Raw genomic sequence first — 72,089 nt, 5'->3', positions numbered from 1 at the left:
CATACTAATATAATGTATATTAGTACTAAATTAAAAGTTGACAATCCCTAAAACTCATTGCACGTTCAAAGTTTAATATAGACTAAGCGGTTACCAGTCTTTCGTGGTTCGTAAAAACAGAAGAATTGTTGGTTTGGGTGGTTTGTGGAAGATGTCAGTTAGGTTAAATTATCTGTAGGATCTGGCTTTCGCCATATTTCATTAACCTACAAAAATCTATGGCGATTTAACCCCGGAAGACCCGAATGACCCTAAAATAACCTTGCCCTTTTTCGTCTTGCTTCGGTGTTTTTTCCTGCCTCATTTCATGAACATGTGACTGTATGTAGATTTTACCACGGATGACCCCTAAAGACCCCAAAATGATCTTGACATTTTCTGTCTTGCTTTAGTGGCCGTTCCCACCAAATTTCACGAACTTGTGACACTATGGCGATTTGACCCTGAATGACCCCAAAATGACCTTGACATTTTTTTCTTATTTTCTCCCAAATTTTTTGAGCACTGCTACGACAATCTAAGACAATTTGACCCCGAATGATTTGAATAACCACAGATTGACCTTAAAGATTTTTTTTGCCTCACTGATCGCTTCGGAGGTCGTCCCCCGTGGCAAATTTCATAAAATGGCGACAACGGCGATTTACCCCGGATGACCCCGACGACTCCAAAATGGCCTTACAATCTATGGCAATTTGAACCAAGATGATACTGATGTAATTTTGTTGTTGGATTTTCCAGTTAATTTACATGCATCCTCTGGGCTGGTTGTTCCAAAGGTCAAAGGTTTTATTTAGGGTTTTTTGAGGTAGTCGGCTTTTTACCTTTAGATATTTGACCTCTGAGCTTAAAGGTCAATGTTTTGTACCCCAACATACTATAACCTCTCAACCCAGCTCCCCACCTACTATAATGCATTTTGTCTTGTACTCCCACTTACTATACTACTTCTTGTTACTTACGTCCTTCCTTGGGTATCGAAGTTTGAAATCGTTCAATGCCAATACGTGTGCCCGTTTGTGGGGTCACATAAACTCGGTACGCTGCAAATGCTTCTAAAGACTCAATATTTACAGACATCGACGACACGATTGCAAAGAGCTCCTTGGTGGCTGGGTAGAGTATTTCACACTGTTCACTTCTCAGCAATTCATATTCTACGATAAATTCAACAGGACATTGTCCACTCGCTGGATAAGTCCAGGAGACTTGCAGTGTGCCGAAATTGGATGCGTCTGGAACCACTGAGAGATCTCGTACAGCAAACGGCACTTTAGGAAAGAGTAGAAAATAATTTCACTTTAAACACTGTGTACAGATATTATGGCGGCTCTGTATGTAATTGTTTTGAAGAAAGAAAGAAAGAAAGAAAGAAAGAAAGAAAGAAAGAAAGAAAGAAAGAAAGAAAGAAAGAAAGAAAGAAAGGAAGAAAGAAAGAAAGGAAGAAAGAAAGAGAGAGAAAAAGAAGAAAGGAGGGAAGGAGGGGGAGAAAAAGGAGGTAAGAAGGAAGGAAGGAAGGGACGAAGAAAGAAAGAAAGAAAGAAAGAAGGAAGGAAGGAAGGAAAGAAAGAAAGAAAGAAAGAAAGAAAGAAAGAAAGAAAGAAAGAAAGAAAGAAAGAAAGAAAGAAAGAAAGAAAGAAAGAAAGAAAGAAAGAAAGAAAGAAAGAAAGAAAGAAAGAAAGAAAGAAAGAAAGAAAGAAAGAAAAAAAAGCCTTAAGCACAGGCAGAAACCCAGAAAGAATCCACAGCACGCTTTACGGGAATGCACACAATATATACTGTGGCCCAAAAGCTCCTAATCCCACCATATAAAGCAAGAATCAGGGACTAGCCGCAATAAAATGAACTCCAATTATGCGTGCAATAATAAACCATCACAGCCGGGATCAGCTCCCCTAAGTCTTAAACGGGTATACGAGTAAATTAACAATTACCCTAACAAGATGAATTTCAAGCTTGCTCAATGTTGTCACGAGAACAAACAAAGAACCTGCCATTAAACTTTGTACGTCACACCAACCCACCCAAACACCCACTGGATTCGCTACTGAGATTCTCGATTCTATTTTATAGAAATATACATTCACGGACTATCACAAACTTATTACATTTTACATTTTACATTTTACTTATTACATTTTACGTTTTACGTTTTAGAAATTGAACTCACTGGCTTGTATTGTAGTTGCACTAGCAGACAAAGCGGGGTCAACTGCAGATTCTCCCACAGATGCCACATACACGGTGTAAGTCGAATATGGCTCCAGACCAGAGATCACAACAGATAGATCAGTTGTGGTGGTGAAAGTCATTGGCACTGGAGAACTTATGACTTCACATTGATCTCTATTGGTGAGTTCAACGTCCACAACGAAACTCACGGGTAGAGAGCAGGTTGATAAAGGATGAAATGGGCTTGTCCATGTCACCAAGAGCTTTGTTGCATCTGATTGATCAGGCATGACGTACATATTGGTGACTCCGCTTGGAGACGGTACTGTGTGGTTACATAAAAAGCCGAAAGTGAAAAACTAGTGCTCCAAAGAGTTTCGAGATGTAGACATCTAGATTAGATTAATACATAAGCTTAAAAAGTTACTTTTTCAGAGTCTGAATAGAGCAGCGACGTAGCTTGCGACGCCATCACGGCATCTTCATTCAGCGTAGTGATTACTCTCCTCCGGTCACCTGACCACCCGGTGGGTGGTCAAGTGACCGGCAGAGAGTAATCACTACGTTGAGAGTAGATCTTTGGGTCTTGATCTCCAGGCCGTGATGGCGTCGCAAGCTACGTCGCTGCTCTATTCAGACTCTGAAAAGGTAACTTTTTAATCTTATGTCAATATGACAGAGTCCAATATCAGTCTACATGCTGCTAGATCAATATACATTCATATTTATACAAAAATCTGATTAAAAATCATATGTTTGTACGATATTTTTTGCCTGAAAGTCCTTTTTTGACTAAGTTGTGTACATGACCATAACTCTTACATTGTCAGTGTAAAGAAGAGCACGTCCGAAAAGCCCGGGGGGTACTCAGTACAAAAGGCCATACGGGGACGTGCCGCAAACATGGGTCGCATTTTCGGCCGCTTGGTATATCAATGACCCTTATTTTTCCGTTTTTGTGGTATACGCATGGGTAGTAAGTTGAAATTGGTATTCAAATGGGGTCTAAATCAGATTTTGGTATATCAATGGCCGGGATCAATGGGTCGAAAATCTTTAAACTCACTTGCATGAATGTCACAAAAATAATTGTCTGATCGTGTCCAAATAAGGTACATCGCTATCCAAATAAGGCAAATCAGAATAATAAATTCAGAGCTGGGCAAATCAATTGATATTCCGATTAGCAAAACGTTGAGTTGTCATTGCAAACAGATGGCGACACTCTTCCGGTGTAGTATATGCGAGCCCAGCACTACTTCTGTTTACCCCAGCCAATTTTGATAAATCACTGAAATAATATCGTTATCGAAGTTGCAACAGCAATTTTTTCATCGCTGTTTTTTAAGTTAGTTTTGCCTCTCAGAACTCGGGATCGCAAAACTAAAGTAAATTAACTGCCGATTTTTAAATGCATCGAATCATATAAATAGGTTTTTCAACAATCGGGTAAGTTTTAGTGAAAAGTTCAGTTTTATTTTGGTGCCGAATTCAGCTGACATGACACGCGACAGCACTGCCAAGATCATACACGATCGATATGCATGGGTCAAATTGATGTTGTTTTGGTTCGATAATTCAATGATAATTGCAATTGCATTGAACAGAAATGCATGAATATTAAATTCGTTTAAAATTTCAATAAACCATGAGTAGAAAGAAAAAAGCTACCGTACAAAAAAAATATAAATAAAAAATTCATGTTCAAAATTTCTATTAATTTTTAATTTTTTTCCGTTCTTCCGTTCACCATGCAGGGTACAAATATTATGATTGCTCGATCCGGCTCAATTTTTTTCACAGATATCTTCCGTCAATCGACTGCCTTGCATGAACCAAAAGGCCATGATGAGCGGGTGGGGGGGCACTGGTTGCGCCACTGTTTTCGTGTTTTTTGTACATGTATGTTGTTAAATAAAATTTAAATATAAGTGCAAGAATCATCTTTCCCTACACAATACTTGTTACAAACTATTGGCCCCTACAAGACAAACGAACATAACTTTGGAAACTGAGAAAACAAAACAACAATAAATATATTTTGGATTTGTATTCATTACAAAATAAGGGGTGGTGCAACGATTATGTGTACCCCAGGGTGGTGAATTCTCAAAATGTTCTGCCAAACCCCCCCCCCCCTTTTGGCCTGCCAAAAAATCTTTTCCCCCCTATAATTCACCACCCCGGGGACCGGGCACCCCTAACAAACAAAATAATAATAATTAATAAATGATAGACCCTTGATAGTTCTAATAAAAAAATACAAAATACAGTAAACAAGAAAATAATAAAAAATATGATCTGAATTTTTTTTACGGTATTCTAAACAGACTCTAAACGATAGTGGTATATGGATGGGTCAGTATATGGGGTTGGTATATCAATGGGTGGTATTTTTGTCTTTTCAACTGGTATAGTCATGGGTGTCTATTCTGTGTTGGTATATGCATCGGTAGTAAAAATCAGGTTTGAAGTGGTATAGACATGGGTCCTACTTCAAAATCTTCGGAGGCACACCCCTACCCAAAACAAATTTGAGTCCCCCCCCCCCCCCGGGCCGAAAAGTGTGTTATATTGTGTTATATCATACGGCTAGGATCCAATACGATTGCAAGAACTTTCTTAAGGGGGTACTACACCCCTGTGGTAAATGTGTGACTATTTTTGCATTTTCTCAAAAATTAATAACACACTGGTAACAAAAGTTATATATATTATTGGGGCAAGGAATCCAATTACTACACTGAAATTTCAGTGAATCAAGACAAGTGGTTCAGTAAATATGATAGGAAATGAGGTACATCCTAGCGGTACCTCATTTTCTATCACAAGTATAGAACCGCTTGGCTTGGGTCACTGAAATTCCAGTGTAGTAACTGGATTCCTTGCCCCTATAATATACTTAACTTTTGTTACCAGGGTGTTATTAGTTTTTGAGAAAAATCCAAAAATAGTCACAAATTTATTGAGGGTGTAGTACCCCCTTAAGTGTTTAATAATTGCTTGTATATTATTATCATATATTTCATTATTTCATATAGAAAAGAAATAATCATTACACAAGGTCCATTTTCATTATAATCTGCTTGTGCTGATTAACATAATCGTTTATAACATTACTTAAACGATGAGATTCAATAAACACGTACTAGGAATATCAAAATAAAGCAAATATATTATTACCAATTATATTGCTCTTCATATCAGCTCGATAAGCGAAGTAATTCTCGTATCTTCCGAGAACCACGTCAGGTTCTCCACCGCTACCCTCAATATCAGCCATGGTTGTTACCACACCATCCGCATGTTGTCCTCCATAAACTATCACCATAAAGTTTGCATTCGATCCACTTGGTGCCAAAGTATGTCTACCCGGTCCAGAAACAGTCAGTCTATAGACAAATAGATCTCGTACCTGCGCCTTAAGAAATATGTCTACATTTTGTACTTTCCCATCTACTTCAAAGTTTGTGTCCGTGTTACTTATAATGTAGATTTTAATATTCATATTCCCGTCACCTATTATGGTGTATTCTGTTTCACTCACGTAATTTGTAATTGGAGGCACAATGTGCATTGCCAGGTGTACTAAGCCATCGGGACTTGTAGAGAAGCCTTTTATGTACTGGTAGATTGCCACAGGTTTTTCAGTTGTGATCTTTAGGTACACGTCTATATCTATGTCTTGCACACAGCTAAGACCATTGATTTCTTCTTCTTGACACACACTGGTTGAAGAAGGCACTGTGACCAGACACTTGTTTACGATAGTTGCCTCTGGTGCAATTATGCAATAATCATAGCCACCGCCTTCAAAAGGTGTCACAATAAAGTCCTTTCCAAAGCTCTCATTAGGCGACACTTGTTTCAGCAAAAATACTTGGTTAGTTTCAGACTTTGATGCTGCCATGACACTTACTGGTTTATTTGCTTCAACAATAGAACTAATTACTTCTGGTTTCACCAAAACCTGATACGATTGCCCTAATTGTAATTCAAATTGTCGTGTACCTTGTGGTGTGGTCTCGGCCACAAAACTGATATTTACTACTGTGTTACTCTCCAAAGCTGAAATGGTAAAAACGGTTGTGAAGTCTTCTTGTCTTGGATATGCTGGGATGAGATATTCTTTACCAAGTGTATTAGCCGGTAACGCTAGAAATGCCCCTCGTATGGTTGTATCCCAATAGTTGACGAGTAAAAAAGAGGAGTCCATTGTATTGTCTTTCTTGCTTTCTGCGATAAAACCGTACAGTGCTACTGTTCCTGAAGCACACACCAATACAGTCTTCTCCGAAATGCCATCACTACATGGTAGAAATACAGACGTCGGCAACTCAAATGTCGCTTCATTATTGACGTCGATTACAGATGACTTGCTGAAGTCAGCGGCGTTGAAGGCAATATCGACAGTTATGGAATGGGAATCTAAATTTGTAACGGTAAGATACGGAGGAAATAGACTTAGTGAACGGGGCTTGCAGGGAAATGATAAGGCGTATATGGATCCAGATGTGAATTCTGCATCTGCAAGGAATGAATAATATACGTAATAATATTTTGTGTAAGTTACAGCAATAGCTTGTGGGGTACAATTTCTTTGTGGGGTATAAATCATGGTTCCCACAAGGACAAAATAGCTTACATTGTATAGGACCGAAGGAAATTATATATAACCACGGGTGTTTGATGTTTATAGAATTGGCTTCATTATTAACTAAATGCAAACTATAGATGGAGCTATTTATCCTAAATCATATTTCGTAATTTGCAAGGGGTAGGTTATCAATACTGCCATTTAAACAGATGGAATAGGTGAAACAAGCAGCAAAGAAATGTTAGGCAATGGAAACAAATTAGTTCGATCTTTTGATCGAACATCGATGCTTGGTCGATCCTTATTATTTATGAAATTAGTTGTTATAACCTGTATTGATATTGACCACTATAAAGTTAGCATTATTTTAGCAATAATTAGTGGTTAACTCATTAATAACAAGCATCGAAGCAGCATCGACGGTCGATCCAAAGATCGAACAAATTTGTTTCTGGTGCCTTATAAACATATTTCATAAAAAAAAAAAAAAAAAATTGGGTGTATTAAAAGCTTGAAAGAGTAATTTTCAGTAACTAAATAGCGCCACCAATTTTGTCATAAATAGATACATTTTTATCCGAAAAGCTTGAAAAAAGGCTGTAAAAGTGAATAATTTTGTAAAAGAGGAGACATTTAAAGCATCTGTATACATTAGCATGATCAGCATGATATCGCTTTTAGCTGTTTAAGCCTAAAATTGGGTTGTACATGATGTTTTGTTTGAAAAACTAATAAATGACCACATCATACAACCATGTAACAACTTGAAGTGGTGATATGTATACTGATGCAAACGTAAACAGGCCAGCTGAAACATGAATATTAATAAACCAACAAATGTACGGCAAGAATTTTCGCAGCACGTACGTCGAAGTTCACTTTTCAATGTACGAACTGTATTTAGGATAACAAAAAACAAGAATGACTGGTAAGCAAGTCTACTTAATGACCTCAAAAGGTCAAGTAGTCTAAGAAAAAAAGTCTCCTTTCCAGCGAAAATACAGCTTATAGCCAATGTCAACATGTGGTCATCGGCAGTAATATTATCATAGTGGACTATTAGTCACCATCAGCATTGCAAATACATCATTTCAGCATTATTTTTCTTGAATAACTTTAATTAGACACTATTTTGATTGATTAAATTTGAGCAGTGCATGAAACTAGATTTCTTGGTGTTGTTATTGGTGCATACGTCATGGAAACATCATATGGATATTATATAAAAACCAACTGTACGAATACAGTAAGTTAAACTAAGCTCAATACTTGAGCTAATACTTTAATACTTACATGTGACAAGATATTGTGCACAGAGCAAAGATGCTAGGATTACTATCAGACTCAGGGCCATCATGGTCGTCTGTAATAAAACAAGCATCAAAACATGAAGCAGGTTTTGAATAAATAGCGTCCAAGTGTGTGAAATAATTGGAATCTTTAACTCTGTAGAGTATAGGGACTAAAATTCTGAAAACATATTAATGGCCATAAATCTGTCATATAAGTAAGGAGCTAGAGCAAATTATATCAAGGTTATAAAGAAGAAGAACTAGATATGCTGCGATCTTCCAAGACCACGAAGTCTAGCCGTGATCTCGAAAGACCTGTGATGACCTTGGAGGAGATTTTCTTTTTGTGAAGAATGCATGCACTAAGTTTCATTACCATTCATATATTAATAATATTTGACCTTTGTTTGACTTCTGGTGACCTTGATATGACACCCATCGTGTTTTGAATCACATCAACATCTCTTATACTAATTTTCATTTAAATTGGGCAAACTGTAAAAATTTACCCCTTTTGACCTTTGGCTGACTTCTGGTGATCTTGAAATGACCTCCATCATATTTTAATTATATCAGGATCACATATATTCATTGAAGTTGGACAAATTTCAGAACGTTTCCCCATTAAAAAAAAAAGAGACCCTGTCTCTATGTTTTAAGCCACATCTGATTACATTCAGGGTTATCAGAGGTCATTTCAAGGTAACGGATGAACTTGTGGTCTTTCTATTTTTTTTCCTTTCTGGTAACAAATTTCAAAATGCTTCTTTTCTTAAACAGCGCAATCTTAACTTCTGCGGTAAGAGTGTATGACTTTAACTACAAGCATGTGTCCGTGGCATGTGCCAATATTGCGTAACGCTAGAGGTGAATATATTTCTTTGATATGGGGTAGGATGTATGGTTCGGTAGACTATGCCATAGTCTATTTTTGATAAATAAAAGCATGTTATTAATGTTAATCATGATGAAAGCATTCAGTTGAACTCGAAATTATACTGATATTTATTACATCAAAATATATACTACATGTAGTATAAAATTGTTATGAAAAAGTTTATATAATTATATTAGTGACAGTAAAAGTAAAGTGTATGTAGGTTTATTGAATGCAACATAAATTATCATAATGTCATAATTGTATTGGCACTTCACTGAACAATTCTGATTTTAAAATCTGCAAGTTTATTAATCGCGAAATTCCAGGTTAAAATAGACTATGGACTTCCAATTTTTTGAGTGGACAAAGTCCCTGACACTCACACTGTCAATCACACTTGTTTCTCAATCAAATTTAACCGCAAGCAAATACAATACGCGCTCATGCACTTAGTGACGCGTTCATGCAATTACACAACACAATGGCGGCAGACTTGTGTACCATGTAGTTATTAATGGTAATGATAGGTACCCGGAGGATTTAAACCATAACGAGATCTGGGCGACCAATCACAAGCCAGATCCATTTAAAGATGCATTACATCATGGCCAATTTTAGTAGGCCAGATTTCCGACAATCTCATCCATAGAAGCTCATAGACAGCCGTGTTAAGCATCTCTGACCGCAATCCAATGTCAGTAGTCCACTTGGGGAGCTAACAAACAGAGGGTGTAGGGTGACTAAAAAGATCAGATGTGAAAATCTATCAATTGTGCACACATTAATTAAATCAGAGTTTTAAGCTCAAATACAATACCCAGAGTATATGCAGAATGGGCAAGTGGACTACGGGGTAGTCTAATGGTTCGGTGGCCAAGCGGTCTAAGGCGCTGTGATTTATCAGTTGCTGTTATGATTGTCGCTTGTTCGAAACTTGCTATGCCATATCTTTTTCTTATGCTGCTTTATTTATTTATTTATTTATTTATTTATTTATTTATTTATTTATTTATTTATTTATTTATTTATTTATTTTTTTATTTATTTATTTATTTATTTACAGTTAAAAAAAGTCTTGAACATGTTGAACAATGTATTAATTGATTTTGCTCATCATAAAAAATGAGCACTTTGGCAGTTCATTCATTGATAACATCCATATTTAAAAATTATATGCAAATCACGAGCATGTTGGAGGGGAAATATCTATAGACCCTATCTGATGTGGCATCAAACTGCCAGGAACCGGTGCTATGTACTATATATAAGAGTACATTCTTGCATGTAAAAATTAGGACTCATTCATCATGTTATTACTACTTTACAAAATGGGACCAAGTTTTAAAAACGGTGAAAAGCCACACAGGAAAGATTTTTTTAAACTTTGGCCACTTTTTACGTTTTGAAACGTTTTTTGGTACATAAACTACACAAATGATAGTCATATAACGACCAAAAGATAAATGACTGACTATCATTGAGGACTGATTCCGCAGTCGTATACTACACACTGTACAGAAAATAGCGGTTTTTATGGAAAAATATAGCCACATCAAAAGGCTCAGATAGATCTGTAAATATTTATCATCCGTTTATGAGTAAAGAAATGCTGCAAAGTATGTTAAAATCCAAATCAATTACGTTTTTTCTCGGAGATAAGAAGTGGTTGTGGTCGTATGTTACAGCGCCATTCGAATATTTACAAACAATTTGATCAAATCAATTGGTTCAGCCATTTGTATACAAACGGATCCACCGTTTGCTGCTTGATATTACCTGTCCGTGAATAAGAACCGTTTGTTTACAAACACCTGAAACACTCCCAAGCAATAGTTCACAAACACTTTTTCTCAAATCGATTGGTTCAGCCATTTGTATACAAATGGATTAACATAGATTATCAGTTACAAACCTGTCCGTGCAGAAGAACTATTTGTTTACAAACACCTGAAACACTCCAACCAATAGTTCACAAACACTTTTTCAAATCAATTGGTTCAGTCATTTGTATAGAAACGTATCCACACAGATTATCCGTTGCAAACCTGTCCATGAAGAAGAACCGTTTGTTTACAAACACCTGAAACACTCCAACCAACAGTTCACAAACACTTTTTTCAAATCAATTGGTTCAGCCATTTGTATATACAAACGATCGCAATCACACCAGAACGTGTGGGACGCTCCTACCTGTAAAGTGTGCTGAGGCTTGTGGATCAACGTCTAGACGTTGTGCCTGTGCGTAGCGCACTATAAATCACTGTGTGTGTGTGTGTGTGTGTGTGTGTGTCATTTGTTGTGTGTCATATGTCTCCCAAAATGCATATCGCGGTACGTTTATAATTATATTGGTCTCAGTAAAGTACAATGAACAATATAATTTAAACAAAATCAGTGACCGTTTCTAATAATATAGTTGTTTGCTTGTCTTCGACCGCCCGCTCGTCAGATATAGTCAGTACTAATATTTCGTTTGTTCATATTTTTTAATGAATTTATGATTTGGTGTATTTGAATTATTTTTTTTTAATTGAGATATAAGTCTAGTCTAGTTGGTAATTTTGCACCTAAAATGGGGTGGGGCTATACTTGAGTCAGTGTTGTAGTCCTCGAGTACTGTCCTCGGCCTCGAGGACTCCTCGAGGACAGGTTTTGAAGTCCTTGGTCCTCGGACATGTAGTCCTTGGCCTCGGACGTGTAATCCTTGGCCTTGGCCTTGGCCTCGGACACCAAGTCCTTGGCCTTGGCCTTGACCTCGGACATGAGGTCCTCGACTACAACACTGACTTGAGTCAGTACAGTATTATTTCGAACAGTTAAAATAGCCCAACTTGCTTGTATGATTTTAACTTATCGGGTGAACTTCCACCGGGAAGGGGATAAAACAAATCCTCCCGCCCGCACCTCCTCTTTCAGAGATGGTGAGGACAAACAATTATTTATTTATTGTTTCTTTCTTTCTTTTCTTTCTTCTTTTTTATATTTTTTTTATTTCCTACAATAATACAATACTTAGTAAATAATATTATATTTTGATAATAAAAAATACAGAAATAATGGAAACAAGGAAAACATAAATATAACAACAAAACCCCAGAAACAGTGGTATAATGTAAAATGGATCTGAAAATACACATACCAGACTAAAGATTAAACTGTCTCTCTCGCTCTCTCTCTCTCTCTCTTCTCCCTCTCGCTCTCTCGCTCTCCCTCTCTCCCGCTCTCTCTCCCTCACCCCTCTTTCTGACTCTCCCTGACTTTTCATCCCATCTATTAAATTTACACACCCTCACACCTACACACCCCCACCCCGTACACTTATCACTCACTCGTTATGATCAATCTATACTCTAGAAGAAAACGTTTTACAAGGATAGAAATATCCAGACTTTTTAAGAAAACATGTTAAATAGAACATTGAGCAAATACATTTTTAAACATATGAAGGTTCATTGACTCGTAATTACTTCGTTCTTAAGATGCAAGTCTGTTCCATGCCTTGGCACCTCTATAATGAAAGGTACGCTTACCCTGATTATTGCTCCAAAGTGGGACAATAAGGGTTTTAGAACTTTGACTATGCGTACATTTACCATGCTTAGACTCTGTAAATGAAAATTGGGAACTCAGATAATTTGGAGCAAGACCTTTCAGACATTTAAAAACTACAATGAGGGGATGGTTTTCCCATCTTTTATCAAGTTCAAACCAATTCAGAGAATGCATTAAATCAATTATAGGAGTTCTAATGTCGGCATTGAGCAGAATTCTAGCAAGTCTATTGTGAAGTATCTGGAGAGAGTTGGATAAATCAGCATTACAGTTTGACCATACAGTACTACAATAGTCAAAATTGGGCATTACAAGTGCATTGGCAAGAATATTTAAAGTTTTAGGAGAAAGATAATATTAGAGTCACGCGGTAGCCGTGACCAGCAAGTTTTTTTTTAAAAAAGACTGATAAAGAAGACTAATAACAGATGCTCCCGCGAGACTATATTTACAGCTAACATTAAAACACTTGACTTCTATTGTTCGATGTTATTTTTCGCTGGGTACAAAATGTATCTAAAACCATGCTAGATGTTATTTACAGTCCCAGGTGTAATATCTTGACAACTCATTAATTAAAAAAGGGCCAACAATCCTACAGTCAATCATTGTTCGTTATAAACAAATATTTTTGCTTCCATTTCACGCGGTATATCATAGCGAAAATTAGTGGCAAATCATACTGATCCAGAATTTTTAGACACTGCTACAGGTCTACCTGGTTATCACCTTCACACTACTTTTTCAGATTCACTTCCAATTATACCCTAGCAATTTCTGAAATACCATACATACAAATTCCGAACCCCATTCGCCATTCTTTTCGGACGACACATCAATTCATATAATAAATATTGTACATCGACACGCTATTTCACAGCCGACTCTCGTGGTGTAATGGTTAAGGCATTGAACTCCTAATCCGGGGACTCGAGTTCGAAATCCGATGACCAACTTATTTTTTCAATATTTTATTAAACAATAATTTTATTGTCATTAATCAAGGATAACACAATTTTAATCATCCAGTGCTATTATGACATTATTTTTTTTTTCATTCATTCATTCATATTTCATATTTTTATCAAAGCAAGATGTTTGATTCTCAGGGATATTATTTATTGCATTAAGGGCCTATTTAAAAACAACCTATGTATAGTGCAGCCGCTAGCTGAACAAATAATAAAAGAAATCTTTTTATTAATTTCTTTCTTTATTTAAATATGAATAACACAAGAAAGTAGATCAGGTTACCAATATTTTTCTCATTTTTAGTTCTGTCCTACCACGGGGCGATTCGCATGATAATAGGACAATAAAACATGTGATATGTATGAATTGTTGTTGAATCGATCTAGAGACCTGTCCCTTTGTCATCTTCAGCTATCGTAGAACTGTATTCCAACATGACTGTCATTTCAATTGTTATACCGTTCCGGTTGGTTTATTGCATACACTCTATACGCTGGCGAAGTTACGTAATAATCGGATTAACTACCATAGCAATAGGTGAAAACAATTTTTGAATATACCGCGCTGCACTGGTACGTTCACCGGTACCCCTGCATTGAACCATATCATGCTGATCACTTGCATCTGTAAGATTAGTATTTTGAAAAGACCAGTATTGTATTCAATCTATAATTGCAGACATACACAGGTGATGAGTGTAACCTGTTTGTAGTGCAGCGCGATATGTTCAAAATTGTTTTCACCTGTTACTATGGTAATTAATCCGATTAATTACGTAACTTCGCCAGCGTATAGGTGTGAAACATTATTATAATATAGAAGGCCAGCAGGGACAAAAACGTATCCAAAAAGATACAACCAAATATGGAAGGCCATTAAAGTCATAGTTACGTAAAAACAAATTAGCAAAGCGGCAAAAATACCCCACCACAGACACACGGAACCCCCGATAGAGAGCAGGGCTTGAAGAATGAGGGAAATTAAAACCACAAACCGCGAAAGACCGCCAACAACCGTCGCTTAATAGAGATGTCAAACTAGATTACCCTACATGGTTATAAAGAACCACAAACCGCGAATTTTGGATATCCACCTAAATTGCCCCACGGGGCTACAAAGATTAGGGAAATTCAACTAGCTCTATAAATCTAAATAACTATCAACCGCGAAATTTGGATATCCAGGGCTACAAAGAACCACACACCGCGAAGTATAGTTATCCAACAAGCTTAAACTATAAATTAACTCCCGATAGAGGGTAGGGCATGAAGAATGAGGGAAATTAAAACTACAAACCGCGAAAGACCGCCAACAACCGTCGCTTAATAGGGAAATCCAACTAGATTGCCCCGCAGGGCTACAAAGAACTATCAACCGCGAAATTTGGATATCCAAGGGCTAAAAAAGCACAATCATGGTTGGCATGAAGAATGAGGGAAATTAAAACTACAAACCGCGAAAGACCGCCAACAACCGCCACTTAATAGGAAATCAACTAGATTGCCCGCGAAATGGGCTACAAAGAACTATCAACCGCGAAATTTTGATATCCAACTAGATTGCCCCGCAGGGCTACAAAGAACCACACACCGCGAAGTATAGTTATCCAACAAGCTTAAACTATAAATTAACTCCCGATAGAGGGTAGGGCATGAAGAATGAGGAAATTAAAACTACAAACCGCGAAAGACCGCCAACAACCGCCGCTTAATAGGGAAATCCAACCAGATTGCCCCGCAGGGCTACAAAGAACTATCAACCGCGAAATTTGGATATTCAACTAGATATTCAACTCGACTAAATTTGGATATTCAACTACAAAAACCACAATCATGGTTGGCATGAAGAATGAGGGAAATTAAAACTACAAACCGCGAAAGACCGCCAACAACCGCCACTTAATAGGGAAATCCAACTAGATTGCCCCGCGGGGCTACAAAGAACTATCGAACGCGAAATTTGGATATCCAACTAGATTGCCCGCAGGGCTACAAAGAACCACACACCGCGAAGTATAGTTATCCAACAAGCTTAGACTATAAATTAACTCCCGATAGAGGGTAGGGCATGAAGAATGAGGGAATTTAAAACTACAAACCGCGAAAGACCGCCAACAACCGCCGCTTAATAGGGAAATCCAACTAGATTGCCCCGCAGGGCTACAAAGAACTATCAACCGCGAAATTTGGATATCCAACTAGATATCCACGCAGGGCTACAAAAACCACAATCATGGTTGGCATGAAGAATGAGGGAAATTAAAACTACAAACCGCGAAAGACCGCCAACAACCGCCACTTAATAGGGAAATCCAACTAGATTGCCCCGCCGGGCTACAAAGAACTATCAACCGCGAAATTTGGAAATCCAACTAGAATGCCCCGCAGGGCTACATAGAACCACACACCGCGAAGTATAGTTATCCAACAAGCTTAAACTATAAATTAACTCCCGATAGAGGGTAGGGCATGAAGAATGAGGGAAATTAAAACTACAAACCGCGAAAGATCGCCAACAACCGCCGCTTAATAGGGAAATCCAACTAGATTGCCCCGCAGGGCTACACAAACCACAATCATGGTTGGCATGAAGAATGAGGGAAATTAAAACTACAAACCGCGAAAGACCGCCAACAACCGCCACTTAATAGGGAAATCCAACTAGATTGACCCGCGGGGCTACAAAGAACTATCAACCGCGAAATTTGGATATCCAACTAGATTGCCCCGCAGGGCTACAAAGAACCACACACCGCGAAGTATAGTTACCAACAAGCTTAAACTATAAATTAACTCCCGATAAAGGGTAGGGCATGAAGAATGAGGGAAATTAAAACTACAAACCGCGAAAGATCGCCAACAACCGCAGCTTAATAAGGAAATCCAACTAGATTGCCCCGCAGGGCTACAAAGAACTATCAACCGCGAACTTTGGATGTCCAACTAGATTGCCCCGCAGGGCTACAAAAACTACAATCATTAAAACATAATTATCTTGCTAAGTCGTGGCACTTAGACGCTTCCGTAGTATAAGCCTTGCTACATACACGCATTTCTCAGTTGCAATTTGAAGTAGATAACACTGACTCTGTGTCTCGCTGGCATCGTCAACATTGCGGCCCTGATTTGGTAAAATGATCTAACTTGAAAATCGCTGTTTTGAGAAAAAGAGCTTTTAAGTTTGAACACTTGACATTTTTCTTTTTGTATAAAATAAATTATTAAACACATCTAATATCTTAGAAAATATAACAATCTTATTATTTGCAAAAGTTTGGCTAATTTGGTTGAGCAATTTTGAAATGACAACCATTTTTAGGGAGTTAGATTCTTTTACATTGTTTTACCTTGTAACAAAAATAAGCATAGCGAGACTCATTTATTTGGTAAAATGATCTATCTTGAGATAGGTTATTTTGCCGTATATCATGAATGTGTTCTGGCGCTCTCTAGAAGGTATTGGCTAATGCGGTAAAATGATCTAACTTTGAGATAGGTCATTTTACCATATTAAATACACGGAAAATGACAAAAAAGTGTTAAGATAGGTTCTGCTATCTTCAAAATGAAGCATGGTGGTGATTTGAGGATGTCACCAATGGAAAGAGGGCCCTCACATTACCCAAGATATGGATTTATCTCAAAATGTCCAAATTTCAAGTTAGATCGTTTTACCAAATCAGGGCCGATTGGGTATGTGTTGTTCATATTTACATTTTCTTAGTTGCCTTGAATAAATTATATTAAAATGTATTTGTATCCCTATTCACGCGGTAGCTGTGACCAGCAAGTTTTAAAAATAAACGGCTGATAAAGTTTTATTAAATTATTTACTGTCATAAATCAAGGATAACATATAATTTCAGACATCTATGTTTCGTTTTATTCGTTTTATGGAGTACTTCGTAACCCGATGACTTTCCAAACTTAGAGCTGCTTGGCTACATTCATAAAAAGAAATAAAATCCACCAAAAAAACGTTGACAACGTAAAGAAAGCAGCAAGTTTAAAAAGCCCCCACCTCGGCTCACTTTTTGAAACTTGGTCCCATTTTGAATATCAACAGCAAATCGGTGTTTTTAACGTTTAAACAATAGCATCATTGCCATTAACATGCCTACTTGTTATTCGTGTAATTCAATCATTGATCATGAACTTAATAATTATTATAAAACAAAACATATATATAGGATATTGGCCAAGAACAACATAATAACCTTTCTGATCGTTCCAGAATGCTAACAACTTAATATCGCATCGGCGCATTAAAGATACATAACACTTCTGGAAATGTTTTAAGTTGATAATTATGACAAAGTTTAAATCAGTATCTTTTACAAATGGGACCAAGTTTCAAAAAGTGAGCCGAGGTGGGGGCTTTTTAAACTTGCTGCTTTCTTTACGTTGTCAACGTTTTTTGTGTGGATTTTACTCTACGAATAATACCAATGCGCTTGGAGATATTATTTGATACAAAGGTTACATGATCATTCCAACTTAATTTTGGGTCAAGTACAACACCCAAATACTTAAATGTTTCAACCTTTTCAATAACATTATTTGCATGAGAAAGTGAAATATCATCAAATTTGTGAGAACATGATTAGTACCAAAGTTTTGTTGTTTTAACATTAAGAGTAAGTTTGTTTTCATGTAACCATTTACCAATACAACTCATATATTTGTCTAATTCCTGTTGAAGTATAGCGGGGCAGAGGAGAAACATAAAAGAGTGGAATCAAGCTGCATACATCACACAATTACATGACACGCTATCAGGCAAGGAATTAACATAAACAATAAACAACAGAGGCCCTAAGATTGACCCTTGTGGAATTCCTATATTAATTGTTTTGAAGTCAGACAAAGAGGAATTTACATTAACTCGTTGTGCCCTGTTACTTAAATAAGATACAAACCAATAATCAGGGTGTGATTTCTAATACCATAGTCATATAATTTGCTATAGAGAATTTGGTGATTGAAAGTATCAAACGCTTTTCTTAAATCTAGAAAAATAGCTGCAGTTGCTTTACCGTTATTCAAGAAGAGTAGAGTTAGTTAAATGGTTACATCTAAATCCAGATTGAGCTGGGTTTAAAATATTACACATAGTCAAGTACTTATACAACTGATCTTGTATAACCCGTTCAATTATCTTACTGATTATGTTCAAAACAGATATTGGCCTATAATTACATACATCAGATATACAACCATCCTTGTAAATAGGTGTTACTTTGGCAAGTTTCCACTCATAAGGAAATGTTGCCGTCAACAATGACAAATTACATTATAAGCAAGGGAATGACAAATTACTGGGGCAGCGAGTTTGAGTAATCTCACATCAAAATTATCAAGCCCAGTTGATTTGTTAGGAAAATTACAGATCTGGTCAAAAACATACTCTTCGGTTATTATGTCGATTTTATTGAATATCGTATATTCATACCCGTCCTCCTTGTGAAGAAAATGCCAGCTCTTACATTCGACACCGTATCGCTATATTATAATTTTTTTTTCATAAGCTTCATACTCCGTTGGTGATCAATATTCTATTGTTGACACAGATAAAGAAAGTTTACATATGCATTGTGATATACACGTGTGATCGAATTTTTTATTATACACGCACCTGGATCATAAATGTGTTCCTTTATATAATTGTAATCCTCAAAATTAAATATATCACAATTTTAACTTTCGATTTAAAAATCGTTACGCCAAAAATGCAGTAAAATGAAGTGGCGTAACTGCCGAGAGGGGGGCAGGGGAAATTGCCCCCTGGCAAAAATTGCCTATTTGGGCCCCCGCCCCCTAGTGCAAGGAAAAAAACGGAAAAAGGAGGGAGAAAGAGGAAAAAGAGAGGAGAGAGAGGGGAGAGAGGGAGAGAAGGGGCAGAGAGATGGGGAAGCCATACGATATGCAATATTTTACGATTATTATCAATAAGCCTGGCAAAAATGGTCTATTTGGGAGGACGGTCATTTTGATTTTCAAAATGGCCGCATTTATATTTTTAATTTGAGTTGCAAATATCTTATGAGGCTAATTTTGGTGGCAATACCCACATTTCCAATATTCCACACGTATTTAATTAGATCATTTGCCTTTCTGGCCTTGTCATTGTCATTCTGGTCAACTACTACTGCTTATTATTTTTCCTATTTAGTAAGATAATGCGTGGTTTTATGGTTGGGCAATTGTATTTATATACGTACTAATAAGAACTTTTGAGGTTAACAAAATTGGTAATAAGGTAAAGCCATATTATAAGATTTTCTATTATCTTCTTTGTATTTGAGATTGGTCTAGTGATTTCAACCACGGTGTTGACTCGTATTCACATAATTTACAGAATTCAATAAATACTTTAAATTCCTTAAACTAATTAATCATATTTTACTTGACCCGATACTGGTGAGTTTGTAAGCAGATTATTCCAGATCAATTAAACTTAAGCTTGTTTTTACAGTTAGATAGCAATAGTGAGTTTGTAAGCAGATTATTCCAGATCAATTAAGCTAGATATCAATCAATCAATCAATCAATCAATCAATCAATCAATCAATCAATCAATGAATCAATCAATCAATCAATCAATCAATCAATCAATTTAATCAACCAATCAATCAATCAATTAATCAATTAATCAATTAATCAATTAATCAATTAATCAATTAATCAATTAATCAATTAATCAATTAATCAATCAATCAATCAATCAATTAATCAATTAATCAATTAATCAATTAATCAATCAATCAATCAATCAATCAGTTTTCGCGCAAAAAACATCCTGAAATAGGTGACTCTTCAGGAGCTTCATAAACTGTTGAAAAGTACAATTTTTGATTTGACCTGGTAGTTTATTCCATAATCTAAGAGCAGGCAACAAAAGCTCGATCACCAAAAGAAACGTTCCTGGCTCAACAAGAGAGGTACCATCTGAGCATGATGATCTAAAGGATCTAAGCTGCCTTTGCGTAAGTCGAATTTGAAGCATATCAATAATCGGAAGGAGCTTAAGGGGCTCGACCGTTAAGGGCTGTGCAATAATTATCAGCCCCCGGGGTAAAATTTCCAAACGGCTCGCCAAAATCGCTTGTCCCCCCCTCTCGGCCCGCCAAAATCGCTTGCCCCCCCTCCTCGGTCCGCCAAAATTCTTTGCCCCCCTTGAACATGCCAAATTTTGGGATCCCAAATTCCAAACTTTAAATGGTCTAGATGTATGTTGCGAGCGCAGCGAGCAGGAAAATTTGCATATTTAAGCGTTTCCGTACCGTTTTCCTAAGCCTTTTTAAAGCATTTTATTAAAAAGGTGCCCCGTGAATGCATGCCAAAATCGCTTGTCCCCCTCTCGGCTTGCCAAAATTGCTTGCCCCCCCTTTCGTCTCGCCAAAAACTTCTTGCCCCCCCAATTTTACCCTCCCCAGGGCTCATAATTATTGCACAGCCCCTAAGTGCTTTATAAACAAAGAGAGAATTTTGTAGTCAATGCATTGATTGATAGGAAGCCAGTGGGGTGATGGAGTCAAATTTGTATTTTCTGAAAATCAGCCTTGCTGATGTTCGCTGGACATTTTGTTTCTTACTTATTCCTACCAACAGACTATGTGCTAACATAGCCTTAGTGGTTAAGGCGAAAGCCGTGTACTTTAAAGATATTTAAAATGAATTTGTAGGAATATGTATTTGAACATATTGAATGGGGCTTCAACTTTATTATTTATCTTTGTTAATTAACATATATTTTAAATGTTAATAAATCGTGGTTGGCTGCCCATGATATCTGTTAAATTCAATGTTTTATGAATATAATTCTACCACGCAGAGGGGGTCACGCAGCAGAATTTCACACCACCTGACTTAGGACGTAGGAAGCGAATTTCACACCACCTGACTTCGAACGTAGGGAGCGAAGCGATCGAAGTCTCGCCCCATGGCCGGGGGTCCAGGGGTCTGCTTAAGGGCCCCTGGTGGGGCCCAGGGGCAAAGCCCCGTTGGGGGTCGAGGGGGCGAAGCCCGCTCGAAGCCAGAAGGTTTCTACACATTTTACACTGTAGGAGACACCATTTCTGAGGGTAAAATTACATTCAAATGGATTAAAAAATAAGGTTATTTTGAGAAAACAAGCCTAGATAACAGCCTTGAAGACTATCTATTATACATGTAATATTCTTCAAGGCTTGTTTTCTCAAAATTATACCATAAAATAATGCAAATTAGGTACCTAAGCCCAGGCAATTTTAGCAGAATTAACACCCCATCAGGCACCAGTGATATGTTTTTTCAAAGAAAGTCTACTAATTTGATATGAAATGACATTTTGCAATAGCAAAGTCAAAATTAGGACTTGCTGTCAATAATATGAAGGAAATATGTGACAGAGGCAAGGTGTGAAATACAAGTAGTATTAAGTTACAATAACCTTTGATACCCGACCTGACCTTCCATCATGGCGCCTTATTCGTCTGATGTATTTCTATTATGCTCTCAAGTAAAATAAAATACCAATCTGCACTAAGCAGACAGAATGTTACTTGGCTCCCAGCATACTACTACTACTACTACTACTACAAAGTTCTTAGGGCGCAATTCGCAAAGAAAGCATCGTTGCGCTTACAGTAAAAAACAAATACATAAGAAAACCAGTTCAGAATAAAACAGTTCAGAATAAATAAGTTTTGAGTCTCTGTTTGAAAAGAGTGACCGATGGCGAAAGTCTGATTTCTGTTGGTAATGAGTTCCAGCGCTTAACACCAGCTACAGGGAAACGACGATCACCGGCGACACTGATGGATCTATCAGCCAGGAGACGCGTGGTGTCATTACTTGATCTGAGAGTCCTTTGAGGAATATAAGGAGTCAGTTTGTTGGAGATGTACTTCGGAGCAAGGTTGTTGAGAGACTTGAAAATATACAGAAGAATTTTGAAACTGATGCGTTTATCAATGCTGAGCCAGTGGAGAGATGAGACTAATGGGTGAGCTTCGACTCGACGCCCAACAGCAAAGATGACACGCGCGGCGGAGTTCTGAAGTCTTTGGAGACGGCTTATGTCTTTTGCAGAGAGCTGAAGGAAGAGTGCGTTACAATAGTCGAGCCTGGAGAGTATCAGTGCTCTTACTGCATGATGGCAGGTCTCTTGATTGATGTAATACCGGATACGCCACAAGTTCTTTATCTGGAAGAGCGTATTTCTGCGGAGAATGTTAACATGAGCAGTAAGAGACATGTTGGAATCAAAGTGACAACCCAGGTTGCGAATGACAGAAGACAGATTGATAGTGGAGTCGCCGATGGTGAGTTGAATGTTCTGTATGTCCAGGAGCTTGAGATTATGATTTGATGCTGCAATGACAAACTCAGTCTTGGAGTCGTTGAGTTTCAGATAATTGGCGGTGAGGCAAGATTTTATGTCAGCAATGCAGCATGATATCTTGTTTAATGCCTTGATGATGTCGTCAGGATTACGCGGGTTAAAAGCAACATACAATTGCGAGTCATCAGCATACTGATGGTAATCGATGCCGTGTTTCCTCGCAATTTCACCGATGGGCTTGGAATATGTGGTGAACAAAAGAGGTCCGAGGACTGATCCTTGTGGCAGTCCGAAATCAGTGGTAACTGGGTCTGACATGGTGCCGTTTATGTTCACACGTGATGACCATCCTTTAAGATATGAGGCAAACCACTCAAGGGCAGTCCCAGTTACAGCATATTTCTGCTCGAGACGGTTCAACAGTATGGCGTGATCCACCGTATCAAACGCCGCACTCATATCAAGGAGTACGACGAAAACAGCTTTTTGGAATCAATATCACACATTATGTCATCCTGAACTTTCATAAGAGCTGATTCAGTAGAATGGTGAGCACGGTAAGCAGATTGCAAAGGATCGCACATGTCATTCTTATTCAGATGTTCAACAAATTGCTCAGAAGCGCACTTTTCGATGACTTTGGCGACAAAGCTCAGGTTACTTACTGGTCTATAATTCTTCAACTCATCTTTATTTGCGGAAAGTTTCTTGAGCAACGGGGTGACAATCGTGTGGTGAGCAGCATTCGGGAAAACACCAGAGCTGAGAGATTTGTTCACAATGTTGGTGATTGCTGGTATGTGACTGTCAATATGATTTTTCAAAAACCATGTTGGGTGCGGGTCAAGAGAGCACGATGCGTTGGAAGATCTGGTGATTACCTTTTTCACCTCATCTTCAGACATTTTGTTAAATTCATTGAGAGGCATACAATTTGGAGCACAGGTTTCCTGGAGCTTGGTGGTAGATGGTTTGTTGGAGTCACTTTCTAATTCTTCACGGATTGTTGCAATTTTATGAACAAAGAACCGAGAAAATTTGTCTGACAATTCGACAGGGTTGTCGTGACTTGGCAGGGGTTTAGCACCCTTGTTCAGCAGAGTGTTTACAGTCTGAAAAACTGTTTTGTTGTCGGCACCTGTGAGTTTTTCAGTATAGTAAGATTGCTTAGCTTTAACAATGGCTTCTTTCGAAGCATTTGTTGCAACATGAAACTCCTTGCGATCAGTTTCTGATTGAGAATGACGCCATCTACGCTCAGCACGACGTTTTTCATGACGGGCGTCATGAACATTGTCATTGTACCAGGGTTGACGGGTTTTAACTAGACGCGAGCGTGTCCTTCCAGGAGCATGCTCATCCAGGAGGTCATGGCATGTCTTATTATACTGGTCAAAATACTCGTTAACATCAACAGATTCAGGAATTTCGTGTAAGTGCTCATTCAGAGAAGCTGTAAAAACGTCGTTGTCAATGGAGGAGTAATTGCGAAGTGTTATTGTTGTTCGTTGGGGCGGTGGTTTCTGGAGATTCAGCTGAAAGTGCACAGGGTAGTGATCTGAGACAGCCTGTGGATAAGAATCACTATCCACCACGAGGTTATCATTCGAACAAGAAATAACGTGATCGAGAATGTTACCAGATCTGTGGGTGGGAGTTTTTGATGCTGGGTGAGATTTGCAGCTGACAGAATTTGGGCATATTGTTTGACATCTGGCCGATGTTGTTCATTCCAATGTATGTTTATGTCCCCGGCAATTAGTAGTTTTCCTGGTATTAAGGTAATGGTATCAAGAAAAGTGTCAAATTCGAAAGGAAATCAGATGTCCGAAACCGATTGCTCTTTGAGGGAGGAGGACGATAAATAACAACAATGTTCAGGTGGTTGGCATTGTCTGTTATGATTACAGATTCAAAGTAAGTAGTACTTGGTTGGTCTGATCTGACATGAAGGTTTAACTGAGTTTTATACACAACGGCAATTCCGCCTGCATGATTTCCACCTGATGGGCGTGGAAAATTAAGAAATGTGTAACTAGGTGGTGTACTCTCACCAATGATGACATGCTCATCGGCAAACAACCATGTTTCTGTTACTATCATGATATCGATGTCATGTTCTATAATGTAGTCGGAGAACAATTCTGTTTTGTTTCGTATGGACTGCATGTTCCACTGACAAACATTGAGTTTTGTGGGAGCCGTGTCGTGCCTTTGTAACTGCTTCAAATTTGACAGGTTAGCACCACGAGTGGGTAAGATGGTTCCGCTGGTAGTGTTCTTTTTAGTGATTATTGTAGGAATGGGACGCTGAGTTTTGTTGAAAGCTCGGTATCCTCGTCTGGTGGGTTTAACATTGCAAATGTTCAATTCTCTCAATTTTCCATATACATCATATGGTACCCTACATGTAGGAATACCAGTAGATGGTTGAAGACTTAATAGCTCCTCTCTAGAGTAACACAAAGAAGGCATATTGATCATATTGACTGATGTAATCAATATATACCAAATAGCTAAAATCAACAATTGTAGTCTGGCCATTAGGTGTGAAAAATCAAGTCCAATCCAATATTCAAGTGATTATCAAGTCCTGCTTTACAACAATTGCAAGAACTACTACTGTGTAATAGAGATAGACACTGTATATTGGCAGTTTAAGCTTCTCCAAAATGATGAAAATGTCCCCAAAAATCCAGTCAAAGCGATGTAACAGCAGAATTTTTGGTCGGGTAGTAAAAAGAACACAAGTATTAAACACTAGTATAGTTCTGGTAGTGGAGCTCAAGTTAGATTCGCAGAAATCAGATGAAATTCAGAGAGCTGATGTGGAGTGCAACCATTAGGCGCAACAATCAATTATAAAGGTCCTGAATATAAAGCATGAATTATTTATTTTATACGGAGGTAAAGAAATGCACAGTGTATGTGCAAGCCGTGCAACAAAACTCCAAATATTTACGGTAAATCTGAATAGTGGTCAAATGTTGACATATCATGTGTTCGGGAAATCACGTGGCAATATTTTAAGATTTCAGGCTTGTTTACTAGTTAATTGCCATTTGTACTCTTTTATTATTTATCTTTGTTAATTAACATATATTTTAAATGTTGATAAATCGTGGTTGGCTGCCCATGATATCGGTTAAATTCAATGTTTTATGAATATAATTCTACCACGCAGAGGGGGTCACGCAGCAGAATTTCACACCACCTGACTTAGCTAGATTTCGAAGCTCTGCTCTTCAAATTCATGTAAATTTCAAAGTTTATACACTTAATATATTTAATATGATACTAATTTTTTGTTATAACCAACTGGTACACGAAATATACTAGCTTATTACCTATACAGAAAGGTGATTATCAGCCTTCACTCAGCAATTTGACATGCCCGGCATATCCCGGCCCCGGGATCCAGTTATTCTCCATCTGGCCAACATGCAGGGATGCCAATGGGTTGTGAAAAAAAATCTTTCTGAAAAAATGCTTCCTTCATCCCAAAAAAGTGGTTTTAAATGTTCAGTTTCCTATACTTTTGTACATGAGAGACATTCTCCAAAGTATTTTTTTGGCCTAATAACATGGCCTACATGGCTGAAATGGATACATATAATGCGCAATATAAAAACAATGATTCATCAAATTTTTGACCCCCCCCCCCCTATTTTTTTGTTAAATTTTCAAAAAATATTTTTGGCCAAAAAAGCAAGTAATATGCCCTAAATTCCTTGTTATTTAATGTTGTACATTTTAATTACCTTTACTTCTACTGAACAGCTAGCAATGTATACTAATTCAATGTGTTCCTGACTGTTCAATAGAAGCAAAAGTAATCAAAATGTACAACTTGATCCAACTTTGTAAAATAAAATTGGCAATTTTGTTTTAAGTAGCAGTATTTCTATGGTTTCCAACCTTGAATAACAAGTAATGTAGGGCCTATAACTTGATTTTTTGGCCAAAAATAATAATATCATCGTAAGAACAACTTGTTGTTGAACTTATTATTCACGATTGGTCACACGATTAAGGATATTTATTTCAAATAATAAATGTGTAATCCAAACGGCTCGATTCTTGTTGTCATTTATGAACCCTCAGCTCAATGAATATACACATCTGGCTCACTATGTCAAGTTAACGGGGTTTTTGGGTTTTTTTTTGGTTTAAAAATGTTAATCAGAATGCAAAACGCACGAACACTCTGCAAAGTTGCATAAAATGTGCGTACAATTTCATAAAATTACAGTATCTGTATTTTTTTAATCAGAAAAGAAAATTCCTAGAGTTATTCAAAAGGGTAGGTTTACACCTAAAATGTAAATTCCTTTAAATTGACTAGTCATTGTTACTTTTTTTTTATAGCTACATGTACAGCTTGGTGAGAGTACACACATGGTTCACTAATGTCAAGTTAACGGTGTTTTATTCAAAAATGTTAATCAGAATGCAACAACGCATATGACCTCTGCAAAATTGCATAAATTGCACACAGGTGCCTACAATGTCATAAAATTACAGTAACTAATCAGAAAAGAAAATGCTTTTCAATTAAAATGTAAATAACTTTAATTGACCTTTACTTAGATAAAGCTTGATGAAAGTACACACCTGATCACTAGACGAGTCAATATACGTTTGAGCTACATAAAAAACCAACGTTTGTGCTTGCTAGTGACTCTAAACACCCTCCTGAACAACATATCCAAAAAGGAGAAAAAATTAAAACAAAAATGCTGGGCTCAAATTTTAAAATTGGACTAATATCGATAGAACCCATCCAATTATATTCCTCTATTTATTAGGATTCAGGAAAGGTATAGTTTGACCTATCGCCGAGATGCCGTTCTTGAGTTATAGGCATAAAGGTCAAATGTTAAATTTTGGCTCCACCATTGTCCACAGAAGTAAAAAACAATGTTCCGATTTTGATCAAAGTGATCTCAAATTGTTCCGCTTGGAACAACAATTTAAACAAAAAATAGTTTGCTATATCTCAGGTGTTTTGTTACCTGTTTAACATCACAAAACATCAGGTTAACATGATTGAATGGGCAGAGAATTTTTGCCCCCAGTGTTCCAGTTTTGTCTAGGTGCACCTATTTTTGTACTTAGAGTAGTCTAAATATCACGAGACTTTCCCTCACTAGTGATCGTAACAGTGGGGAGAAAGGCGTTGCTAGAGGCATTGTCATGCAATATTTGCTTATTTTTTTCAGAATGAATGCGATTACCGCAAACCAAACCTTTTTGCATAGGATTTTTTTGGACTCGACTTGTCTTACTTTGTGGAGCAACTTCTTTAATTATCTGGTCATTGGCTGAAACTTATTTTAAGCACGGATTTTTATAATCGTGCCAGGAGGCACGTTAAAATAGCCCCTGCATCTGTTCAACCAAGTATATTTGGTACCTAAAATGCAGTCCATTACAGTCCATATAGTAGTATATACAGTCCTATAGTAGTAGGAAACTACAACAATCCGCAGCCTAACCTCAACCAAATAGCTCGAGAACTGATGGGTTCTCTTTGCTCATTAGTCTTACCATATTCTTTCAACGCATATATTCAACTGCAAGTATAACAATAGGTTTTTACAAATAACAAAAATACCGGGATAAATTCAAGGATTTGAGATGTAATCATACATTGAATATCAATAGTTAAAACGACACCATACGTTACTCTTACTATATTATACTTTTTTTTCGTCATAGCAGGGAATAAATACCAGAAATAATTTCATGTGGCGGTCACTCAATTTATTACATCGCTGAGCTATAGCGATTAGTTTTTAGCCAATGAGATAGAACTCCGGGGAAAGTGAGCTACCCAGCAAAGACAAAACGCTTTACAGAAAACGTGTAAATGTCGGGTTATATAAAAGGTATAAAAACGTTTTAATAACATTCAGAAAACATTTTTGAAAACTTGCTGCGAACATTCCAAAACATTTTGCAAAAAATGTTTGCCCAAAATATTTTACAATAACGTTTTAAAATGATTTCATGACCTTTATCTAACCCGACATTTAAATGTTATTAAAATGTTTTGAATAAATGTTTTAAGAACATTTTTGTGTTTGCTGGGTACCTTATTGGTCAAATACCAATCGCTCACCGGGCGCGGAGTATAAACTCAGCAGCTACTCCCAGCATCCGGCGGGGCATTTTATAGACTCACATGTTTTGTTGCAAGTCGTTTTTTTATTGGTTCGTTTACTGCAGGCACAAAATAATTATTTCCCTGGTATGGACGATGTGACGCGGAGTGATATGGTTGGTGACATCGGTGCTGTAGTAAATTCCAATTTTCTTTGCTTTACCTCTGTTGTTCGGCTCAAGATCTGACAGTAAAGGTCAACATTTAATGCAAAAGAAATTTTAATCTATTGTATATATGGAAATGTAACAATATGGCTTTGAAGTATAATACATTTTGGAGAATAGAAACAACTAAAGTAGCACATGGAAATGAACCAATTCATTAAAATGGACTTTCTGGTCTCTTTGCTATCCATGCTGCAATCTTAGGTTCCTTGCTAACTTTGTCCTTGTGTGCGGCCAGTTTAGGAAAATCTTTGAATGGCTCATCTAATGAAAAGAATGACCTGAGATTGTCGAAGCTTGCGAGGAGTGCTATGTCTGCCATCATTATCTGGAAAAATAGAGGAGATGAATGCAAAAACACACACCACAAGTGAAACAAAACCAACTATAACAAAACCACCAAATAAATATGGTACATGTATATATAAATAATTATGATAAGTTTAAGTTGTACCTTCGATTCTAAATTTAAAAAATAATGTCAAGATTATCAATCGAAAAATCGCAGAAATGACTGATTACCTTCTTCCCAACAAAGAATTCTCCTCCGTTGGCTGCAAGGAAATTTTCGAGATATTTGAGCTTGGTTTTAATCTTTTCGTCAAATACGGATTTCCTCAATTTTGCCTGTGAACACAATAATAGAAAATAACATTATCCAAAAAAAGCAAGTAATGTTTTTTTGTGGGGGCGGGGCGGGGTGGGGTGGGTTTGTATGTGTGGATGGGGTGGGTGGGTGGGGGGATCTTTATAAATAATTGTGGCTGTCTATCTAAACACCTCCATCTGACAATTATCTCATCCAGATTGAAGTTCTCTTTGTTCATTCGCCTTTGGCAAGTCATAATTGTTTATGAATCAAATTATAAACCTTATTGACAACCAAAAACCAAAACGTTTACCACAATAGAAGATGGTTGAACATGGCTAAAGGTGTAATTTAAAATTCACAAAAACAAGAACAAAACAACGGCAACAAGAAGAATAAAGACAAAAACAAAAGCACACACACACGCACACACACAGAAACGCATCATTATGATAAAGGACCGGAACTAAGCTAAGGGGGTTGTCATATTCTTCGGAATGGGAGATCATGAATATGTCGGTGATTGAAGTCATTTGTTTATTACCCCCCCCCCCCCTATCGCCGGCTAAAATTGTTTATGACCTCCTATCTCGGACTGAAAATGTTTAATGACCCCCTTCCGAACACATACAGTAAACAAATTGTTCCGAAAAGGTCAAGAAATGTGACTGTGCGTTCGATTGATTGAGGGTGCACGAAGTGTGTAATAATTTTGACGGTAAATGTAAAGAATGCACACGCAGTTCAACAATTGTGCAAAATTTAGATTATTATACGAAAAGTATAATGGTCACAATCCCATAATAATTTTACAGCCCCCTATTTTGGTGTAAAAATTATGGTCCCCTATTTTTGGTGTAAACAGATTTATGCTTCCAGAATATTAATGATCCCATTCTGAAGAAAATGACAGCCTCCTAAGTACCTGTCAATTAAACAATAAGCCTACCTTTTTTGCCTCATCCTTTTCTTGTAATACAGGGCCTATTTCAGTATCTATATCAATTAAGGTTTCCATTACTTGTTCATTTTGAGCCATTTCTAGGTTATTGTCACCAGCCAAGTCTGTATGGGTAAACATAAACATCGTTGTGACTGCAGTAGATTATTAGTGTGTGTGTGTGGGAGGGGGTGGCTGGGGGTTGTCACCACTTGAACCGTGGATTGGATGCTGTAAATCGTCCTCGCAACCTTTCTGCATACATGGCAGAAGGGTTCTTCTTGACTGATCTGTAACAATACTACCACTTGGCTGTCTTAGCTGTATTGCCAGTTGATTTTTCGTGGATACGCTGATTTTAGGCATGACTGGGAAAATAAGCTGTGCCCCCCCCATCCCCCCACCCCCTTTTGGTCATAGCTTGCTCGTTGCGCCTCCTGACCCAGATTGATTCTTATATCCATCTTTGGAACTTATCACTTTCCCGATAAAGACCTCCTCCTAGTTTATGAAGTTGTTGTGTACTGTCACGTGATCTGGAATATCAGACTTGTGCTCATATGGAAAGGTTTCTATACAAAAACTAGCCAAAATCCCAAGAGCTTCCAAGCACAGAACAACAAGCAGTGACTTTGATTACACTATACGGTTGAGTGCATAGCAATGTAGAAACCTCAAGTGTTCCCTTCATCCAATCAGATTTTTTTAAATATCAAACGAAAGCTAAAACTTCCCCCTAAAATCACTTTTCGTCACTAGGTCAACAGATAACACAATTCAATGTTATAGCAAGGCGAAAGTGGAAAATCTGTTGAAAACTATCTATCCAAGCAAATTTTTGACCAAAACGTAGGTTTTAAAAGTCAAGACCTCAAGTATTCCTTACAATATTTTTCAAATTTTATGTCAGTAAATGAAAAAGCACACTTATATTGTCCATATACTAGAGTCACTAGAATGAGCAATGGTCAATTCTCTTTAAATTGCAAATCTTGTGGAAAAAGTTACAATTTTCACCTGTTTTGTCTTACGGTTGTAAATTCAAAGAACTATGACTATGCGCTTACAAATTGATATGGTTCTTAAACCGACGATAACCGAGCGGTGCATGTCCTTTGACTGTTTTTGTCTGATTCTTTTTGATGTTCTTTCATTCTTGTTCCAAACTGTTTTCCTGTTACCCAATAGGAAATAGTGGGCGCAGTTTATCTTTATGGTGAACCAACGTGTTCCTAAATGTGGCGGGTGGCGGGCGGCTTCACTGCTGAAGAGACACTGTGTTCCTTAAGAATCCGCTAAACTTTCTTTAAGATACCCTGAACGTATGGTACAACCACCACACGTATTTTTCAGTCATGCATACACTCAACTTATCCAAGAAAAATCAAATAGCAACACTGCGGCTAAGACATCAAGTGCTAGTATTGGCTACAGCTCAGATTGGATACAGCAAGATTCTATTGTGGCATACAAAATCATCCATCAATGGGTACATTCATGCGTTGATTTTGAAAACATTGGAAGTGAAAAATTATGCAATCAAAACCAAAATTGCGCTAAATCTATGTGCTTTAAAAATATACTTTGTAAAAATTTGACACCAAAAAGAAAAAAAAAACACACGGGCGAAGATCAGGCTTTTCATAATCGAAAATCTGACACTAGACGACTAAATGTCACACATAAGTTTAACACCAGGATTTAAAATTAGAATATAGTATCAATCATTATGGTTTTCTTCCGATATTTACTGAAAGAATGAAAATTTATTTTAAATTGAAAAGGTGTAGCTCACAATATCGCTCATTGTAACACCGAACATCGGCGATGTGTCTAATTCAGTGACTGAGTGAGCCTATAACAATAGCCAGTGAGTGACTAGTGTTCTGAGTGTATACAGGAGAGAGAAGAACGGATCGTACACAAGCACAAATAATATGATATACTAGTAACATGCAAAGGCAGATGACATTTTAAAACATGATACCGTTAATGATACCTTTAACTTAACAGTATGTGAATCAATCAAATTGTACTTTATTTTATTTTATTTCATTCTTATTTAACCTGGGTTGACCTTTCAATGCACTAGCATTGCTCTCCCAAGGTGCCCTGGTACTTTCGAGCTGCAGTAAAATACATGTAATTAGAAGTCAATTAAATTGATTTAAAACCTACCCTTCGAAGTAACTATAATTGACTCCAGTAAAATACATGTATATTACAAGTCAATTAAATGATATACATATTTAAATGAAAACCTACCCTTCGAAATAACTATAACCAATTTCTTTTCTGATTAACATTTAATAAAACATAATATCGATCACAGGTGTTGGCCCTGATCATTTATTCGTATATCCGCCATTTTGGATTTTTGCCATTTTGTGCATTTTGAAACCAAAGACGAATTTTTTCTTCATTTTTTAAAGTCCCCAATTAATCTGTATGCAATTACCTATCATGTGAGACATGTTGAACTTTTTTGAACAAGTGATCGAGCGGTCTATGTACATCAACCCCTGTGCGATAACTTTACATTTAATGGACCAGGTGTGTCATTTCATTTAGTTGTATTTCGGCTCAAAAAATCACAACAAAAATCGAGTCATATGTGCACTTTCCAAGTCTATTATAAACATTTTATGTTGATATCATTTAGTTATAGCAGATAAAAGGCACATCACACAATAATAGCCGTTTTGTTAACATGTTCATTATTGGGTCACTCCATATGAAATCAAGGAGGTCCCCCACCTGACCCCCTCAGATTTGCTTTATATTTTAGTCATGTATTGTACCTGTAAAAATATTAAAAACCTGCAAATTTGAGGTCCGTAGCTTTTACGGATTTTCTGTGGCAGCCATTTAAAGTTGGAGTAGGGGGGCCTAAATTTAGACCCAAAAGTTGCCCTTTAAATAAATTTCATCTTTTGGAGTCTGTGCCTTCTTTATAAAAGGAGAGAAACGTCTGAAACCTTGTATACACACTGACGGCATGCCCAATTTGTCAAAAAGTAAAAAAAAATCTGTAATTGCGCGTTGTGTCACGGGGTCATTAAATATGCAAGAAAAAATGTCATGTGTTGTATACTGGCAAGTTTAGCCCCCCTAAATTCACATTTTTTGTCAGATTAATTGTTTTTTGTTGTCACTGATGCTATAAATAGGATAAATACAATGCATATCCAAAAAATTGAGCTCACAATTCATTTCCATTTCGAACAGCGCCCTCACGAAGATGAAATTTATTGCAAATTCAACATTTTCAGGGGGCCCAAAGTCGATGTGGTCCACCTTTCAAAATTTATAAAAGATCACTTTTATATGACTGCTAGTCATGAATTACAACTTTGCTCAATCCCAGTAATTGTATAGGTTGACTTCATAGAAAACGACAAGCCCAAAGTTGACCATTTTCTTATGATTGCATGTACTGCAAATGTGCCGAATTCGGAAGGCTTAAAAGTCAAAATATTGAAAATAAATGACTAAATGCGTATAGTTATTGGCCCTATTTACTTTTATTTCCATTTTATTTTCTATTCGTGGTAATTGTGCATGTAGATTGATACACCAAGTACGCTTGAGTTCATTTTTGTCTGCATGGCTGTTTCTATTATTAACTTACGCCCCTCTGGAATCAAGCCTTGAAAATCCATTGTATTTAACCTTAAACATCAAGATATGAATAGATTTCGCCCACACTTCTCAAAGTGCTGTGGATTTACCCAATGTTCACCTAATAAGGTGGAAAAACAATAAGTGCCACGGTCTCCTGTAAGAAATGTAGTTACTCATCGTGAACAAGAGCAAACAAACACATGGGAATAGCCTACTAGAGGAAACTGAATAAACTTATTAAAGAGTAATTGAAAGTTTAACCCACCCAATGTGTTACAATTAAAACTAGAGACAAACGAAATTAACAAGTGTAGAATATCGGAAGCGGCTGTTTGACGGGGCTGTCATTTTCATTGGAAGGCGTCATTAATTTATAATATGTACGACCGTGGTCAAGGCCCGTACGCACCGGCGAGGAGCACAGGAAATCAGCAAATGATCCTTAATCGGCACATTATCCTAATGTATCACCAAATTGATTGAGTTTTTAAAAATCTCAGAAACTCGAGGAAAAACACACCCGGGAACACACCCTTCTAGCCTCCACCCTCCACGCAAGTGGCTTACTTGGGCATTAAGGCAAAAGCAATTAAAAACATTTCATTTGCCAACATGTAGTGTCTTTTTCTCCTTAAAATAGCCCCTGGTGGAAGAGGAGACTATTCCTGGAGGTTAAGGGCAATGTTTGTGACCCAGGTCACAGTTAACGCCTGTTAACGTTTTAGTTCATTTCGATTTAGACTTATTTTGGTGTTCATTACAATGCTAAACAAAGTCACTGTGGTTCATGGACGTGATTATATTGTATAATCTAATTTTTTTTGTTTCTAAATATTAGCTAATATTACAACAAGTGAATAATAACATGCAGGAAATGGCCCCTACTTCTAAGCATGGCGGAAAGGATTGACCTATTTCAATTCAGGTCATATAGATGATATACATCTTTGAAATCGTGACAGTGGCATGCGCAAAGGGGGCGGCTTAAGTCGGGGGAAATGCAACAATTCGGGCGAAGATTCGGTGTTTAGCTATTAGGAACGAAGCGAACCGAAGATTTGTTAACAGTCTGAGGAATCGAGTCCCGTGTCCCCACTTATGGGGACACGGGATTTCGTTTTGGTAATCGAAGTTCACTGAATGTACTTGAAGGTTGAAGTGTTGAAAAATGCTCTTCACTCTTCCCTATAACAGTTAGAATTAAGTTAAAATGATACATTCGTTTTGTCATGCTAGTAATTTGTTTTCGCCAATACTTACTAAATTCCCTCGCTACATATCTAGCGATGGCTTGGCTTTGTGATATTCTCTTCCCATCGATTTCCAGGACTGGTAGGGTTCCAGTAGGCATAGCTGTAGATGGAAAGAGGTATCATTATAAATGGACCCTGTTATTAAAGACAATACATCTTATTCTGCTCGTATGTACACAAAATCTGGTTGGACAATGGCAAGATTTCGGGTGTTGTCTCCCGGTGTTGTCTATCAAGCCATAGACGACCCTACGTCATCACGCGCCGACTTCATTATATTGATAGAGCACGTTAGTTTCAAATGCTCTACATGTATATGGCCCTTGCTGTTCATCATAATATCAATAACATCTCGACAAACTTGACCAACATGTTTCCTGATTGCCTCACATTTATTTATTTCATTAAATCATCAAAGGGATGAGAGAAGCGAAGCTGTCGGCCCTTCACTCAATCAATATTGAAACAGTGAATTGCAATATGTGTGGCTTTAACTGTACGGAAGTATTTAATTCATGACATTTGCGACGTTGGATGATGTTTGTGTCCCTAATTAACATGGAAGACATATGGTTCTCTCATCCACCAACACACACGTACTCCAGTAAAAGGCGAAGAGTAAAGTGTCAATAAAATAACTGAAAATAGGACCGAACGGGGACGAAAATATAGCTTTGCCCCACCTTATTGAAACCCTGCCTCACGCCACTGATGTACTAAACTCCTCAGCCCTAGCTAGCCCTACCCATCTCCCGGTCGCAAATTATTTTACCGTAGTTAACATTTGAATAGGGAGCCCGTAAACATTGGCATTATACCCCGGGCACTATACATGTAGAGAAAACTACATGTAGAGAAAACTACCTGCCCAATATTATGGATGCAATTTATGCAAAAACCTTAATTTTAACACTTACTTGGTTTCAGAGTAGGCCAGTTGGCAAATTCAATACGATGATCTTCATACTCTACCCCAGCCTGTGCGAACATATACCGTGTTAACTCAGCTCGGCCCCTCACAGGAAAATTAATCAGCTTGTATTTCGGCATTTTGGAGGTTTGATTTTATACCACGGTCACTTAAAATTAACACACTATACGTACAAGGCAGCCAACTGAAGTCACTCTGAAAAGCAGCTCTGAAAGTACAATATCACCGTGATAAAAATGTGCTACATCAATGTGTATACACATCAGTCAGACAGTACAACGGCAACTGCTTCCTTTAATATATTGCGTATACGTAATTACGTGATGTACGTAAATTGTGTATTTTGTATGAGGTCGAAGATGAGATCCCTTTTTTTATGTCAAACTAATTGCTATGTGTCTAAAAATGTTCCATAATATTCACATCAAAACGATAGAAAGCTGTAAGAGACTCTTTACAAATTGCGACTTCCTTTATACTATAAATTTCCAACACTGTTTATATAGGGATCACAAGGTCAGTCAACCCCCGATGTGTGCAGGGCGCACACCACTAAATAATCGTTCCATTGAAATACACCTGAAAATACAAGAATGTAAGTTCGTTTTTCTACCCATAAAGGGACTGATCAATATAATTATGAGCCCGGGGGAGGGTAAAATTGGAGACATTTTGGCGAGCCTAAAGGAGGGGGGCAAGCAATTTTTGGCAAGCCGAGGGGGGAGGCAAGTGATTTTTGGCACACATATTTGGGGCTACTTTTAATTAAACGCTCTAAAAGAGCTTAGGAAAACCGTACGGAAACGCTTAAATATGCACATTTTCCTGCTCGCTGCGCTCACAACATGTATATAGACCATTTAAGGTTTGCAAATTGGGATCCCAAAAATTTGGCATATGCAAGGGGGGCAAATACAGCGATACCAGGAACCGGGCCGGGGGGCACTCACTAAAAATGAGTGACAGAGATGTGCGGCCACATTGACCCCCATTTTTCAACTCGCTCTCACGCAATGGCCCCCTTTTTTGTTTTACTGAACTCCCTCTTACCCAATGACCCCCTTGTTTGTTTTCCTTTCACCAAAAGACCCCCTTTTTAAAAAAAAATTGTGGAAAATTCTGATAATCTCTCACTGAATGACGTACCCCGTTTTTTCATATTTTTTTTTTCAAATTTGTTCGAAATGTTTCAAATTTGTTATCAACTTTTATTTCTTGACCCAAAATTTTTCCCAGTCTCACTGAATGGCCAACTTTTTGGTCAGAATTTCCCAGTCTCACGGAAAGACCCCTTTTTGGAACCTTCTCACTGAAAGACCCCCCCCTTTTATCGGTGTCTAGGCTCTCACCGAAAGACCCCTAGTTTCAAACTGCTGTCCGCACATTCCCGTCACTTCCAAAGTCGAGTGCCCCCCACCCGAACCGGGACCAGGAATTAGGTATGATGCCATGTCGTTGTAACGCTTCAAATCGTGCAATTCTTTGTAGCGCTTTGAAAACGCGGATCTCATAGGCACAGAACGTAGCAATCTTCAAGGGTGAATAAAAATTATATACGAGTGAACAATATCATCTGCATTTTTTGATGCGAATCATGCGATTATAACTTGCAGGACATTCTCATGTTTGTTTTGGTATAAAGAGCAGAGGCTCCTGAAGATTTTGAATAGGGGGGCAAAATATTTTGCCAGCTCCGAGACACTTTTACATGAATTGTACCTGATATTTTGAATTATACCCAAAAATAATGAATTTTACCTTAAAATTATGAATCTGATCCTAAAACTATGAATTTTACCCTAACATTCAGGAATTTTACCATAAAATTATGAATTTTACATCAAATTATTGGGGGGGGGGGGCTCTAGGGTGCTTGGGCCCCCTCACCAAAATTATTGAGGGGTCCGGCCCCAGGCCACACCCCCCGGTTCGGGAGCCACTGAAGAGTATTGATATAAGACTAATAATTTCAAAGTTGTGATTTTAGTAATATATACAAATGTTTTGAGAAAACGTCTCATTTTTGTTGATGTCAGTGGACGGTTGTAAATGGAATGAAATAAGAAAATGATCAATGGCGCTTAAGGTACCCTAACGTTTTGATATGTTATAATTTATGTTTTGACATCATTAGTTTTACTTTTTTTAGTTATTTATCTCCATTTGTTTGTACTTGGAATATTCTCGAAATTTAATGGAAAGACACTAAAGACTAAAGTCAACAAATATTACAACCGTATAACAAACAGGCGAGAATAGTAACTTTCTGCACAAGATTTGCAATTTAAAGAGAATTAGTCATTGCTCATTAAAATGAGGCTATTATATGGGCAACATAAGTGTGCTCTTTCATTTAATGACATAAAATTTAGAAAATATTGTAAGGATCACTCGCGGTTTTGACTTTTAAAACCTACATTTTGGTTTAAAATGTGCTTGGATAGGTATTTTTCAACAGATTTACCACATTCGCCTTGCTATAACATTGAATTGCGCTATCTGTTGACCTGTTTTTAGGGGAAAGTGTTAGCTTTCGTTTGATATAAACAAAATTCTGATTGGATGAAGGGAACACTTGAGGTTTCGACAAAAAACAATCACAGAAGCTTGTTTTCCAGCTAGAAGCTCACAAAGGTCTTACGATGCTATGCACTCAACCGTGTAGTGTAATCAAAGACTGTGTAATCAAGACTGCTTGCTTGGAAGCTCTTGGACGAAAATGTGTGCTCAGGTGTATCGAGGTGGAAACTGTGTATAGATGGTTTATAAGAGAATCGTTTTTGTATACAAACCTAATTCCATATGATAGTTATATAGACGTTCCTTAAAATTAAGTGGCGGCGCTATTACAGTAACCATCTATACAGACTAATGAATGATTCAGATTGGCTTGTGGTAAGGTAATGAGCTATATTTAGAAATTATGTAATATGCTGTAATATGCTATAATCATTTAAGTTTATTCTAGAAGGGTAACAAATTATATCTAAAGTCTGGATAATAAATGATTTTGCCAGCAGACCATAATTGTGTGAAGTATTCAAACTTCGGTTCGCGGTTCTTGTGTCTTGGAGAGAAGAAAATACGCCAACAACGTAGTGAAAGCCAATAGTGCTTGATTGTCTTGTCGACTCAAAGAAGTGACAGACTGAAATATCTCCATAAACGAACTGTGGTTGCTGGACTAACATAGTGTGTTACGCTGACTGTCAAGTGGAGCAGATAGCTTACTCATGAGATCTCCGAGAGAGGATCAGACGGTATATGGAGTTACCATAAAATCTATAGAAATCTTGCGAAAATACTCGGGTGAATTTAGAATTAAAATAGTATACATATACACAGAACGTCATAATTTATAATATGAATATGAAAAGATTGCCAGAGTACCAACTGGGAACTCAGGCATTGCAGTGACACTGGACCGTTGATCCAGCGACCGGGGCTCAATCCCCGCTGAGTCCTGTTATTTTCTCTCTCACAATGTTCATATGTCAGTGTACTCGAGCCCCTAACGCGTCATGTAAATCATTATTTCTCGGGGTTGCGTCATTTATTTCCGATCCTCGCATATATTAAGTGTATCTCGCATTGTCTTATGCCCTGTTAGGTTGAAGCATAAATACCGCCCTCTTCTTCATTATTTAATATTAATATAATTGGCGGAGACATAATGAGAGGGTTATCACGGGGACTAAGTTGAGATTGCCCGAGTACCAACTGTGAACTCAGGTAGTGCAGTGGTTAGACTCTGGATCGGTAATCCATCGACCGGGGTTCAATACCCGCTGAGTCGTGACTTTTTTCTCTCAATATTTTCATTATGTCAGTTTGCTCGAGCCCCAAACACGTCATTTAAATCATGATTTCTCGGGCTTGCATCGTTTATTTCCGATCCTCGCATATATATATAAATTGTGTCTCGCATTGTCTTACGCCCTGCTAGGGTGAGGCATATAGGTCGCCTCTCTCTTCCTTATGAAAAGAATTTGACAGTTTAACGTAGAAAAAAAACCACATTTGATTACATTGCTTTTCCAATAATGATTTCTTTTATTAAGCCACCGCATTTCCATCTTTCGTTTGATAGTATCTGCAGGCCTATGAGAATTGGGGAGTTAAGTGCTTGATTATGGGAAGATAAAATGGGCTATACCATTTAAATCGACACTTACCCTGTGGAAGACTTGGTAAATATGTTCCACATGGGAATACAAATTTCAAATGGAATCGGCACATTTACCAACATTATTTGAAACTCACCCTCCCTCGATCTGTGGAAGATTGAGGTAGAATATTTCTCAGAGGTGTATGCAATTCAAATATAGCTGCCTAATGTGTTAATTCCATTAGAAATTATACTACTCTGTGGAATCTATTTCCAAAATATTCCACAGTGGTAGTGTAGATTTAAATAAAATATCCCAATGTGCCGCTATGACTATGTTACGATGAAAAGGGTTTGATACGATTATGCACATCCCACCACCACCCCTATTTACCATTTACACCATGCAAGGACCCGCCATCTTACAAGGTTCTCCATGCAAATGCATGCATAAACATGCATTTTTTCGCCTTTTTTGCACGCAATAATGCAACACGTTTAGCCGAGCTCGTTTGTCGAATCTACACCTAGGAAATGATTGCGTTTCTTATAAGTGCACAAGAGGAGATCACGTGATTGAAAAGCATCCCAGGAGTTCGAATTGATGCGGATTCCGTCACCATGGTCACCCAATGATGCTAGTGCACATTTTAATGGGCGCTGCTTCAAATCACAAGCGATCGTACACAATTCACTTGTAAAGAGAAACAGTTGCCTCAACGCGTTGACATCACTGGCTAAAACTACCGTAAACAAGCTCTATATAGACGAATCCAATTTCACGCATTCCCACACCTCAATGGCAGCCATAGCTGGATTCCCGTCGGCTCCATCTCACCTAAAATGTGAAATGATACCCTTTGGAGGGTATTTAAACTGCATTCTATCTGCCGTGTTACATGTAGACAAAAGAGTTTACAACACAAAAGAATGTAACATCAAGTTTTAAGCGGCCTTAATCCACCCAATTGGGCAGTCACAACACCAGTTTGGTGCTGCGGGGACCCAGTAATGGCCGACCAAATCCTGCCCATGACTCGTTGGATTCGTCTATAGTAAGGATGTCAAGCATATAATACTAAGTAAGCCGAACTTAGTGAGACCACGTTTATCATTGGGCTATGCATACGATTTGATGTATGACTTGCCTTACCAATTCAGCAAAACCTCTTTTTAATAAGGTCAAAAGAGAGGTTGTCTCAGACGACCGCGAGCATAGTTTTTATATTTGCATAGATAGAGCATAGAGCATAGATTTAATTTTGTTCATGTTCTGAGATCATTGTTTTTAGGTGTCAGAGAAACAAATCTAAGTAAGTGGAAAAAGGGCAATAAAAGCCATAGTTTTTTGTGCATATCGCGTAGCCTAATTTGGTAGTGGAAAAAACATAACGATTTTTTGTCTAAGGTACGATCGTAAGTATCATGAAAATGACCACATGCCCTTGAAGTACGTTTTTTATATTTTTTAAATTAAATCTTCAACATACTTACGTACTTTTAATATAAGAGTTTTCCAAAACAAGATAAGTCCGTGTTGCATGAATTTGGATAATTTCAAATTGATTGTAATCGTAATTTAATTATGTACAAAAACTAACGTATAATATTTTGGACAATATAAACAGCTAAAGCATACAACACATGGACCTATAATAAATGGTTTTGGAAATTAGCCCGTTTATTTAATTCACTACATTTTAGTTTCTGGTCTCTTGGCTATCCAGGCTGCAATCTTAGGTTCTTTGAAAACTTTGTCCTTGTGTGCGGCCAGTTTAGGAAAATCTTTGTATGGGTCATCCAATGATAAGAAGGAACAGAGATGTTCGAAGTTTAAGATTATTGCTATGTCTGCAATCATTATCTGGATAAAGAGGAGATGAAAGTAAGAACAAAATAATAACAAAGTAATAATGTGTGATTTGCATAAAAAATAGATTCCTATTTAAATGTTAGTTTTCACTGATAGCTACTGATCGCATTGTCCCCTTTTAATTTCGAGCCAAACAAATGAGAAATTGATATTTCATTCCAGCGCCTACAATGCGTGTATTTAGCTCGCCGATTATTATTATCATGATTATCGGGAGTTCCATGCATGCTGTTTGGCGTAGCCACGCGCAGCTGATGGGATGTACAAACAAGACGAACTTGTTTATGATGATTCAATACACAAGCAAGCGATGTATTTATTCAGCTCGGTTCGGTTTTACTATTAAAATGTTAAATTTTACTGTAATTAGAGCACTTCAGGCTTAGTCTTTCACAGGGCATTTATGTACACCAATGGTCATTACAATGGTGCAAAAAGTATAAAAAAAAAAAAAAAAAAATTGAGGGCGTTGCTGTGGAGTAAATCACAAATTATGGCTTTAAGGTAAAACAAATATAACTATAAAACAAACAAACTAAATGAAAACCTAGCAGTGATAAGTTTAAGTTGTACTTTCAATTCTAGATAAAAAGTAAGAAATACCAAGATTGTCAATACAAATCACTGCTTACCCTCTTCCCAGCAAAGAATTCTCCACCGTTGGCTACAAGGAAATTTTCAATATACTTCAGCTTGGTTTTAATCTTTTCCTCAAATATGGATTTTTGCAAGGCTGCCTGTGGGCACAAAAAGTGAGAAAAGTCATGTTAGCTCAATCGATAAGGCGTTTGACTACGGTGCGAGAGGTTGCGGGTTGGAACCCTGACGGTTGAAAAGCACGTTCTCGTGTAAAAAATGAGTTAGCTTGAAATTCCCCTAGACAAGGAACCTACTGCTAATATATAATTGCTTCGCTGTAAATATAACCCGTACAAAACTCGGGGAGCTGATCCTGACTGTGATGGTCAATTGTTGAATGTCTAAGATATCATTGAAAGGATCAAAGAGGCAAAGGGGAGATGGGCGGGACACATAGCTCGTAGAGACGACAAGGTAAAGACAACAACGAAGATGGCGTGATGATCTCACATCCTATTTGGGTACAACCTGGGCAAGAGAAGCACAAAACAGAAGTAAATGGAAGCTACTTGAGAAGGGCTACATCATACAGTGGGTGACACAGCCTGTGAGGTGAGGTGAGGTCTAACATGTCTCAGGGTGTGCGCTTCTAAACAGCAACATTTTTTTTTATTTCTAAATAATATTATCCAACAAAAGCATACAAAATTCTTTTGGCGTGTGGGGCGGGGTGAGTGAAGGGCATTAGTGTAGGGGTGTGTTGGGATGTGTAGGGGGGTGTACTGTGTAGGTGGTGGGGTGGGAGAGTAATTATTGTTAAGTTTTGACATCTGTCACATATTCATAAATAATTGTGGCTACCGGGACCGGGACTATGTTAAGGTACCTGTCAATTTAACAAATAAGCCTACCTTTCGCTTCGCTTCATCCTTTTCCTGAAATACAGGGCCTATGTCAGTGGCCATATCCATCATGGTTTCCATTACTTGTTCACCTTGAGCCATTTCTAGGTTATTGTCACCAGCCAAGTCTGTAATCAAATGGGTAAACATAGACATCGTTGTGACTTCCGTCGATTATTTATCACTAGAAACGTGGAAAGTAATGCTGTAAAGAGAATTCCTCTTGCAACCAATTGATTATGACACCTGTCCTCAATTCACTTCACGTTTTTTGGTTTTGTTTTCTTTTTGTCTTTTTTAATCTCAAGTCTTTTGTTTTGAGACCTCTGAATGCTCTGATAACGATACGGTTTGTATCAATAACGTTGTAAGATTTTGTGCCACGCTAATTTATGCATAGTATTTATATAATCAGTAAATAATTTTCACAGTTGGTTGCTGACGAATGACGAGTTGTGGCATTATGCAAACTAGCAAAGAAGGAAACACATGTGGAAGGGGAGACTATGCCACGAGGATGAAGCATGCATGTCGATGTGCATGGTGTGTCAGGACGTTAAATGAGGGCATTCCGATTTATTTTGATGTTCAAAAACAATATAAAACAAGGCAAAATGATAGAGTTATATCGCACAACAAGAACATTGAACAAGAGCGATTAACGAGATTGATGGTCTGATTGTATCAAGCATTAAATGTAAATACCTCAACTATCGCCGTTAAGGGTAGACGAGGTATTGTTGGTCGAAGCAACCTAAAAATCGATTTTCATTATCTAGATCAATATATTATTGAAAATAACACCTTGATGTTTTGCAAAAGTTCATTCTACAAATCGTATACTTTGCAAACTTGCTTAATTTATTGTTGTTAATGAGTTAAAATGTACGTTTTACAAAAGTGTTGTTGTTTCAGCCCTCTTTACAACGTAACTCAAGAACCGCAGCACCTATAAAAGTATAGCTGTGATATTTTAATTCTTCTACACGCTCGCTATGAATTGAGCAATGCATTTTTTGCCAAATGGTGCGCCTGAAATAAGGTGGGTGGTAAATAGCTGTATATCGACGGCTAAAGTATGCCTTTTGTGCACTAGATTATAGGCGCCATATTGCATGAGGGTTAGAGTTCATTGGAGAAATGTGCCAGGTTTAGTAGATTAGGTCACCCAGGCACTCTAATTCACGAGTTGTAATACCGGTTGTTTAAATGTTCTTGATTCCCAATTACTAAATATAAGTATAGTACTTTACAAACTATCCATTTTTAATTTTGCCCCCCCCGGTATGATCATGTATTGGGTTTAGGGTCTTTGTTAGGGTCACGGGGTTCCAATATAGCTTTGTTAAACATCGTTTTGTCATTACTAATTATTACTTACTACACTCTCGTGCTACATATCGAGCAATGGCTTGGCTTTGTACTATCCTCTTCCCATCGACTTCCAGGACTGGTAAGGCTTCAGTAGGCATAGCTGTAGAAAGAAAGTGTAATACATGGATCCTGTTAACAAAGACAAAGTATTTTATTCAGTGCATGTACACAAATCTGATGATTGGACAATCGCGAGATTTCGAGTATACACCATAGGAGGCTTAAAGGCATTCCTACAATGCACTATGATTGGGAAATTTGATCAATATAACCTAATTTTAAAGGCAAAGTCCCCATTGCCACACACACAAAATGGTCATTTTAAAACTGCAGCCAACGAGCTAATAGTTGAGACTTAGGACTGACATTTGATTTTCTTACAGGAAACATTCATATTGTCTCACTGCATTAATTTTATTCCTAAGTCTCGATGTTTTGAATGTTAAATAATAGGATGAAAACACCAGATATTTGCACACAATCCCAATGCAAGGCATGATCAACTGTACCATATGTGTATAAAAGCCAGACATACAAGGTCAGAAACCCCATTGGGTTGTGGGAATGTCTTTAAACATCCTCTGAGTATACACCAGGCACAAAAAGAAACTCGTCATTATAGTCATCCTTGCTGTTCAATAACTTGATAATTTTGTATTATTCTGAAATATACATTTTGTTAATTGGACTTTTCTTTTTCATTTGATACCCTGTTCGTGAACATTGAGCAAGAATTGACCAAGATATGCGCCTCCAAACTCTCAAACCCCCAAATGCAAAGTTGCAATTTTAACGATTCAATTGTGCCTGTTACACTGTGTGCTTTATTGATTGGCCTGTGGTGCTTGTGTGCAATACAACGATGCGTTCCCATTGAAAATCGTTGAAAATGCAACTTTTGATTTTGGGGTTTGAGGCTTTGGAGGCGCATATCTTGGTCAATTCTTGTTCGTTTTTCATGAACAGGGTGTCAAATGAGAAAGAAAAGTCCAATTAACAAAATGTATATTTCAGAATAATCTAAAATGATCAAGTTATTGAACAGCAAGGATGAATATAACTGACGAGTTTCTTTTTGTGCCTGATGTAGATGAGTTGACCCCAATGTTTATCAACAAAGGCAATGAACTGGTATATAGATATGCTTGAGTACACCCCATGAAACCACTACACTGTTCAATAGCCTTATTGTGATGTGGAGTTAGGATTAGAGTTAGAGTTAGGGTTAGGATTAGGGATAGGATTTGGGGTTAGGGTTAGGGTAAGGGTTAGTGTTAGGATAAAGGTTAGGGTTAGGTTTAGGATTAGAGTTGGGATTTGTTTGGTATTCTCTAACACGAAGGATACACCGAATAAAGATCTGGTGGAAGGGGTTAAGACAAAATCTCAAACAACTACAATATCCAAACCCAGGGATGCTGAAGAACGTTACTCCAAACTATAAAGTTTTTCGGCACTGTGAGTAGCTCTAGTAAATGAATAGTAAAAAATGGCCAACACTTCACTTTCAAAGACAGAACACTGCTAAAAACATTTGTTTTCTTCAAAAACATCCTCCCCCTACCTGGAAGTTAAATGGTGAGTCCCTAACCGTGAAGAGGAGTAATTCCATTGGAATGACTCCTTTTTGGGTGTTGGAGATGTTTTTAAAGACACACAGGAGAAACACAAATTAACCTCCATCATGATAATAATATTAATTTTATTTAGTGTGACCTAAATACACATAGGCGAGTATAGATTTAATCAAATTGTTATGGCGCTATTTTCTTTCTATATTTCCTCATTTAAATATATCGCCCCGCGGTCTTTCATTCATCAATCTTGCACGCCTATTGTCCTACGTAGTCGATGGCCATTCACGGAAGGAGAAGGACCGCAAGCGTATTCAATCCGTAATCTATTATGTTGTGACACTTTGTTGATTTGATGATGCGGAATTAAAGATTATTGTGAAGTTATATTTCTGTTCGAGTATTCAGCAAGTCTTTCCCCGTCTAACTGTGAGATCCATTGGCCATGTATCAAAATCAAATAACTGGCTAGTGGATTTCATATCAGTTTAGCTTCATATCAAAATAGCCAAAGTAAGTGTAAAGAGCGTGACAAATTCTTGACAAATAATTAGAAAAGTCTCTTAATAAAATGGCAAAGACAGCCTATTTCTTTTCTTTATTATGTTTAGATTAGAATAATAATGGGTTAAAAACTAGTTCAGGTATCTATAGGTTGATATTTTTTTATATAGGTGTATGAACTAGAAGGGTAAAATTCAACATGAGAAAAAAATCTAGGCATGACTTGTTGTACTAGGTTAAAGGCCACTCCAAATATCTGGAAAACACATTGGGAGCTGTGTAAAGTTTGGATGGTATAGAGGTGAACATTGACTTGGTTATATTTTAAGCCTACTTAATTGGGTTGCCCTTGTAAGTTTGCCTGGTCAACTGGATGGGTCTTTAAAACGAAATACAGTAGGTTAATTATGCGACCTATATTTGCTTTCAATATGTGACCTATATAATATTTGACTTCAATGGTACTAGGTTAGATTACCGTGAATAAAAAATCTGAATGAATGGTTAAGACTTTGTCAGATAACCGTAATATTGGCAATATAAATCGTCACCTTGATCTTGTTGATGGTCAAACAATACACCGCAGTACGCCATTCTGACTTAAGTTTCTAATAGTGTTGCTAGAATAAAATAAAGTAACGCTAATTTAATGCACATCTGATGTTTAAAGGAATATACATGTATAATGAATATTAATTGCATAGATGCTATAAGAATACATACTCGCATCACAATTGATCTAGTTTAAAAGTCAGAGCATATATTGTAATGTATACAAGCGTATGTTGTTTTAAATTTAATGAAAATAAAGACTGACAACATGGAAGTTGGGACTTTCGGCCGAACAGATTTTAAAAATCCTATAGTTGAATTGGACAATAAGCTTGTAATATCTAGCATTGTTGCACATCCTTCGCGCTGGCTTTTGATGGTGGCTTGGGATGATTTGAGGTAATCGAGAGATGAGTCTGTTATGTATTCCTAACTATACGTAAAAAGAGACACGTACTTTCAAGGAGACGACAAGTGCATACACAGCTGTATTTATAAAAACGCATGGACACGTGACAGGAGACATGATACTTGCATGTACACCTAGTGATATATTGTTCCTGACTGTATTGTATTGCGGACTAGGGAAATTGTGCAAGACGATGTTATGCATGGCGTATGGTGGTGTGGTCTAACCATGACAATCAGAGCGGGTATGACCAGAGACCGTGCATGTAAACGAAGCAAGCTAATTTACACAACTATAATAGAAACGCATTCTACATTCCATTCAGTGATTGAAATCAATCGAAGGAAAATTTATTTTCACTAACCATGACCATGCATATATACATGTATTATATTCAGGTGAATCTTATTGGAAATCAGGTGAATCTTAGTATCCTCTATTGACATCAAGGGTCCCCCTGGAAAGGGTGTGTACTTGAAATACATTTTGACAGGGGTGTACCGCTGGAGCTAATAAACCCCTAGGGGTGGGGTTGGCGATGTACTTCTGGATAGACCCCAGCTTAATTGTACCCTGTGACCCACTTTTTGTGTTACTGTACTACTTGTACCCATGACCCCCTTTAAAAATTTAGGTATTCAATGACTCCGTTTTTCTTATTTCCTGCTATCCATTGACCCTCACACCTTTTTTAATTTCCAAAATCAAATACCCAATGACCCACTCAGTGTGGTATTTTTGTTCACCTGAAGGGATAAATGGTATTTCGAGAAATCAATCATCCAATAATGCTTTCAATTGCTTGATTCATATTCCCAAGGAGGCCAAGTTGTGATTTCGCAGTTTGGCACTTAATTTTTCTCAAATCGGGACCCATGTTTAGAGATTTGCAAAAAAGCGACTCATTAGAGCGGCACATCCCCTTATACAGAGTGGGCCAAAAACAACTTTACCCAACTAAAAAGTTTCATATGTCAACATTAAAAAGTCTGCTTCAAATTGTTTTTACATATTCGTAAATAACATCTTCTTAAGAGTATTTGGTGAAAAAACTATTCAAAAATGTATTAAATTAAAAACGTTACGCTAGTTTTAAATCAAAGGGTCAAAATTACCTTTGTCCACGCGAAGGCCTAGTGGCTGTCGCTTCGCATCACTTGCAATAGCGAGTTCGATAGAGAATGAGAACCACTTATACGCACACATTTGTTCAGCAATTTTGTATAACACAATCAAATAAACCAAATATAAACAATTTAAATGTCAAGCTACGATATTTCGTCATGATATGCAGCTTTCATGCTGCAAGATATAAAAACAATTCTCTTCAAATATGCGCAAAGCAATTGGAACCTCCCTCAGACCTCATTTTTGTCATTACGAAATGTTTATCTAAAAGAAAGTTTGAAGTTATTGCACTTATTGCGTTTGTCGTATGTTCGGCAAGTTGTTGCGTCGACTCTGGGGTTAGCTGCAAGTTCCCTTTGAACCGTTGCAGCATTTGCAGCTGAACGGCCAGTTCTTGGATGTCCGCTTCGTGTTTCCCCTTTGCCTCTATTCATCACACTTCCGAAGTTGTGAAAGTTGTTCATATGTATAGAGTTATGATAGGTTTCTCTTACGTTCTGGAAACGAATCCGAAATTGACGCTGCACTTCCAAAAAGCTTTCTGTTCTTACGTAGGCCTATACACCTCTGCCACAGAAGTCCGAGTCTCTTGTGTTGTGAATTGCCTTATCTTGACACTTTGAAAACCTATTTAGAAATAAGGCACGCAGTCACAAAATGCACGAAGGCATTTTAAATTCAAAAATTGCTCCAGGTGAATCCTTTGTAATTGTGTAATTGTTGGTCAATGAGAGGAGTGAAGTTCGAGTACATGACAAGTAAGTGGGGATTAAAATCGATTGAATTTCGTTCATGCATGTAAAACAATTATCACTTTTCAAAGACAAGCCAAACGTGTTTACTTACATGTTTAATTACTTGTATGCCTAACGCATATGTTTGCCTTATTCTTAGCAATTCGAAACATCCCATTGAGTTACGTGTGGACAAAGTGATTTTTGACCCTCGGACGTAAAACTAGCACCATTTTGTTAATTTAGCTTCTTTTGCTTTCATTTTTTCATCACGTACTCTTAGGAAGACATACATTTAGAATATGTAACAATATTATGAATAGCTCTTCCAGAATTTGAGCAACCAGCCTCTGAAATTGGGTAAAGTTGTTTTTGGCCCACACTGTACTTATGAATGTGAGTACACACCCCATCTCTCCCTCACTACCGATGGTCACCACACACATATTGAGTGGCTCTAAACAAAATCATGTCGGAGATGAAATCAAAACTCGACCGGCGGTTGACCGGTGGTTCCGTGCGGTTGCCATTGTTTAGAACAATAACAACGGACGGAACCGGCGGTCAATCACCGGTCGAGTTTTGATTTCATTCCTAGGCTAAAGAGTAATTATATTTACTGCTGCAATATTGTACATGTAATAACAAATTAATTATGCGATACTCAATTTTAACACTTACTTGGTTTTAGAGCAGGCCAGTTGGCACCTTCAATACGATGATCTTCATACGCTACCCCAGCCTGTGCAAACAGAAGCCGTGCAAACTCAGCTCGGCCCTTCGCATTAAAGTAAATCAGCTTGTAATTCGGCATTTTGGAGGTTTGATTTGACACCACTCTTACTGAAAATTAACACACTATACAATGCCGAGTTAGCAGCCAAACTGAAGTCACTCCGCAGCTAGCACAGCGTGAAGACTTTGTTTTCACTCCCAAACTCGGGGGTCACTCCCATTGTGAAAGTGCTAGTGACGCGTATGTAAGACTGTTGTTAAAACTCCTTTTTAGCATCACTATCACCAAAAGACCCCTTATTTTTCAAACACACAACTAGCTGTGACCCAAAGAACCCATGGTATTATTTAATTGGGTGATACCAAAGGCCCTTATTTTTCAATAACTTTCATTTTAATCATTGATTTCCCCTTACATGCCTTATTACCTTGATTACAGTGCAGGAAACCATTTAGAACTATAAATGTTGGTCTCTAACCCTAACCCTAACCCTAACCCTAACCCTAACCCTAACCCTAACCCTAACCCTAACCCTAACCCACTAACCCACTAACCCTAACCCTAACCCTAACCCTAACCCTAACCCTAACCCTAACCCTAACCCTAACCCTAACCCTAACTGTATAGGCTATAGACCTAGTTGGTAGTTGGAGCAGGTGTGTAAAGGGGCCAGTGCTGACTGATTGGATCAGATAGTTGAATACAACTGAGTACTGCAATGTAAGTTCCTTTAGTGTAGTATGTTCTTTATATGAATTTTATTTTTTTGATACATGTGACCGTACACGACGAATGAGCCGTAAATTCCTCCCCGGTCAATTTGGGTTTATTTCGTGTATAGAAAATATATATCATAGGCTTTAAAATGGTATATCATTTATTTGACTTGAACTTTGCTCCTTCATCAAAATGTTTTTGTTTTTTTTCGTTTCTACACGTGTTTTCTTTCCACATTTGGTGGTAATAATATGAAACAATCATAATTGGCGGTCATTTCAAATCATCCCAAGTCAACGAGATTCAAGAATGTCCTCTCATTGTTAATTGTTGGTTGTACACAGACATAGACAAAATGCAATACTTTGTAATCCACCACTTGAACAGGATTTAGCCAAAGCAAACAAAGACCAGAGCTATTAAGACTTCTGTAGACATCTAAGCTTATTATCCTCTTCAACAATAGATTTATTGATTGGTTTAACAGATGTGCGGACTACCAAAATGAGATAGATGTCGCGCCAACTTGAGGTACCGATGAATACGACCTTCATGCGCATTTTCCACTGTTTTACACTAAATACAATTTAGGACATTTACGGCTCATTCGTGCTGTACGGTCACATTAAGTTTGGTAATCTTTGGCCAAGCTCTCCCTTTAAAAGGGATTTTTATTTAGTTTGATACTATTTTTAGAGGCGATATAATATCATTGTACATTATCGACTTTCTTTATCTGCGTCAATAATAGAATATCGATTTCAATCGAATTGAATGCATGTCTCCATTTTGAGTTTGTACTACACCTCTGAGCGATCAGCGATCGATTTCTAGCCAATCAGATACGGTAGGCCTCCTTTTCTTGCGTTCGGTGAAATACCAATCGCCCGTCGCTCACCAACGGAGTATTAAGTTTATATTTATAACACTGGCTGTCGACACTGTGCACCGATTACCATCACGTGACCAAACCATCAGTCAAGTCTCTGCGCAGTCTGACCCGGTAACAGGTCTTAGCGTTAAATCGATGGACCAGAATTTGATTCATATTATTGTCTATTTTATACACCTGGATGACTCAAAACATTTATAACCTTGAAATGATATCTTTATTATGTCACAGCATTTACATTTTTCATTTGAGAAGATATGTCCGCCCTGAAGTGGTGTTATATAGTATTGTAATCAGTGCAGTCAGTGATCTCAGGGAAAACGCCCGTGCACACATACACATGACAAACAGCTGCCTCAACGCAATGACGTCACTGACTGCAATTACGCTAAAAGCGCTATCATAATACTTTGTTCATACATACTTTCTAAAAACAGTGCACGTGATTGGTCGAGAGCCGGGTATAAACAACGTCAGTGGTCTGGATGTGAGAACGAAGGAAATGTTTTAATGATGTTTATACTTGTTATTTTTCGTTATTATTTTCATGAAATAAGAATCACAAAATGTTCTGGTATGTCTGAAGGGTAGACTGGCAGGTATTGTTGTCATTTGTTGATCGAAATATATTATTGATTATTCTACAAATCATATACTTTGAAAACTTGTTTGATTTATTGTTGTGAATTCTACACACTCGCTATGAAACGTATTCGTTAATCATTGGGCTGTGCGTAAAATTTGATGTATAATGTCTTCATGTATTACCAATTCGAGCAAGCGCTTCGAATAATGTCAAAAAAGAGGTTTGTCTCAGACGACCGCACTCGTAGCTTTTTTAGCACAAGCATGGTAAGGTTATTTTGTATGTATTCCGAGAACATATCTTAGCTGACAGGGTAAAAGAAAATATGAAAAACAACTGGCCACATATGCAATAAAAAATGAAAATAAACCCCTTCATTTATTTCACTACATTTTAGTTTCGGGTCTCTTTGCTATCCAGACTGCAATCTTAGGTTCCTTGCAGACTTTTTCCTTGTGTGCGGAGAGTGTAGGAAATTCTTTGTATGGCTCATCACATAACCATGAACAGAGAGTTTCGAAGTTTGCGATGAGTGAAATGTCTGCCATTGTTATCTGGACAAGGAGGAGATGAATGCAAGAAAAAAAAAGTGAAAACAATGACAATAAAAAAAGCAAAAAAATATATATATGTAATAGTGTTAACTTTAAATTCTAGATAACAATTAAAGCCATATTATAACATGTCCATAAAAAATAGATTAGTATTTTCTTTTCCACAAAATGTTAGCTTTTTACTGTCAGATATGTCCCCTGAGCTGAACAACTGAGGTAAAGCAAAGAAAATTGAAATTTACTACCAGCGCCGATATCGTGTCTCACTCCATTCGGTAGTGCTACGACACGATCATTTTTGTGTCGCAATGTACATGTACGTACTGTGTTATGAACATCGAGTACGCGTTCAACTAATATTTCCATCGTAATAATAAAACGACGGCTCCTGCGTTTTATTCAAAATCTTAAATTGTGACTAAACTAAAGCACGTAGAGTCTTGATTTTTGCAGTGTATGTTTAATAAAGTACATTATAATTATGTAAAAAATTGAAAAAGCAAATGTTATAATATGGCTTTAACTAATGTTATTCTGTAAAAATCGCAGAAATTACTGGTTACCTTCTTCCCAACAAAGAATTCTTTTCCTCAAATATAGATTTTCTTCAATTCTGCCTGTGGACACACAATGTGAGAAAATAACATTTCACTACAAAAGCACGTAATGTGTTTTTTTTTTTTGTGTGTAGGGTGTAATTATGTATTGGAGGTGGGGTGTTGGCATTACTTATATCTGTATAAATTGTGGATATCTTTGAGAACCGATATATCCTTTACAAGTTACCTTGTCATCTTCACATCTTATTTAAGTAATGATTGATCATGAAATTTGATTGATTGATGATTGATTATAACCGCTATTGTCAACCAAAAACAACCAAAACAGCTGCCGTAATAAACAACATAGGCGTAGATCTCGGGGGATGGGGGGATAAATCCCCACAATATTTTTCCAGGGGGATGGTCCATATAATCATCCCCAGACCCCCATCCCCAATGTTGACGCCTGTATGTCGGTTTTTGACCAAATTAACCTCATATTTGACCATTTTTGCCGAAAAAGTGCAGATTTTTTTGCGATTCGGAAGAATTTATTCTACTTTTGCACCATAATTCATCACTTTAGCTTCGATATGGCAAAAGTTTCTCTCGCTTCCCGCGCATTTTTACCATAAACTTATTCATTCGCCAAAGGGTGCTGGATTCACTATACTTCAAGAAATGTATTCACCCCACCCCCTCAAACACACCCCCAATGTCAAAAGAAATCTACGCCTGCCACTGATAAGCAATGATAAATAGTATGTGAACAATGGCTATAATCGATATAAAATTACTAAAACAAAACAAAACATAAAACTGGAAAAAAAACCACCATCGACAACAACAAAAACCAAACAAACAATCAGGATTAAATAAGCTTAAATACATACCTGTCAATTTGACAAATAAGCTTACCTTTTTCGCTTCATCCTTTTCCTGCCATATAGGGCGTATATCATTTCCCATATCAATGAAGGTTTCCATTACTTGTTCACATTGAGCCATTTCTAGGTTATTGTCACCAGCCAAATCTGTATGGGTAAACATAATATTTTGGTTTGAATGTTTCGTCGATTATTATTTTTGGGTCACCACTTGAAAAGGAACGGAATGCTGCCAGGAGAAGTCCTCTAAATGACTAAGAATGACGCCATGTATTTTAATTTTTAAATTAATTTTTTTTTTAAAATTTTTTAAAAACAAAATGACTTAAAAGTCAAATGGTTCCGTTTGTGGCATTTGTAACGTTTTGAGATTTTGTATTATGCTAATGAATACTAAATACTGGACCAACTTGTCAATTAGGCCTAATTCATGGACAGTTAGTCAATATTATTATTATTATTTTAACAGAGGATTTCTGAAAAGTGCTCTTCGCTCTTCCCTTTAACAGAGATAGTTAGAATTGTTACTACAATTCCAGTACTTACGAAACTCTCGCGCTACATATCGAGCAATGGCTTGGCTTTGTGCTACCCTCTTAATTCCCATCGATTTCCAGGACTGGTAAGGTTCCAGTAGGCATAGCTGTAGAAGGAAAGATGTCTTATAAATAGGCCATGATAAAGAAAGACAACACATTTTTTATCAGTGCTCGGGTTTGGGGCGATTTGTAGCTCATATTATCATTCCATAGTAATATGAAACGGTCCCAGTGTAATTTATGTATCTAGTTGGAATGCGAGGTTGACCCGGGATGTTGTATCATGTGTGCATCATGTTGACTATCAAACACATATAGGGGTCTCAACCACCTACACATCCCCGCTCACCCCAGCCCTCCCACCACTACTGACTACTCACCGCGCACACATTGGGTAGCACATGATACAGTCATGTCTACAGTATAATTCACCACGACCTTTGCAGGACTTAAACCCCATTAAAAGCTATTAATTTGAAACCAAGATAACACTCATTGAAAACAGCTCAACTATGTTACATCAGATCTTCTCTGGTTAAATCCACACACACATGTGTCTGTTTTGAGCAATGAGCTGGTATTATAGTTTCAGTTGGGTGAACGATTATAAAGCAAACGCAAGGTAACAATTACTGTGTGGCATTTGTTCACGAAATGAGACAATACTGTGCATATTGTTAACCACATTCTTGAAAATGAGAAACATAATGGCTGTGGGCCGTAACACGGTTTGGAAATAATTTCTTCATATTTTGATGTTATCTGTCGTTTACATATCCTTCCTAAAACACCAAAGTGCGAATATTTCCAAACACCTAAATTAGCTAAAAATTTAGGACATGTTACAAAACTATATTTTCTAGAATTTCAGAAGAGTACTTTTAATATTGGCCGGTTATTTTTCACACAGCGACGTTAACTAAGCAATGTACTATTACCTATAACATACACTAAAAGTTTTAATATCACCTCAAAAATAAGGGCAGCAGAAACACGTTATTTAATGTTTCTGCATGAATGGCCTTTATTAAAGCATCAAAAATCAAAAAACCGAATTGAAATCGGTCAATGCATTGTGACGTAGTGTCAATTTTAAGATGCTCATAAATGGAATGCAAATCTGCCACAAATTGCTATAATGACAAAATTGGCACATTTCGAGATTTTGAAGGTTTATTTGGACACTTACTTGAAAAAGCAACGTTAATTTAAGTATCACAGGTTAATTGCCTATCTTTTTTAACTTCGTCAAAGAAAACAAAATTAAAAAATCTATCATTGAATAATTATAATAAATTAACCAAATATACTATTTTAGCAATTCCGGCCAATCTGCAGACAAATAAAAGTTGAAAAAATGACTAAGTTCAGCTAATTAATATGCAAAATTGATGCCAAAAGAAAACCGTACATGATATCTGGGTGCAGTTTTTTTCACAAACATATGTATACAAAGCTCTTTCAATTGATAACAAAAAATACACAAAAAGTAATCAATTATGCAAATTAGCTTATTACAGCTAATTATGTATTCATGCTATTATTATGTAAATTAGCCATGAGTTGTTTTTTTTTCTCGATATTTAATGAAAGTCTTTTCATTCATCATGAATTTGTCAAGTATGAACCTGTTATGATGTTGAGTAAAGAATCTGCAGTTAATTACTTTAATATAATACAAAAAATACAAACTTTGACATTTTGACGGTGTCTGGAATAATATTTTTGTTTTTTCTGTAAATATGGTATGTGTATGTGTCACCATTGCTCAAAGCCAAATCCGAAAAGTAAAAATAAAAATTCATTTGCAATGAGACTTTAAATTAACATTTTGTTATCTGGATTAACATGGGAAGAGAAACGGTAAAAGGAACAGCCACTCTATTTATACCGCGTATACAAAAATGGTGTGGCCTTGGACACACACAATGGCTTAGAGCTATTGTGGTTTGGAATATTACTCCCTTTAAACTCACTTAAAAAATGTTTTGTTTCAAATCGTTTTCCTCAAGTGTGCCATTCGTTGTCGACGGAAATAATTTACATGTTTAGAAAGATTAGTATTTCAGCTAAATGGTGGTAGATCTTGATTTTTCAAAAGGCCTATATTTATTGATTTATGAGGGATCTTCAACAATCCATAAAACAGGTAGTAGCTCTTAAACGAAGCAACATTTATTTAAAAAAAACCCGATGGTAGTCACAGAAAGGTTTCACACACCATATATCAAAAATTCAAACAATTGTGATAAATAGCACATATGAGGAAATTAATTTTTCGGCATGCATGTTTGCCAAAATTGAACAACTTTCATGCGCGCGCTTTTCAATTTACTGTTATGCTTGCATGTACAGTGTGGCAGAAGTATTGTGCAGCCACTGTGACATGCCTACTAAAACACCAAAGTGCGAATATTTCCAAACATCTAAATTAGCTAAAAATTTAGGACATGTTACAAAACTATATTTTCTAGAATTTTAGAAGAGTACTTTTAATATTGGCCGGTTATTTTTCACACAGCGACGTTAACTAGGCAATTACCCATACTTCTAACATACGCTACTTGTAGAGGTTACGCGTCAATGGTAAGAGCACTGTGTATTGTGTATAGGAAAACGGACAGTAACTGCAGTATGTGACACGAAGGCTTACGGTACTGGTACAATACTGATCATGGTAGGCCTATGTAGTCCTTAATCTTAACACTTACTTGGTTTTAGAGTAGGCCAGTTGGCACCTTCAATACGATGATCTTCATACTGTACCCCAGCCTGTGCAAACAGAAGCCGTGTAAACTCAGCTCGGCCCCTCCCAGGAAAGTAAATCAGCTTGTAATTCGGCATTTTTGAGATTTGATTTATACCACTCTCACTATATGCTATATTAACACACTATGTACAAGGCAGCCAAATTGAAGTCACTCCGCAGCCAGCACAGCGTGAAGTGATCGACGCATAGCATACGCAGCAAACACACAAACAATGTTTTTAAAACTTTACCATGATGTAAAGGCGTTTTGGTCAAAACGTTTTATTTAAATGACGGGTTATAAATGTTGTCAAAATGTTATTGCAAAATATTTGTTGCAAAACAATTTTGCTAAATGTTTTGTCAACAATATGTAAGAATGTTGTATTACGTTTTCAAAATGTTTACTGAAAACATTTTATACCAACATGTAACCTGACATTTAAACGTTTTCTGTAAAACGTTTTGTGTTTGTTGGCTAGGGCTATTCAAGTTCATGGTCATGATGATGACCATGAACTTTCTGTTTCTTTTGAAGATCAACCAGCACCTACATGCACATCAACACCAATTGCACCACACCACCAGTCTACATCCCCCTACTATCAACCTAGTATAGTTCAACATGCTGGCTGCCAAATTAGCCCCTCAGTTTGTGATAGAGCAACACAAACTCCTGTTCAACTAGATGACACCCCTAAGCTGAAGGATGTCATATCATCTTTGACATCAAAAGTTGAAGACTACAAGATACAGCTGGCCCAATTCCAAGAGGTACGCAGTAACTTTGCCCACCTTACATCAGCATATCGAGAACTGAGTGATCGCAATTGTGTCCTTGAAGCTAAGCTCTCCAGCCTGATCAAGCAAGAAACATGTTTGAACTTTGAAATACCAGTTGCTACATCATCACCTCCAAAACATGTGTCTGCCCCCCAGCCTGATTCTGCCATATCAACGTCCCCGAATCCATTCAATCTTCTTACGGATGAACTGACAAATTTGGAACCAGCACCAGCAGTCCCAAGTGCACCTAACATGTCTCTGATGACACCACCTAAACAACAGACATCTACACGTAAACCTCGTCGCAATCCCCCCAAACCCACTAGTACTCCTAAGCCACAAATGGATCAGCAACTTAATAAGCCCCCAACCAAAGAAGACTCCAAAGCTGACATTGTAATCTTCAGCAATTCTATATGTGCAAGAATTGTTGAACAGCGTTTCTACAGAGGTAAGAACACAAAAAGTTTATCACAAAGGCGGTGCCCTTATAAAGGATGTAGAGAAGCTAGTTGCAGACTGCAAAGAAACTTCACCTGCAATTGTCATTCTCCAAGCTTGGACAAATAACACTACGCGACAAACCCCTGATGAATGCCACAAAGATGCAACAGAACTGATCAACGTGACTATGGTGAAATTCCCCACAGCTCATGTACTCATCTCAGGTGTTCTGCCAAGACTATGCCCCTTGCATAATAATAAGCCAAATCGCGTTGCCTATGATCTCAACAGTATGTTTGCCAGGAACTCAATGAACAACCCCAATGTCTCATTTGTAGACAATGCCACATCTTTTGTGACACAGACAGGAGATATTTTACAGGAACTATATTGGGATGACCTGCATCTAAATTACAAGGGCTTAGGTAGACTTGTAATCAACCTACGTAAGGCTATTACAACTGTTTTTCCTTGTTGGAGCCCTCACTTCCCAAAGACTTAGACTCTGTTACCAATAATGAATTTGTTCATCCACATGAAACTGATGCGATAGATGCAAAAAGTGTAAATGATACTAATGATACATGTAATGATGAAGAAATTATGAATGATAATGTAAATAGTGTAAATAATGTCAATGTTTTAGTTGGTACATGTACTTCTGTTATGAAAATTGTTAATGAAAATTATTCTCAAGATGTTCAAGTCAATGGTGCAAACAATGTTAATGACTTTGATGATGAAGATAGTGTCAATGAAACTAAAATTGTAAGAAATAATGCTCATTTCGGAAATTATAATGTAGAGAATAATCATGATGGTGCTGTAAATTTAACTTCATTAAATGACGATAAAAGTAGTCATGTTAATTTTATTGACAAATCAAATACCAGATGATACATGTACAAATGTGGTAAATCATGAGATTAATAATCCTTATAGTGTTTTGCATTCAAATGGTACAATTATTGCTCAACTAAATATCTGTAGTTTAGTTGACAATTTTGATGAGCTTAACAACATTTTAAACGATAATCCCATTGATGTATTGGGACTTACTGAAACATTTCTGTCTGATGTTATAAGTGATAACAATGTAAATATTGATAATTACTTCCTGTACAGAAAGGATAGAAAATTCATAAATGTCAATAGACGTGGAGGTGTAGCCTTTATGTAAATCAAACATGTAACCATAAAATTAGAGATGACCTAAATTCAGATAAACTTGAGCTCTTAACAATAGAAATAATGCCATTGAAGAGGAAACCAATCATTATGGTATTATGGTATAGAGTACCTGGTTCCTCTATTGATTTATTTGTTCATTTTCAAAATCTTTTACAGGTCATTGAATCTGAAGGAAAGGATTATATTCTTATGGGTGATCTTAATTGTGATCTCTTGACAACCACACCCCACTGCTATACAATTAAACTTAAAGAAATTTGTGATAATTTCAACCTTAAACAAGTTATATCTGAACCAACAAGAATAACTAAAAATAGTAAAACTTTACTTGATGTAATATATTGTTCTGATATTAACAAGATAAGCAAATCAGGTGTTATTCATACTGGAATTAGTGACCACTCACTCACTTATGCATCAATTTGGGGTAAGACTAAATCTAGTAATACTGATAGCAAAGATGATAACCATGCACAGAAGCAAAATCACAAGTTTAAAAAGTCTCGTAATTATAAAAAATTCAATGAACAGATATTTTTGAATGATTTAGCAAATACTGATTGGAAGGTTGTTTTAAATAGCAGTGATGTTGACAAAGGTGCCGAGTTATTTGAGAAAATACTTCTTCGTATAATTGACAGACATGCACCTTATAAGAGGCGTAGAACACGAAAGAAAACTGCCCCTTGGTTAAATGATGATGTTTTAAATTCAATGCGCAAACGAGATAAACTTAAAGTTACTGCAATCAAATCAGGAAATAATCACACTTGTTGGGAAACCTACCGCAAGGCTAGGAATGAAACTAACAAAATGATCAAAGAAAACAAGAGAAAATTCCTAAATCAAGGTCTTAATGAACACAAAAATAATATCAAAAAGACTTGGGAACATTTGAAACATGTCATTCCTTCAAAAAGTAAAGGTACAAAAATTTCTTTTATTAAGACTGAAAAAGGTTCGCTTACAGAGCCAAAAGAAAAGGCTTATGAACTAAATAATTTCTTTTCTAAAATTGGTCCTCAACTTGCAGATAATATTAGTGATAATGATTTTTGTAACTATAACCATGAAAACAGCCCAAATATGGAAGGACCTACTTTTGATTTTATTCCTGTTACTTATGACTATGTTTTTAATCAACTTTGTAAATTATCTGATAACAAAGCAACTGGTTTAGACAATATTCCTTCAAAGCTGCTCAAATTGGCAGCACCTATCATTACACCAATTATAACTCATTTAATCAATCACTCCTTCACAACAAGTAAATTTCCAACATGCTGGAAAAGAGCTAAAGTCATTCCTGTTTTTAAGGCTGGTGACCCTAGTGATCCCAGTAACTATAGGCCCATTTCCATACTTGTTGTAATTTCAAAAATAGCTGAAAGGGCAGTGTTTGACCAACTGTACAACTATTTAAATACAAATGGATTAATTAATATCAACCAGTCTGGGTTCAGACCATCTCATTCAACCTGTTCTGCTCTTGTTAACATAACTGAAGACTGGTATGATGAAATTGACAAAGGTAATATGGTAGGACTTTGTATGTTAGATTTTAAAAAAGCATTTGATACAGTAAATCATGAAATTTTTCTTAAAAAACTGAAAATATATGGCTTAAGTAATTATTGTATTAAATGGTTTGAAAGCTATCTTACTGGTCGCACCCAATGTACTTCTGTAGATGGTGTACTCTCTGATCAATGTGAAATAGTATGTGGCATGCCACAAGGATCAATTGATGGCCCTCTTGCCTTTCTAATTTATATCAATGATCTTCCTAATTATGTAACACATTGTAAAGTAAGTATGTATGCTGATGATACTGTAATATATTATTCTTCTAATGAAATTAATGATATCTTTAGCAGTATAAATAATGATCTTAACACCATCAACAAATGGCTTCAAAGTAATAAACTTAGTCTATAAACACTGACAAAACAGAATTCATGTTAATAGGCTCAAGACAAAGGTTACACTCAGTAAAAGAAGATATTAATAATGCAGATGTCCATGTTCATATAAATGGTGTTAATATTAAGAGGGTGCAAGAGAGCAAACACCTTGGTGTTATTATTGATGATACTTTGTCTTGGAACCAACAAATTTATACTGTGCGTAAAAAAGCTCTCAAAGGAATGTTCATGCTAAAAAAATGTAGATCTAATTTCCTCATTGAAGATATTTTGAAGATGGTTTATAATTCAATTGTTCTGCCTCATCTAGAATATTGTAACATTGTTTGGGGAAATTGTAGTATTTCTGTAGCAAAACGTCTACAAATTATCCAAAACAGGGCTGCACGTATAATTTGTAATGCTAAATGGGACACATCTAGTAATATCGTTCTTGATCAACTTGGTTGGAAACCAGTTTCTAATAGGCAGCAGTACAACTGTTCTGTTTTAACATATAAGATTTTGAATAACTTGTCACCTCCGTACTTAACTCACATATTTTCAATTCCAGAGAATCATTACAACTTTCGCCAGAGTAAATTTAATGTTAAGATCCCTCAACCGAGGACAGATTATAAGAAACGTAGTTTATCATATAGAGGTGGAATCATCTGGAACAATTTAGATGAAACTATTCAAAAATCCATGACCTTACATATTTTCAAAAATAATGCTAAAAGTGTATATTTTTAACTGTTGTTTAAATCTATCAATTTTATGATGATGTAAATTTTATTTGTACTTTGTTTATTAATATTTTGTATGTTATGTTATGTCCACGGCCCCAAGGAAGAACAACTTTGTTGATTTGGGCCTCCGTGGTGAAATAAAGCTTCCTATCCTATCCTTCCTATCCTATCCTATCCTAAGACCCTCTTTTCACTCACAGCTGTCAGCAAAGACCCCTTTTTTTCATTCGATCTATCACCAAATTGACCTTATTTTTCAAGTTGAACAGCAACTTTTATTTAAAAGCCATTTAGAACCAATAATTCCGGCTTCTGCACAACCGTAAGATCTCCTGTAAAAAAAGCATGTTAATATACCCACCAAATTTTTATCCAAAAGTCCGCTTCTCATGTTTCTCTCTAACCAATACACCCCATATTCATGTTTAAATTTTTCTCTCACCGAGTGGCCCACACTGGGAAAGTGTCAGCTTTTACATATGTATCAAACTCATATTGCAGTGCCCTCCCGGGTCAAAATGCTGTATCTGTATACACGCAAAACGGTCTCTATTGTATAAACCATCAAACCTTGCACACCATTCAATTAATAAGCCCGTAAAATCGCTCACTTAGCAAAAGAGTCATACGCAGTGTTAAGGGATCTGGAATGAGCGTTTTGAGCGTTTCGACAGTATTTTTTGTGGGACATGAGAGCACATCAGACATATCGAATTGCATTCTGAATACGAAGAATGTCTTTCTAATATCAAATAGTTTTCATTTTTTGAAATTCACGATATAATACAAATTTTATGACAAATTATTAAAATTTGATATTTTGAGTGGTTCCGTGTAGTGACCTCGTATGCTGATGTGTACAAATAATACTACCATGATGTATCACCAAAATTCACTTCAGATCGCTGCATCGAGTTTTTAACTAGTTTTTCTAAGTGTGCTTCACTCGTTGTCGAAGGAAACAATTTACATGATAAGAAAGACTAGAGTTTCTGCTGAATGGTGGAAGGTCTGACTTTCTCAATAGAACTATATTTATTGATGAGTAATCTTCTACAATCCGTATAACAGGTGGTAACTCTTGAACAAAGCAACATTTAATTTAGTCGGACTCGATGGTAGCCTCAGAAAGGTGTCACATACCATATTTAGAAATTGATTTTTTGACATGGATGTCCGACTTTGCGCGCGCTTTTCAAGTCACTGTTATGCTTGCATGCACAGTGTGGCATGCTTCTTGTACAGCAACTGACATGATAAGAAGCATGGATGAAAAATTTTGATAAAAAAGCGTACATTTTGAACATTATGACTTGTGACTTTGGAAATAATGGAAATTCACTACATTTTAGTTTCTGGTCTCTTGGCTATCCAGGCTGCAATCTTGGGTTCCTTGCTAACTTTGTCCTTGTGTGCAGCGAGTGTAGGAAAATCTTTGAACGGCTCATCACATACCCATGAACTGAGTAATTCGAAGGTCGCGATGAGTGCTATGTCTGCCATTGTTATCTGGACAAAGAGGAGATGAATGCAAGAAAAAAAACATCACAAATGAAAACAATAACTATAAAAATAAATATGTAGCAGTGTTAACTTAAAGTTATACTACTTGTCTAGCTAAAAATGTCACTAGTTACCTTCTTTCCAACAAAGAATTCTCCTCCGTTGTCTGCAAGAAACTTTCCGACAAATTTCAGTTTCGTTTTAATCTTTTCCTCAAATACGGATTTCTTCAATTCCGCCTGTGGACACACAATGTGAGAAAATATTAACATTATTAATGCTCTGCGTGCTAGCCATGCGCTTCAACGGAAAAAGTTTTGAAATATTTTCTCAAAATATCAAGAGCTATCTTAAGAACTACTGAACCAATACTAGGCTTGTTTGTACTCATTTTAATGCAATTTTCATGCTGATTCCAAATATGGTCATGAAAATTAACATTTCTGCAATTTTGAATTTTGAAATTTTTTTAAACATGTCGTCTGCAGTCGACACCCGCGTGAAGAGAATTAATTATTAAAACTACAAAAGCACGTTATGTCCTTTGAATTGACCTCTGTGAGCACATTTGTGGCACCACTGCATTGTATTTTGCTAATAAAATATATGTACATGTATTCAAGGTGGTGGTGGGTGATAGGGTGTGGTGGTGGAGTGTACCCACGCACTTGAGCGAGTGTGGCTGTTTTAATATTGGCATCAGGTATGTCTGTAAAAATTATGGATACATATATGAAAACCGATATCTCAATTACCATGATTACGACTTTTCTTGGTTCATCACATCTTATATTAGAAATCTCCTCCGTTGGCTGCCCCGGTTGGCTGCAAGGAACTTTTCGTTGATCATGTACGAATATAATCTTTATTTATCTTTATTGGAAAATGGCTATCATTGATTATGTAAAGTTACCAAAAACGACAACAACAAACATAAACAAGCACATCATCATGATGAAGAAACTACATGTAAAAATGCTAAATACGGGGTGGCAAAGGGGGCAGCTGCCCCACGTACACGCCCCTGTGAGAAGTATAATTGCTCCCCCCCGCCCTCCTGTGGGATGCTGGCCGCCCCAATATGTAACATTTTTAGCCCTTTTTGTACTTTTGTACCATTTTCGTCAAAGTTTGCCCCTTAAAAGATGTCTGTTAAATTCCTGTCAATCTGACAAATAAGCTTACCTTTTTCGCCTCATCCTTTTCCTGCCATATAGGGCGTATATCATTTCCCATATCAATGAAGGTTTCCATTACTTGTTCACATTGAGCCATTTCTAGGTTATTGTCACCAGCCAAGTCTGTATGGGTAAACATAACATTTTGGTTTGACTTTCATCATCGATTATTAGTTGGTAATTAACCCCTTTGGTTTTTATCACTCCCAGACGCACAACCCCAATGATAAACCACAGTCAAAAGATAGAAAATTGTTATGTAATAATGGTATTATGGAATCTGTTGGCACACTTTTCACACCATATTGATAGCTATATAATAGGGTATCAGCAGGGGATAATTGGAGGGATAAATAGTTATCGACGTTTCATTCCAGAGATATGGCCTTTCGGGTGTCACGGTTTTATATAGGGCTACTAGAACATGTTAAAAAGTTTAAGTCCAAAAAGGAATGCTAACAGAAAGTGCAATTTTAAGGTGCTTTTTCTTAATGTATTTATTAACTAGCGTTATCTGGAACATTATAACAACATGTAATAAGATCATCCTGAAAATTTAAGCGATTTTATTGACATACAACAAAAAGTATAATACCTCAAAACCCATGGTTTATTTGGTGGAACCTCAAGTATGATCATAGATGGCTGCCATTATGGTGGAAAATATTTGCATAGAGGAGCTGTTAACAATATGTGCATTATTTCAAATGAATAGCGGAAGTCTTAAACATTGTTCAGTCTTTTAATGTCAGTACATTTTATCTTCAAAAATGATTATATTTCATCATGACATAAGTTTGGTAACATTAAGGGATCTAAAATGAGCGTTTATTGCGTTTCAACAGTAATTTTTGTTGGACATGAGAGCACCTCAGACCTATCGAATTGCATTCTGAATACGAAGCATGTCTTTCTGATATCAAATAATTTTCATTTTGTGAAAATCACAATATAATACAAATTTTATGACAAATTATAAAAATTTGATATTTTTCAAATTTTGATATATAACAGTCCTCGAAGTAAATTATATAAATCTAATGACATATTCTTAAAATGTATGTAGCAGGGAGGAAAAGCCGACGGTCAATTGAAAATGTTGACCTTTCATATTGAAGATATGGATTTTTTCCCAAAAAGACCTAATTTTTTGGGTGTTTTGGGAAAAATCCATATCTTCAATACGAAAGGTCAAAATTTTCAATTGATCGTCGGCTATTCATCCCACCTACATACACTTTAAGTATAAATCATCAGATTTATAAAGTTTACTTCAAGTACTGTTAAATATCAAAAATATCAATTTTAATGATTTGCCATAAAATGTGTATTAAATTGCGAATTTCAAAAATCAAAATTATTTGATATCAGAATGACATTCTTCGTATTCAGAATGCAATTCGATATTTATGATGTGCTCTAATGTCCCACAATAAATACTGTCCAAACGTTCATACCCCAGCCCTTAATCACTACCAATTTTGAGAAATTTGCTCCAACTCAAAGGTTATCTTTACTACATTGAGCAATATACTGTGTGTGCATGGAAACCATGATGGGTAGCTTGCTCGACGTGCGTGGGTTCGATTCCCCGTCCCACCACCGTGTTGCGCCCTTGGGCAAGGCGCTTTGCCTCGCTTGCCTCACCCCACCCAGGTACAATGGGAAGCTGTTGGGGGTAGTCACAGTCGTTGTACTGATGGACCCTGCGCCACTTGTAGGCTGCAAACGTGGTTCCGACATATTCTAATGACGGCGGAATAAATGTAAAGCGCTTAGAGGCTGTTTACGGCATAAAGCGCTCTATAAATGTCTACATTTTTTATATCTAAAATGGACATGGTGGTCAGAAGTGCATAATTTTAGATGGGTTTGGAAGGCTTAAACAATATTTAATTTCTTAACATCTGTTTAAAATGTTACTACAAAATGACTTAAAAGTCAAATAATGGTTCCGTTTGTGACATGTGGTTGGTAACGAGTTGTGAGATTTTGTATTATGCTAATGAATACAAAATACTGTACCAACTTGTCAATTAGGTCTATTCAGGGACAGTTAGTTAATTATTATTATTATTATTATTATTATTATTATTTTAACAGAAGATTTCTGAAAAGTGCTCTTCGCTCTTCCCTTTAAACATGTTAAAAGAGATAGTTAGAAATGTTACAATTCCATTACTTACTAAACTCTCGCGCTACATATCGAGCAATGGCTTGGCTTTGTGCTACCTTCTTTCCATCGACTTCGAGGACTGGTAGGGTTTCGGTAGGCATGGCTGTAGAAGGAAAGGTGTTATACACCATATTAAAAGATAAAGTCAGCATATGTATTAAGCACGAAATAGTCCGTTTTAATGATATTTCAGGACGGGACATGTTTAATGACTGCCCGTTATTAGCTTTATTATTAGAAACACAATAAATCGCCAAAGTCATCAAAAAGTCATAATGCCTATGTACAGTACCTTCATTTATCATGTTTATTCATAGACGTTTATTTTCCGGTGCTTTTATATTATGGTTTAATTTGTCGTGCCGCAATACATAACTTGTACGACCATGGGGGGGGGGTCCTGGTTGAAGATGTACGGGGATGGGTAGCAGCGTAGACTTCTCCGTAGTCCACTTGCCCATTTTGCATACTCTGGCTATTACATTTAAGCATAAAACGCTGATTTGTATTAATTTGTGTGCAATTGATAGATTTTCACATCTAATATTTTCAGTCACCCTACTCCCTCTGTTTGTTAGCTTCCCAAGTGGACTACTTACTTTGACTTGCGGTTAAATTTTTTTAACTCTGTGGAGAGTTAGGCCAATTTCTGGCCTAACTAAAATTGGCCATGATGTAATGCATCTTTAAATGGATCTGGCATGTGAATGGTCGCCCAGATGCAGATCTCGCTATGGTTTAAATCCTCCGGGCACGTGCAATTACCATTAACTACATCGTACACAGCAATCTATGGAATTTGCGGCACGTTTGATCTGGCGCGAAAGTTAAACTCTCAGTGGTGTGTATGGACGTATATTTAGCGCGTCTTACTACCATACCATGCTTGGTACTTGCGGTTAAATTGGATTGATAAACAAGTATGATTGACAGTGTGTTTTAGAGACCAAAGTGCCGGTGTAAAGTTCTGCTTAAAAGTCAAAGTACATACTAGTAGTCGGATTTTTTACTCGGGCTTTCGCGATCAATAAACTGGTAGATTCTAAAATCAGAATTGCTCAATATTAAGTGAGCAATTATAATTATGCAAGATATGTTACATTCAATATAACTTTTATTGTCACTAATCATCTAATTATATAAACTCTTTATGACCATTTTACTATTGAACACTTTATTTCTAATAGACATCAGTATAATTTTGAGTTCAACGGAATGCGTTCATCATGATTAATAATCACATATTTTTTAATCAAAATTCGACTATGGCATACTCTAGCAGCAGCGTAGCGCGCGGGGCGGGGTGGTGTTGGCAGGAAAAGGGAAAAATGCCCCTCTTATAAATAATGAAAGAGAAAATCGGGAAGGCAAAGGAAAAGAAAAGGGACGTTTTCCACCAAAATTCATCCCGATCATGGGCCTAAATAGTGTAAAATCCCAAGTCCTTTTTTGGAAACTTGAAGACTTTACATGTATAGTCTCTCTAAAACAGCTGACGTATGTATCCCACCGATAAAATGATGAAAACGGGATATTTTTAACCCGAAATTTGTATCCACTCCCCCTCCCACCCCGACCAAGAAAGCTGGCTACGCCCCAGGGGATGTGCCATGGTTTTGTGGTTTATTGGTACAGTATAGATGGGTCGTTTTTCAGTGGAGACCAATTACGCATTTGGGCAAAACTGCCTTTAAAAGCAAAGCACCCAACAAATTTTAGGGGTGCTTTTTGTGAAAATTGGCATATTGATGGGTTGTAAAAACAGCAAAAAGAAGGTATAGAGAAAGACCCTCGGGATCTGGGTGTATGTATAATTCCTGGTATAATTTCTAGAATCCATTCGCTCGATTCAGATTTATTCTGTGATACGACTATAGGACTATTATAATTATAGTCTCTTCGGGTTTCGTTCAAAATCAAACATTTATAACAGGAAACTCGAAGGTGAAAAAAATGTATTTATTTGTTTTCTTTATTTATGGATACCTTTGGTAAGCATGCAAGCATGGCACATACACAATATCAGGTAACCTTAACGTCACGTTGGCAAACCAATGTACACACAAAAAAAGAAAAGAATTTCATTGAGGGATTGAAACCAAGCGAAGCCAATTTAGTTCGGATCACTTAACCGTGTTACCATGGTAATCGGTCAGCACAAAAATGACTTTACATTTTCCCAGGGATAAATTAGCCGACTCATTGATTGATTGATTGATTGATTGATTGATTGATTGATTGATTGATATAAGTTATGTCGAACATTTGACACTTTGTTCACTTTTTGGGTGCAACAACACAAATTGCGGGCCATTCCCGGGGGCATTTTTTTGTTTGCAACCCCCCCAAGATACTATAAAACACATTCCACCCCAGCGTATTGCCTCCAACTGGGGATAATTTTTGCACTGTATTGAACTTCTGTATAAATGTAAGCATGTAACATATAAAGTATATAATTCCTGATTTTAACACTTACTTGGTTTTAGAGTAGGCCATGTGCTAGGCGGAATTCGATGATCTTCATACTCTACCCCAGCCTGTGCAAACAGAAGCCGGGTTAACTCAGCTCGGCCCCTCACCGGAAAGTAACTCAGCTTATACTGCGGCATTTTGGAGGTTTGATTTTATACCACTCTCACTGAAAATTTGAACCACACTGGTTAGCAGGCAAACTAAAGCTCCGCAGCTAGCACAGTATGAAGACCCTTGTTATCACGCCGGTCAATGTTAATGAATGGCATGACCTTGATAAAATGCTGTACACACGCTAGCTCTTTGCCCGGCGCGTTTGTGGGTCACTGGTCGAAAATCGTATGTACAGGTAGTTACTCTGGGTAGTTATTAAAGAAAATAGTGCCTCTGGTACTATCTAAAATAGATGCAATTTCAGATATTTAGTTTTAATTATTAATTACACGATTTTGGCAGGTTCGTTTTGCATAATACTGGCATACTGCATATTTGTAGAGTTTCTTAGTGGCGAGTTTAACACAAAATGTTAAATACGGATACAACTGTTACAGTAGGCCCTATGCTGAGTAATTTTAAATATTTAAAAATACGTAGGCCTATCTATATAGGGTGGGGTGTGTAGGGTGTGTATTATATGTGTGGTATATTTGAAAGTGGTTTGTTGATTAATTTAGGATTGTGTATATGGATGTGGTGTGCGAGGGGTTGTGGGTGGGGTTGGTGTGCGTGCATGTGCAGTGGCGTGCGCAAAGGGGGGGGGACAGGGCATACTTTTGGTCATTCGGGGAAATTGGGAAATCAGTCATTCCGCTCGTTTACACTCCTATAATCAGACTCCATAACATCTGCTCAGGCACGTCCACTAAACTGTATCAAATCATGGACTGTAGAAATATCTCTGTTTTACTTTCATAACTCCAGCCTCACCGTATCTTTGGATCTACGCATTATAGTGTCAACTTTAGGGTGAACACCGTTGAAAAGTGATTTACCCGGGTGATATTTACGGAGCTTAACCTCTTAAGGAATGGGATATTAACGTTTAGCGACGTTTTCACCTATTTTTTGTGGGAGCTGAGAGTAACACCAGACATATCGAATTGCATTATGAATACGAGGAATGTCCTTCTGATATCAAATCATTTTGATTTTTTGAAATTCGCGATTTTATAAAAATTTTGATGACAAATTATTAAAATTTGATATTTTTTAAATTTTTGATATTTAACAGTCCTCGAAGTTAACTTTATAAATCTAATGATATGTACTGAAAGTGTACATT

General features: G+C 37.0%; 5 protein-coding genes across 6 annotated transcripts; all 5 read right to left on the bottom strand.

The window, feature by feature from the left end:
* Positions 1-23,244: 23,244 nt before the first annotated feature.
* LOC140138287 (uncharacterized) lies at positions 23,245-25,264 on the bottom strand. Its single transcript, XM_072160200.1, has 2 exons — positions 24,698-25,264; positions 23,245-24,357 (listed from the first exon to the last, which is right to left on the bottom strand). Exons 1-2 carry the CDS (start codon positions 25,262-25,264, stop codon positions 23,245-23,247), a joined length of 1,680 nt encoding a protein of 559 aa, XP_072016301.1.
* Positions 25,265-28,742: 3,478 nt separating this feature from the next.
* Positions 28,743-36,927, bottom strand: LOC140136759 (hematopoietic prostaglandin D synthase-like). Of its 2 annotated transcripts, none has more exons than XM_072158343.1 (5): positions 36,446-36,927; positions 35,536-35,628; positions 30,661-30,776; positions 29,645-29,749; positions 28,743-29,450 (listed from the first exon to the last, which is right to left on the bottom strand). In XM_072158343.1, exons 1-5 carry the CDS (start codon positions 36,576-36,578, stop codon positions 29,280-29,282), a joined length of 618 nt encoding a protein of 205 aa, XP_072014444.1. In that variant the 5' UTR covers positions 36,579-36,927; the 3' UTR covers positions 28,743-29,279. The 2 variants fall into 2 exon arrangements, with proteins under 2 accessions (XP_072014444.1, XP_072014445.1); XM_072158344.1 differs by having other exon boundaries at positions 28,743-29,139.
* A 5,333-nt stretch (positions 36,928-42,260) lies between these two features.
* LOC140138286 (hematopoietic prostaglandin D synthase-like) lies at positions 42,261-51,010 on the bottom strand. The gene is made up of 5 exons (XM_072160199.1): positions 50,878-51,010; positions 45,303-45,395; positions 43,931-44,049; positions 43,073-43,177; positions 42,261-42,431 (listed from the first exon to the last, which is right to left on the bottom strand). Exons 1-5 carry the CDS (start codon positions 51,008-51,010, stop codon positions 42,261-42,263), a joined length of 621 nt encoding a protein of 206 aa, XP_072016300.1.
* Positions 51,011-53,513: 2,503 nt separating this feature from the next.
* Positions 53,514-58,493, bottom strand: LOC140138285 (S-crystallin SL11-like). Its single transcript, XM_072160198.1, has 3 exons — positions 58,361-58,493; positions 55,142-55,257; positions 53,514-53,681 (listed from the first exon to the last, which is right to left on the bottom strand). The coding sequence occupies exons 1-3, from the start codon at positions 58,491-58,493 to the stop codon at positions 53,514-53,516; spliced, it is 417 nt and encodes a 138-aa protein (XP_072016299.1).
* Positions 58,494-64,624: 6,131 nt separating this feature from the next.
* On the bottom strand, positions 64,625-71,081 carry LOC140136757 (hematopoietic prostaglandin D synthase-like). Its single transcript, XM_072158341.1, has 5 exons — positions 70,812-71,081; positions 68,343-68,435; positions 66,164-66,279; positions 65,113-65,217; positions 64,625-64,984 (listed from the first exon to the last, which is right to left on the bottom strand). Exons 1-5 carry the CDS (start codon positions 70,942-70,944, stop codon positions 64,817-64,819), a joined length of 615 nt encoding a protein of 204 aa, XP_072014442.1. The 5' UTR covers positions 70,945-71,081; the 3' UTR covers positions 64,625-64,816.
* Between the last annotated feature and the right edge of the window lie 1,008 nt (positions 71,082-72,089).

The sequence above is a fragment of the Amphiura filiformis genome, chromosome 17, assembly GCF_039555335.1.
Source record: "Amphiura filiformis chromosome 17, Afil_fr2py, whole genome shotgun sequence".
NCBI lineage: Eukaryota > Metazoa > Echinodermata > Ophiuroidea > Amphilepidida > Amphiuridae > Amphiura > Amphiura filiformis.
The sequence above is the reverse complement of the archived record's forward strand: the minus strand, read 5'-3'. Positions and strand labels throughout refer to the sequence as shown.

What these genes read in the sequence shown, in the direction of transcription:
- LOC140138287 (XM_072160200.1), bottom strand. Translation starts at nt 25,264, where the DNA reads ATGCCTTCTTTGTGTTACTCTAGAGAGGAGCTATTAAGTCTTCAACCA. An exon ending in GTACTACTTACTTTGAATCT is followed by an intron (nt 24,358 to 24,697) that starts GTAATCATAACA and finishes TCTTATCCACAG; the next exon opens with GCTGTCTCAGATCACTACCC.
- LOC140136759 (XM_072158343.1), bottom strand. Translation starts at nt 36,578, where the DNA reads ATGCCGAAATACAAGCTGATTAATTTTCCTGTGAGGGGCCGAGCTGAG. An exon ending in CTGGCCTACTCTGAAACCAA is followed by an intron (nt 35,629 to 36,445) that starts GTAAGTGTTAAA and finishes TTCCATCTACAG; the next exon opens with CTATGCCTACTGGAACCCTA. An exon ending in ATATGTAGCGAGGGAATTTA is followed by an intron (nt 30,777 to 35,535) that starts GTAAGTATTGGC and finishes TTACCCATACAG; the next exon opens with ACTTGGCTGGTGACAATAAC.
- LOC140138286 (XM_072160199.1), bottom strand. Translation starts at nt 51,010, where the DNA reads ATGCCGAATTACAAGCTGATTTACTTTAATGCGAAGGGCCGAGCTGAG. An exon ending in CTGGCCTGCTCTAAAACCAA is followed by an intron (nt 45,396 to 50,877) that starts GTAAGTGTTAAA and finishes TTCTTTCTACAG; the next exon opens with CTATGCCTACTGAAGCCTTA. An exon ending in ATATGTAGCACGAGAGTGTA is followed by an intron (nt 44,050 to 45,302) that starts GTAAGTAATAAT and finishes ATTTGATTACAG; the next exon opens with ACTTGGCTGGTGACAATAAC.
- LOC140138285 (XM_072160198.1), bottom strand. Translation starts at nt 58,493, where the DNA reads ATGCCGAATTACAAGCTGATTTACTTTCCTGGGAGGGGCCGAGCTGAG. An exon ending in CTGGCCTACTCTAAAACCAA is followed by an intron (nt 55,258 to 58,360) that starts GTAAGTGTTAAG and finishes TTACCCATACAG; the next exon opens with ATTTGGCTGGTGACAATAAC. An exon ending in AAAAGGATGAAGCGAAAAAG is followed by an intron (nt 53,682 to 55,141) that starts GTAAGCTTATTT and finishes CTCCTTGTCCAG; the next exon opens with ATAACAATGGCAGACATTTC.
- LOC140136757 (XM_072158341.1), bottom strand. Translation starts at nt 70,944, where the DNA reads ATGCCGCAGTATAAGCTGAGTTACTTTCCGGTGAGGGGCCGAGCTGAG. An exon ending in ATGGCCTACTCTAAAACCAA is followed by an intron (nt 68,436 to 70,811) that starts GTAAGTGTTAAA and finishes TTCCTTCTACAG; the next exon opens with CCATGCCTACCGAAACCCTA. An exon ending in AAAAGGATGAGGCGAAAAAG is followed by an intron (nt 65,218 to 66,163) that starts GTAAGCTTATTT and finishes GTGTGTCCACAG; the next exon opens with GCGGAATTGAAGAAATCCGT.